The sequence below is a fragment of the Xyrauchen texanus genome, chromosome 44, assembly GCF_025860055.1.
Source record: "Xyrauchen texanus isolate HMW12.3.18 chromosome 44, RBS_HiC_50CHRs, whole genome shotgun sequence".
Taxonomy (NCBI): Eukaryota; Metazoa; Chordata; class Actinopteri; order Cypriniformes; family Catostomidae; genus Xyrauchen; species Xyrauchen texanus.
Window position 1 is genome coordinate 10,443,635 of NC_068319.1, and position 60,118 is coordinate 10,503,752.

A 60,118-nucleotide genomic window follows, 5' to 3' on the forward strand; every position below is an offset into this window, starting at 1 on the left:
GGATGGTGGTATGCCCCTGGGAGTTGGGTAGGTCGGTTCACGAAGTCTACGGCGATATGTGACCAAGGACGATCGCGGGATGGGGAGAGGTTGTAGCAGGCCGGCCGGAGGTTGTTTAGAGGGTTTAGCTTGGTTGCAGGCTGGACACCTCTTGATGAAGTCTGCGGTATCCTCGGGTAGGGTCCCCCACCAGAAGCGGTTACTCAGGAGGCGGGTGGTAGTGGTGATTCCGGGGTGGCCGGAACAAGGGGAGTCGTGCACCCAGCTGAGTACTCTCTCCCAGAGGCTGGGGGGTACGAAGGTCCGACCCGCAGGGCATTCGGGAGGAGGTGGTACTGAGGTTTGAGCCTGGGAAATATCAGACATAAGATCCCACTGGACGGGGGCAAGGAAGAGCTCGGGCGGCACGATGGGTTCGGGGGTTTGGCTTTGGGCTGTGGTCTCGTGCTGACGTGAAAGGGAGTCGGCCTTGATGTTCTTGGAACCCGGGAGATAGGAGATGTTGAAGTCGAAGCGGGTGAAGAAGAGAGCCCATCGGGCCTGTCTGGGGTTGAGCCTTTTGGCGGAGCGGAGGTACTCAAGATTTCGGTGATCCGTCAAGACCTGGAATGGTTGCCTGGCCCCTTCCAGCCAGTGACGCCATTCTTCCAGGGCTGCTTTTATGGCCAGAAGCTCTCGGTTGCCGACATCGTAATTTTGCTCAGCAGAAGTGAGTTTGCGGGAGTAGTAGGCGCAGGGAAACAGCTTCGGTGGGTTTCCTTGGCGTTGGGAGAGGACGGCGCCAATTCCAGTGTTCGAGGCGTCCACCTCTACCACGAAGGGGAGATCAGGATTGGGATGGTGCAGGATGGGGGCAGTGGTGAAGCGTGTCTTGAGTTGGGTGAAGGCCTGGAGGGCTTCAGCTGGCCAGTGAAGTTTGTTTCCTCCTTTCTTCAACATGGCGGTAAGAGGGGGAAGCGACCGTGCTGAAGTTCCGGATGAACCGGCGGTAGAAGTTTGCGAACCCTAGGAAGCGTTGGAGCTCCCTGACTGTGGCGGGCTGAGGCCATTCCAGGATAGCTCGAACTTTGCGGTCATCCATGGCCACTCCTTCTGGGCTGATGATATACCCCAGGAAGGCTACCGACTTCAGGTGGAATTCGCACTTCTCTGCCTTAGCGTACAACTGGTGCTGAATGAGGCGTTTGAGGACGGTTCGGACATGTATTATGTGTTCCTCGAGGGAGTCAGAGTAGATTAGTATGTCGTCGATGTAAACGATGAGGTAACGGTTGAGCAGGTCTCTGAACACGTCATTGACAAAGGACTGGAACACCGAAGGACTGTTAGACAAACCGAATGGCATCACCAGGTATTCATAATGGCCAGAGGTGGTGGAGAAGGCAGTCTTCCACTCGTCTCCCTCCCGGATACGCACTAGGTTGTAGGCGGAGCGTAGGTCCAGCTTGGTGTAGATCTTAGCGTTTCTTAGTTGCTCCAAAGCAGCGGGCACGAGTGGCAGGGGGTATCTGAATTTTATGGTGACGTCATTGAGGCCGCGGTAGTCGATGCACGGGCGAAGGGAGCCGTCCTTCTTGCCTACGAAGAAGAATCCGGCAGCTGCCGGGGACGTGGAGGGCCGGATGAACCCCTTGGCCAGTTCCTCCTCGATGTAAGACCTCATGGCCAAGGATTCGGGTTCAGACAGGGGAAAGATTCGGCCTTGGGGTGGAGTGGCTCCTGGTTTGAGATTGATGGCACAGTCGCTAGGTCGGTGAGGAGGGAGTTGGGAGGCCTTGGCCTTGCTGAAGGCCTCGCTCAGGTCAGCGTACATGGGGGGTATCTGAGCGGAGTCATCAGGAGCCTTTTGGACGTGGGTGGATCCCACGGTTAAGGGGTGGATTTCTTTTAGGCACCTCGCCGAGCAGTCGGTTCCCCACTGCGTGATTTGATTGTTCCGCCAGGAGATCTGAGGGTCATGGAGTCGGAGCCAGGGGAGGCCAAGGATTACCGGGTAGTGAGGGGAGGTGACGAGGTGCAAACGGATGGTCTCGGTGTGCAGCACTCCTACCTGCAGGCGGATGTCAGTGGTGGTGTTGCACACTCTACCGGTACCCAGGGGTCGTCCGTCTAGTGCCGCCACTGCCAAGGGAGGTTCACACACAGTCAAGGGAATACCATGTTTCTTGCAAAAGCCCTCATCAATGAAATTACCAGCCGCACCAGAATCGATCATAGCGTGTATATTTATGCTAAATGATTGGGCGCGGAGTGAAATGGGAACTTTCAGGCTGGAACTGGGTAGAGTGGAGGAAAGTAATAAACTCACCCCTGGTTGTTGACGTTCAGGCGGGCGCGTAGGGCAGGTGGAGAGGACATGACCGGCCTGGCCACAGTAGAGACAAAGGCGGTTGGATAGGCGGCGTTCTCTCTCCTCAGGAGTGAGGTGGGCGCGGTCGACTTGCATGGGCTCTGGTGCCGCTTGGTGCTGGGGTGTTGGAGCGGACTGCGGAAGCCACCTGGCTGGTCGTCGGGAGCGGATAAGGTTGTCGACTCGGATAGCCAGCGAGATGAATTGCTCCAAGGTGGTCCCCTCATCGCGACAGGCCAGCTCGGATTGCAGGTCTATGTTCAATCCCTGACGGAAGAGGAGTTTCAAGGTGCACTCAAGCCAACCGGTTTGTGTTGCGAGGGTGCGGAAGGTGAGTGCGTAATCCGCCGCAGTGCGATTTCCCTGGCGAAGAGCCAGAAGTTGCTCACCCGCGCTCTTGCCACTTTCTGGGTGATCGAAGACATCGATCAGGCTTCGCATGAACGAATCGAAGGAGAATTGAGCGAAGCCCTGATTGTGCCAAACCGCTGATCGCCCAGTCGAGGCGCGGCCCGTGAGAACAGAGCTGACAAAGAGAATTTTGCTCTGATCTGTCGGGTAAACAGCTGGTTGTTGTGTTAAAAAGATGGTGCACTGCATGACGAAGCCCTTGCATTTCGAGGGCGTGCCGTCGAACTTTTCTGGGAAGGCGAGTCGTGGAGCGGTAGTTTGGGGAAGCGAATCGCCGACTGACACCGGGCTTGCTGCTTGAGGAGTCGCGGGTGCGGCCGCGGAAGCCGGCGCGGGTTGGAGTGCTGCCTGCACGGTGCGCATTATCTCCTCGATCGCTGAAGCGAGGCGTCCGAGCTGGAGCTGTTGCGCGGAGAGCTGGTTCGCTCTGCGCAGAGAGTTCCTCCGATAGGCGGGTGATTACCGCTGGATCGTGGGGTGGCGAAGTCTTCTGTAATGAAGGCTCAGGCTGGTTTGGATCCATATGCAGTTTTATTGATAAGGCAAGCTCGGATCGTACAGGCAATGGTCTGGGACAGGCAAACGGAGTTAGGCGGAGAGGCTGAAGCGTAGTCAGGGACAGGCTAGAGATCGGGGCGGGCAGCAGACAAACGTAGTAGGCGGACTAGAGTACAAGGGCAGGCGGCGAACTAACAGGAATGGAGAGAAACTAGGTCGGTACACGGGTAAGCCAGAGAAAGAGATAACTGAACAATGCTCGGAAATGTCGCCGGGGGCTAAACAAGACTTCGCGAGGAGAGAACAAACTGGCGTGGTTAAATAGAGTGAGGTGATGAGCAACAGCTGATGTGAGTAATTAGTATTCAGGTGAATGCGATCTCCAGAGGCTCGAGGAGGAGGCGCCTTCACCCGTGTTCGTGACAGCTGTTTACTTACTAGAGCCAACATTTTATTTTTCTTTCATTGAAGTTTTATCTTTTAGGTGACATGGCTTAATTTCACTTATGATTGTAACACATTATAATAAGAATAATAAAAAGCACTATATAATTTTACAGTATATTTTTTATGTGTATATATTAATGCTGGTCAATAAACAACACATAAGATTATGAATCACAAACTTTATTCACACAGCCAGACCACAGTGTAAACATTAGTCATAAACACTGCCTTGGTTGCTTTCGCTTTTTGTGTGTTCTTCGTGAGTTAAAAGCAGCTCTTACATTCAGACGTGATCATCACAGACATTTTGTAATTAATCAGACCAAAAAACAACACAAAAATATTTGAAACTTCTGAATGAGTGATGTTTACGTTGATGTAGATCGAGATTGGCATTATGGATCGGTGTTATGGATCAACTGGGGGATTGTGTTATCTGGGCTTGTATGCCTGCACGTGAATAATTGTATTGCCTTTTCAGCTGATTCGTTCAATGTGAAATGCCAAGGAGCACAGAAAAGACATGTTGCACATTATTAAATATGTAGGCTATATATTATATATATGTATAATATACTGTATATATTCATTAATGCGTTTAAAATGTTTCCATTGCTTTGCGATTGTCCAAGAGAGAGATGGATTACATCAACACTTGTTTGTTCTTCCTTGCATTCCCATATGCCATCCTGGAATTTTGCCACCTGGATTTCTCAATCCATCAACAACCCGAATATTGAGACCTGAATTTCACGACCTGAAATCCACCACTTGAATAAAAAACTATCAAAATATTTTCAAATATTTTAAATTAACAGCAACATTTTTCAATAACATCAAATTACACCCATTTGTTTTTCAAATTTGAGTTCTGGTGATATAAAAATTATGCCATATTTGTAGAGGACTTTATGTGCAGTTTGCTACGGTGGGAAAAAAAAAATTGTTTTAGAAGTGAAGTCAGGATTTTTTATAACATCTAAAATATTGCCCGATGTTTGTGGAAAATCAGAAAATCTGAAAGGTGGCTGGAAAAGGCAGAATTTTGCAGACTTATTTATCAGTTTACATTCATGTGTTGACAGATGGCTCTTGACCTATTCAATATGGCAGACGCACCAAAGTATTGTGGTCCATAAAAACAGCTGCTAATAAGGTAAGATAATAAGCTTAACAGCTCTTGCTGGAGATGCCAAACTGTGTCTTGTGTTTGAGAGAGAAGATCTTTCTTCAGTTGTAACTTCTCATGAAGGCCCGTCCAGTATTTCTGCCATCTCCAGAAACCAGGACTGATTGGGCCATTTCGGCACAATTAACAGAACTGTTTCCATGTCCACTTGGACTTTGCTGATGACAGAATGAAGGAGGCGCATTGGGGGAAACAAATACTTGCATTTCGCCGGCCATACATGGGCCAGCGCATCATGGCAACATATATACGCCATTACTGTTGTGTTGTCCAAACGAATCAGAATGTGTTGATTCAAATTATCAGCATGAAAAGTTCTCAAAGCTTGAAAGACAGCCAGTAGCTCTAGGCAGTTGACATGTCACGGCCCTTTCGCACCTGTCCAGGTGTCGAAAGTCGGCCATCCATTACACACCGCACCCCAAACTGTGTTGGATGCATTTGTGGTCAGCACTTTCCTTCTGAAGGAAATTTTGACTCAGCATACCACCCTGTTGGTAGAAGGCTGGCGCTGTCCATGGTGCTAGAGCAGCCAGACAGTAGCGAGTCACTGCGATGGGCATGAAAATTTAATTGTAAATAGAGCTCACCACAAATCCACATATAATAGGAGAGAGGGCAATTTGGTATGTTCAGAACATGATATAATATGCCGCTCACCATTGGGAAGCAGTTGCAGATAATGTGTGGGCTCTGAAGAGGAATGCTCTATATTGAAAAAGTGTGAGCGTCTCGTGCATGTGCAAGAGCATTGTAATATTTTTGCAATATTTCTAAGTTAGTCACAAGATATAATATGCCTCTCACCATTGTGAAGCGGTTGTGCAAAATTTGTGTGCTTTGAAGTGGGAAAGCCCTTTATTGAAAGCGTTTGAGCGTCTCGTGCGAGCGCTGTACTCTTTTTGCATATATGTTCATACATGTAGGGCTGTAACCACACTATTCTTTGATGGGGACAAGTCCTCCCCAATATTCAGATATTGCCAGATGTTCCCCCCAGTAATTTAAATCTTTGTTGCTGTTCTGCTGCCAGAGTAAGAGTAGTCTCCAGCCTCGAACCCTTTGCCCCAAACAGCGAGCCATACATGTTTACACTATCCTTATTACAATATTACATTAACAGCAAACTACTGAATCACCATTTGGTGAAATTCACCGTTTTGAATTTAAAATATGTCATGTACGGTATGTGATTTGTATGTCATTAATAATTGTGAATGTGAAAACATTAACGGAGCCGTTTTCAGCGAATCAGACTCAATTAAGTTAATCAAAGCTGAATAATCAGTTAAGAGCTAATTAATAATCATTGCAATAATCGCTGAATAGTCGTTCTAATTATCGTTAGATAATAGATTATCAAAATATTAGTTAGTTGCAGCCCTAATGACAAGTGCACTATATTCCAAACTTTCTGGGGCCATACAACAGCTGTGTATTGTATGGAATACTTTTATGGTATTTTTATAATGATTTATTTTCTCTTTGGACCTTGAGAGCAGTGGTCAATATGAACTTTTTTTTTTTGTGGAAAAGAGTAGCGTTAGGATTCTTGAAGAAAATATTGTGTTAAGATTCTACTGGGAGGATAAAACAATGAGGGACAACATGATTGCAGTAAATAATTTTGTGTATTTTCTTTTTGATAACCAGCTGACACAGTCTTGTTATTTTACAGATATTTCAATGATGAAAAGAAATTCAAATTAATTAATAATTTTTGACAGCACAAAAAAGAAAGAAAAGATGACTGAAACAGGCAAATTGCTAGCAATGCAGACACAATGTTTGTCTTGTACTATGTATCTTTTAAAACCAAAAATTATTAAATTTTGGGCCTTTATCACATTTCAAGATTTTATTCAGAAAATTATTGCATTCACACCTTTACTGTATTAAAGTACCAAAGAGGACCATTCTATTTGTGACCTCAACACCTGTGACCCACCCACCCCCAAAATGGTTTGGTCCCCCCCAATGTTCAAGACATATTTACGGCCTTGCATACATGATATAATGCGGCGCTCACCATTGGGTGGGCTGTGAATTAGGAAAGTGTGAGCGTCTCCTGCGAGAGCTGTACTATTTTTGCAACCATTGGAAAGTGGTTGTGCATAATGTGCAAACTTTATTGCAAACAAAAAAAGTTTATTTTGCAAACTTTATTAATGTGAGACAACAGAAAACAACATATTGAACAACATTTTGAACAACAATATTCCTTTCCCATCAAACAGCAGTGGGGAAGAGGGGAACAGCATTGTGTGTCAGGAGTTGGGCATAACATTTGTCTTCCCTGTGCTCCACTTTATTGAGAAGAGTGGAATCGCTGTGTGAGTGAGCTGAATAGGGCACGTGCCAGGATTTTGTCAGTTCGTTATGAACTTCTGGGAAGAGTGGGGCAGATCTGTGGAACGACTTGACGGCATCCGGACTGCACAAACCATTCATCAAGGTGAGATTATTCAGGTTTCTCTGGAGATTCCTCAAGACCGAGCTCTTCAACCGCCCTTGAAAGGATGCAAAGCATCTCCTTTTCAGTGGCACGTGCATGCTCGTCACCCTCGCTGGGGGAATGGGCGGCAGCGTCATCCACCGACCACTCGCCAGATGCAGCGAGAGACATAACATCATCATACCCAGTGTTATAACCGCCGAATGTGATGAGGCAGCACACTCTTACAGAGGGCCGAAGCTCGTCACGCACATAGTGTATTGGCATAGACACATTACATGGAGATTGAGGGGCTCACGGGGTGTGTGAAGGCACAAGGTCCACCTCAAATTCATCCTGCTCAACCTGGCGCCCCTGCCATGCCTCCTTGTGTGATCCCTCAGGAGAGGCGGGTGGTTCACCCTCAGAACGAGGGTGATTCACAAGCGAAGCATCTTGAGATTCATTTAAAAGTATATATATATATATATATATATATATATATATATACATATACACACACACACACACACACACACACACACACACACACACACACACAATAGCTTATAAGGATACAAAACTCCTGCTGAAACACTGCAGGGAATCAGGAAGCTGAAGTGGCCCGTTCACCAGCAAAGCGTCCAGGTGGAGTAAATATTCGCCAGAACACTGCAGGTGAGTGAAGATTCTTCCCATTACCATGAAGATCCTGGCCGCTGACTCGTGTATGGTGATGGTGAAGTAGTAGAGACAAGAGATGAATCATTGTCGTAAAAAAAAAAAAATCGGAGGAATGGTGTTTGCGCGCCCGCTTTTATAGCAGATAGCTTCGCACCTAAAAGGGTGGGGCTCAAACACCATAGCAATTTAAGAAATGCCGTTATTGTAGTGGTTTCAACTATGTCATGTAGAAGGACACTGCCCATATGCATCAGCTTTGTGACACAATGTCAATTGTACTGAGTCGTAAGGGAACTGTAAATTCCACTGAGGTTTTATTTTCCCCAAATGTTTGGGACTCCAATCACCCTGTTCACTGCTCTAAATCTACATTTGGAGTCATGACATATCACCCTTCGCATGCCATTGAGCTCAAGTCAAACCCATTTACTCTGTTCCCATCCCAGCACTAAACAAGCATGGGATAAAAGCAGCTTGCACTACATTTTACATGACATTTCAAACAATATATATTGATACGATGAGGGGGAAAAACAGCATAAAAGCAGATAAACCTGTCAATATGCCTCATTTATGTACAAATTATACACCTTGAATTGTATCTACACATGTACAGTACACGCACACACACACACACACACACACACACACACACACACACACACACACACACACACACACACACACACAAACAAACACAAATGTACATTTTTGTGAACATGCTTCTTAGAAGCAGTGAAATGAATTAATGTCCTAGACATTGTAGAGAGTGACACAGCAACATATAACAATTACAGCAATAATAATAATAATAATAATGCTTTAAATATTGTATACTTGCAACAAACATTGCAGCGTCTATGTTATTTGCTATTATTTAAAATTTTGCTTGATTTCTTAGTCTTAACTTATTAAGTTTCCATTGTCAAAAGAGCCCAATACTGATGCATTTACCATGAAAAGACAATATGGGACAATGAAATCAAGTAACACGATAAACAAAACATTTCTTAAAACAGAACCTTGAAATAATGTGGGTTACTCAGGTATATTATCATCAGTAATTACTACTTATCAATTCGTCACATGGGTAGAACTGTAAAAATGTAATTAAATACTAATGCAAATCTAGCTTCATTCAAATGACTCAGGATTAAACACCTAAATACACTTTTAAATAAATGTAAAATGTTTAGAGAGTAGAGAATAATGTACCAAATTTCGTAAGGATGCAGTAATTTAGCTTTGTTATGAATGCAACATGTAGCACTTAGTAAAACTAAACAGACCTGCTGTGATTTGATTAGCGTAAGGTTGCTTGTCATTCACATCTGCTCTGTGTTTGCCGTAAGCAACACTCTAAAGGTGCTAGTTAAAAATGTCTGCTGTGGTTAGCTGGTCAGACTCAAAGCAGAGCTGTAGTAAAGTCTGGACGACAGGAAGCTGAGTTATGACTGATTTTTTACAGGCATGGCTTCATGGCTACAGTGGAGTCTGTCTCTGTCACTTTCTCCATCCATCATTTCTCACTACACATTCCCCAACACATACAATACAGGACAATAAATGCCAACATTTCAAAAGTGGCAGTTGTGAATGGCTGCATACATATACGGGTAATAAATGTACATCAAATGCCCTAGGGCATTATAAAACACTCCAAAATGACAGTTTATAGTTGTTTAGGGGCTAAAGAAAACCATTCACTTTCTTCTGCTCTCTTGAATCCATCCTTTCCACTTTATTTCCAGTGGTCCACCTTCAGTCCTGTTGATTAACTATATCATTTATATTTTGGTCTCTGGGCCCTCAGGATCCAAAGCCTGGAAGGAATTGCGAATATTGGCTGCTTCAGTAGCACATAGATGGCCGAAAGCTTTGTTGTACCACTCTGGAGACTTGCCTCTGAAACACAGCAGGGACATTTACAGTTAAAACAGCATTAAAAAAATAATAGATACAGATAGGTACAGTAATTCTTCCTATTGCATGATCCGTTCATTAGCATACACTTTGGAAACACTTGACAACAAAACAGTTTTCTAATGATCCTCAGGAATATTTATGCTCACATACAACATTAAACAATTTAATGATAATTTCAACCATGTCTGTCACAGTATGTTAAAGGGATAGTTCACCAAAAATAAATAGAAACAATTATTCACACTCATGTTGTTCGAAACCCATATGATACTTTTTCTTGAGTGGAATTAAATTGTCAGCAACTAACGATTAGAATAAGTAAATCCCACTCACTGCTCTTGCTTATAAAAACATCAGAGCTGCCAAAGTTAATGTGTTAGCATGTGCGAATAATTCAAAAAGTTTAACGCATTAATTTTTCTTACTTTCGATTAAGGCATTTACCGTTATTACAGAATAAATACTGGTTGGAAGGGTGGAACCTTTGCTATGTGCGCACACCACAAACACACATCAAAAGTGATGGGGAAAGGAGCTCTTAACTTTATTTGTTATACAAAACAAGCCTAGATGTAACTTGTGACAGTAATCAAGTATTTTTCAGCCTAAGTAAGGTACATTTTAATTACCACAAGAAGCACGTCAAGTCTTAACTATCACCAAAATGCAGAATGAGACACTTTAGTCTGCAAGCGCTTTTCATGTGGAGTTCAAAGTGACACTCGATGCTGGCGCTGACGCCCTGACTCGAATCATAAACACAGCTTCACAATTGCTGTAGCAAAGTGGATAGCCACAGTCTACCGGCTGATTAATATTGTGGAGCATAAGAGATTCAGAGATTTAACAAATGAAACAGAAAAGCAAAACATATATGCACCGAATCAACTTTTAACCCCCATTCTTTTTTGCTCAGTCGTCAGTTTAGGAAGTTCTAATGGTTCCACAAAGTTTCTAATATCAGTAGATGAAGATGTGGAACTATAGAAATCAAGATAGAATTTTTTAAAAGCATTAGTAATATCAATGGCCGTGGTAAATATTTCACCACCAGCAGATTTCATTGAAGGAATGGTAGAAAAAGACTTGTCTCTGTTATATATATCTAGCCAGAAGCTTCCCTGTTTTGTACCCCGACTCAATGTATGACTGTCTTGCCCTGAATATCGAAAACTCCACCTTCTGTGACAAAATAGTAATATATAATAGTAATAAATAATAATTATATCTGTATTTCAATGAATGTTTGGTTAATGAGGCATACTGTATGATCAAACCCCTAAGAAACACCTTAAGTGCCTCCAAAGCCACACCCTCAGAGAATAATGAGGACCAGTTGGTCTCCATATAGACATTGATTTCAGCCTTTAGCATTTGTTGGAATTCAGGGTTTTGCAAAAGCGATACATTATCAGCGTCAACAATATGACAAAATTTCAACAATATGCACAAGTCGTATTGACTACTTTAATGGTACTTTGTTGCTCTTTTTGGAGATTGACAGAATAAATCACCAACCACATTTAATGTATGGAAAAGAGCTGTTAGGACACTGCAAAATATCTCTATTTGTGTTCCACAGAGAAACAAATTCATACATGTTTGGAGAAAAATGATGGTTAGTAAATAACGACAGAATTTTCGATCCCTTTAAGAGTTCAATGCACTTACTTCAAATCAACTCTGCATATGTGGGTGAGTCTGGATTTTCCGGAACCACACGGTTCTAGTAGATACTGTGATTCAAGCACCACTCCTCTTACTCTACCCAACTGTGGGCTGTCCTCGTGGTCAATCGATACTGAAACCAGCACGCACCCACCTTTGGGCATATCGGTCCTCCATGTCCTAAACATTATTAAAATAACACGTATAAAATCCTGTATAACACAGACACAAGCAAGGACAGATGGGTATTGGGTCACACATCACATAAAGGAGATGCAGGTGTCGTTCTGCCAAGCACAAATTTGATTCATTATCAAATAACATGTATCATTCAAGCCAAGAAATGCCTTTGATCACATAACTGTTTGCGTCACACCACTTTTTATTTGTGAAAGGTGTGATTATCTTTTAACTGTAATCTTAAAGTGATTTGCTTAGCATGACTTGGGAGGGCTAATTTGTTTAGTTTAATGGATTTAATCTTGAATTAACACATTGAAGTGCACTCAGAATGTCTGAACACACTTTTAGTAATATTCCCTGAATGCCCAACTGTTCACCAATTGTATGATAGACCTTTTTACGACCTCACTGTTCGGAGAATCAAGACCTGAATGATGCAAAAAAGCTTTTGGGTAAAAAAAGCTCATTCAGCTCATTATAGAGTGCCTAAATACCCCATTTACCATGGAAAATATCAAGAAATACAAGGCCTCAAGTGACTTATTGCTTTCATAAAACGCCAGCTACAGCTGATGATGAAAGAACATGTTCAACAATGAAAATTTTTTTCTATTTAGAATTTAGAATTCTGATGCCTAATTCTAACCTGTTTATAGTTGCCACCTAAAGTTGGTACAACTGATGTGCAATCCCCTGTTTGTTTTTCACAATGGCTTTGATCATGGCTCATTCAATTCAAGCACTAATAAACTCACCTGAGCACCACAAAGTCTCTGCTGGGATGAGGGGCCATGGTGTTGAGTACATACTTGTACACCTCTGTCTGTTTGTCAAGCGTTTCTAAAACCTTCCACTGAAGCAGGTTACTGTCCCATAGGTGGCGCTCTCGCAGAATGCGGTTCAGTACCACAGATGGTGGAGCCTCAACCTCTGCAGATACACGCCAGCGTCTCAACGGGGTCCCATCTCCCACCTGTGACCGACAACAAGCTGCATTCAGGCTTTGATGTAGCATTTTTAGTAGATGAATGATTTGTCCATAAAACTGATTGACTCATTTATTCATGAACAATTCACTTTGCCATTAAACAGTTTATGGACTTGGATACTGTACAAAAGTCTTAGGCACGATAGATGTTTCACAAAAACGTTTGTCTTAAGCTGATTATTTTATATCTTCTGTTGTAGTGTGTAAATAGGAAATATACATTTTAGATTTCCAAACATTCCTTTTGCAAATAGAATAAAATAGAAGTAGAACAAGTAGTCCTCAAATAAATAGAATGGCCCCAACAGAAGAGACAGAAGCAACAGTGACAGCCCAAAAACATACAGTAGAACTTTGTTCTGCAAGTTCTCCAAAACGATTAGAACAACCTATCTGCCAACAGCCTTGAAAACTATGTGCAAGTGTACCTAGGAGATTAAGTGCTGTTTAAAAGACAAAGTGTGGTCACACCAAACATTAATTTAGTTTACTGTACTTTATATTAAGTTTGAAAAATTATTTATGGCATTATTTTGTTTAAAACATCCTCACTATACAAACTTTTGCACAGTACTCTATATATCCAGAATACATTAAAACATATATAATACACTGCAAAAAAAGATTGTGGTAAAGTAAATATCACAAAAATATTAAGTACTTTCTACATTGAATAAGTTAGTTTCAGTGTAAACTTGAAAATATTAAGTAAATTCTACATTTGTACTCAACTCAAGCATGTAAAAAGATTTGCTCTAGCTTATAAGTAAATATTATTTATGATTGTTTGTAATCTTTACAGTGCTTCATCATGTATATATCTTAAGTAGAAAACCTTGTCATATTTATTAGCTAATTTGAGTAAATTTCACTGGTAAATAAAATAAGTAAATTTACTTAACTTGTCAAAGCTGGTGTTCCCAGCATTTACCAGGCTTGAATAATGAATAAGCTTGCATGGTTTCACTGTTTGCAAGTTTATTTACACAGTTTTTATTGCTAATTTTGATAAAGATTGCAACTTCTTGTTTTGTGAAGTCTGAAGCTCATTTTCTACTCAAAATGAATCCTTCATGATCAAACATATTATCTGTTGATTGTTACAGTCACCGTGTTTTCAAGTGTTGTGGTCTGCGTGTGCAGCTCTGTATCTTGTTTCTATTGCCAGTAATGCAAGGTGAAGTTGTCAAGTAGACTACATAGCATGCAATACGCTTCCCTGTGGATGGCTTCCATATGTTATGTACTACATAATAAAACGTGTTTATAAGGAAAGTTAAAAACGTGAAATTTTCATTTCAAATGTTCAAATACATTTTACTAAGTTTATTTAGGTAGCATGTACATACGATTTGTAAGTAAAAGTTACTGTAAACTGTAAGTTAAATTTACTCACTCGATCAATATTATGTCATGAAGATAAGTACATTTATATTCAAATTCACTTAGAAAAACCATGAAAAAACGTGCAAAATAAAAATTAAGTAAATCTTACAATGTTATCTCTTGAAGTAAATATTCATAATGTTTTGTCATGTATCTAATATATCTTCTCACCTTTTTGAACGATAGCTCAGAATTGTCAATATTTGATCTGGTCACCCAACCCTTGGCCTTATCCTTGGTCTCTTGAAGCAAACTCTGTATCAGGCTCTCCAGATAAAAGCAATATGAGCTTTCCTCCTCTTCTGATTCTTCATCTTGTTGCAGTTGTTTTTTACACAGCTCATCCATAGAGGGTGCTAGCAGCTCAGCTTCCATGTATGAATTCCTGGACTGAGAGACTATCTCTTGAGGAATCTGCAAAACAACATATTATGTTTTGTTTTTGTTAATTGCTCTGTATATAATCTTATACTCAAAAAAAAAAAAAAAAGTATTAATTTCACATAGCAGTTTAATTGAAGTGTGCACCGTCTCATGACAGATCTCTGCATCGTACCTCAAATAGGTGGTTGCATTCAGCAATCATGTGGGCAAGCCCTTGAGTGGCTGCGAGGTTCTCATTCAGGTCCTTTTGGTCAGGCTGACCTGTGGCATACTTCCTCTGAATAGACCTGAATGCAATAGGCATCATATCCACAATTATCTACATTTATGTGTCTGAATCTCCATGAGATTTACAAAATGTATACATTTAATGTAAATCAACTATAAGTTATGACAGATAATAAGAACCAAGTTCAAATTAGCATATAAATGAAACTCATCTCCCATCAGACCAATAAAAAACATCTTTCATGATACATACATGACAAATGGCAAAACTGTAACACTTTATACACTTTGTATACTTAGGGTTAGTTCACCCAAAAATAAAAATGATCTTCTAATTTACATACTTTTAAGCCATCCCAGATGTGGATGACTTTCCGTCTTAAGCAGAACCGAAGTGAAGATTTTTATAAGCACATTTCAGCTCTTTTTGTCCATACAATGCAAGTAAACAGGTACCATTAGACTCCTGGCTATTTGACGGTCCAAAAGTCATATTTAGGCAGCATAAAAGTAATCCACACGACTCCAGTCGATCAATGAAATATATATAAAATAATATAATATAATATAAATATAAATTGATAATTAAAACTTTATTAACTTTAAAAAATCACTTCCTGCCAGCAGTCAACACATCAGTGCACTAGTTCAATGGCACATTCATGCAAGAAGTTGGAAGCACACACATTGTATACAACAGAGGAGTGAGTTGTCATTGCAAACAGCAATACAACACTTGCAGGAAGTTGAAGTTAAAAACGTTTTAATCACTGATTTGTTTCTTACACCAACCTATCGGTTTGCTTAAGAAGACATTAATTAATCGACTGAATAAATTTGGATTACTTATATGCTCCCTAAATATGACTTTTGGACTGTCAAATAGCCAGCAGTCTAATGGCACCTTTGTACTTGCATTGTGTAAGCTGAAATGTGCCTTCAGTTCTGCTGAAGAAGGAAAGTCATCCACGTCTGGGATGGTTTAAAGGTAAGTAAATAATGAGAGGATTTTCACTTTTGGGTGAACTAACCCTTTAAGTCTACTTTTGTGACACCCCCATTGAACCTCCCCCCTCGTCTGGGCACAGTTTAATTTGAGGTCTCCTTTCAAACGACATCCACACCCCCTCCTGTCTATGGCCCTCAGGGCAGTGTGTCTGCTCTGTGTCGTGTAATACTCCCTAATGAACACAATGATTGGGGATTTGTTTGTATGCCAAGTTAATAAAACAATTCACGCCTTCTTACAGCACCTCAGGGCCCTGAAATTCTAATGACAAAGCACACATATATTCTTACAGCTCCTATAAACCCACATACACTCACACATACAGTATGTACGTATATACATACCAAAGCTTGTGTTAAATCTATTTGAACTCATCACAAACATTTGTTAAGTACTGACTAGGCGAATCTTTTTGCAACTTTTGCTAGATTTAAATAGAGCAGTTGATATGCCTGTTACCTTGGCGACAGGTTATCGTTCTTCATGATGTTGAGGTGGAAGAGAGAAGGCGCGAGACACACCGCCAGATTCATGGGGGTCATCTGGTTCTCCTCAACAGAGGAAGTGACATCATTAAGGAAGTACAACAGTGTCTGCAAGACCTCACGGTTTTCATCAGCCATCAGCATGATAGCTGCCTGCACGGCCTGCAAACGCTGCTCTTTGGGGACATCTGGAGAGACAGAAAGTTGTAAAGGTTTTGAATGCTCCATCATAATATAGTATATGGACTTATAAGAGACAGGAAATGCTCTTACACTGGTATATATGGAGGAAGGTTTCTCCCATTTTACTTGTAAGGAGAGGCTCGGGTAAATCTCTGAAGAACTGTTTGACCATGTCTGCCACATTATACGCAGACTGATCCTCATAATTCACATTTTCTGGAGAGGTTTCACACATTTGTCTCAGAGCCTGAATACGAGACTTCACCCCGGATTTACGGAAAAGCCCGACCTGAAACATAACAAAACAAATCTAAAAATCTTAGATTGTTACATTTTCTGAAGAAACAAATTAAGTCTAATAGTTATTTTAGCTTATATTTCAAAAACGATCTAGTGCAGGGAGGAAAATCTTTTTTAGGGATTGTATGCTTTTTGGCACTTCTGTTTTTAGAAATGGACCAGTGACTGGAATCACTGTTATTTTGAAGCCATCAAGGTTTAATTGACTAGGTTTTCAATAACTTCTGCTGTGACAGAATCTGAACAATAAAATCAGTCTTGCAAATCTGAATGAAATTGTGTACCTGGTCCAAACACTGGCTCCTTAAAAAGCGCAGAGCAAGCTGTAGGCTTAGAGGCAGAGGGTGTCCATACCGCTGGACATGAACAATCAGAGGAACACCAAAAACTGTCTTATCCTTGTAGTCTGGTCCCTTCATCCTCTTCATAAATTTTGGCACTGACCTTCAAAAGTGGACACACAGAGGTTGACAAAGGAAGCATTATTTAGTTCACCCAACAATGAAAATTCTCTCATCATTTACTCACCCTCATGCCATCCTAGATGTTATTAACTTTCTTTCTTCAGCATAACACAAAGATTTAAAAAAAAATATCTCAGCTCTGTTGGTTCATACAATGCAAGTGAATAATGACCAAAACTTTGAAGCTCCAAAAAGCACATAAAGGCAGCGTAAAAGTAATCCATATTACTCCAGTGATTTAATCCATGTCTTCTAAAGCAATTGAATCAGTTTTGGGTGAGAACAGACCAAACTTCTTTTTCACTGTAAATAATGCATTTGCAGTCTCCTTGGTGATCATGATTTCAAGCTCGGTTACACTCCTAGTGCTTGATGCATGTGCAGATTGCTAGATGGTTCTAGGAAGTGTAATTGAGCTTGAACTCATAAAAGCCAAGGAGACTGCTGATCTGTTCACATCCAAAATTGATTGAATAACTTCAGAAGACATGGATTAAACCACTGGAGTCTTGTGCTGCCTTTTTGTGCTTTTTGAAGCTTCAAAGTTTTGGTCACAATCCACTTGCATTGTATGGACCTACCTGAGATGTTCTTCTAAAGAATGCAGAAGAAAGAATTTCACATATCTGGGATGGCTTGAGGGTGAGTAAATGATAAGCAAATGTAAATGTTTGGGTGAGCTTTTCCTTTAAAGTAGTTAAAAAGCCTGGTGGTCACATGAAATTGTGCACACAACACCAGAGCGCAGAGCTTGTATTTAGATGGCAGGATTTGAATGTTGTGCTCCACAAGCTTCACAGATTTAACACAAGACTTGTTTGTTAGAGGAGACACTTTAAACTGCGTGCCATTCGATAAGAGCAAAGGTTTCCCTAGAGCTGATAATTTACAGACCATCACATCCCACACTCTGGGACTTTCCATGAGTGACTAATTTTGTCACTTCAGGAGACCCTCGACTTATGTACGTACACTGTGATGCTGTGATGCTGTTTGTTTAAGCAGATCTTGTTTTTAATAGACCCCTGAAGCTTCACCCATAAATTCTAACTAAAACCACTCTCACCTTCCTTATATATTAAACTTGAGAACATTTGAGGTCTTTGTTCTTATTCATTTTACCATGTTTGTAAGAAAGATTGATGATTTTCCTAATGCCTACTACCTAATTTCTTTGTGGATTTCATCAAGAACTTTTAGAACTCACCAAGTCCATCCGTGCTTGTTGGACATGGAGAATTTCTCCATGATAGCAGTGAGACGGAGTAGAGAGAACTTCTGCAGCAAGCTAAGCTGGCCTACTGATTGGCTAGATATCTGTAACGAGATTCCAGATTGGCCGAGGAGGTTCGACATCCTGAAGCTGGGCCATTTAAGGCTAAAAATAAAACAACAACATGAATATGTATGAAAATCCAATTATGAAGATCATTTAATCCTATCTGAAATCTAAATAATAATAAAAAATAGCCAATAATACTTTTATAAAGATAAAAAAGCTTAGTAATGTTAGATACCAAATTAAATATAACACTAAAATAGATGCAAAAATAAATGTATTACATTTAGTGTTTCATTGACATGTGTAGAATTCTCTTCTGCTACATACAAATTTTCAGGTTTGGTGAATTCTAACCAGCAAATTTAAATAGCGAAAGACATTTGACCAATGGAGGATCTATGGAGCACATATTGACATACTGTTCTATATAATACAAGTTTAAAAGAACACAAACTTGAATTAAGCACTACTTAAAATAAGGCCACATACACACTCATTTACTTTAGTTTGAAAAGGCATTGATTTTGCTACGTTTACACTTCTCACACTAGAATGCCGTGTTCCTCCAATGAGTGTTTAAAAAATGCTCTCCATTACGCATACATTGGAAAAGGATGGAGTTAGGAAACTGAGTTTTCAAATGAAAATGTATAAGTATGGATGGGTCCTAAATCAAGCATATAACTACACTATTAAACTTAAAATTCCTTGCAGTGGGGGCCTGGGTAGCTCAGCGAGTATTGACACACACTATCACCCCTGGAGTCACGAGTTCGAATCCAGGGTGTGCTGAGTGACTCCAGCCAAGTCTCCTAAGGAACCAAATTGGCCCGGTTGCTAAGGAGGGTAGTGTCACATAGGGTAACGATTAGTGATTCTCACTCTCAATGGGGCACTTGGTAAGTTGTGCGTGGAATGCAGGAGTAGCATGAGCCTCAACATGCTGGGCATCTCCGCTGTGTCATGCACAACGAGCTACGTGATAAGGTGCAAGGATTGACTGTCTCAGAAGTGGAGGCACCCGGATTGAGGTGAGTAACCATGAGGACCTACTAAGTAGTGGGAATTGGGCATAAAAGACAAGATAAAAAAGGGGATAAAAAAAAAAGACAAGGAGTTGCAGGCAACTGAAATTATTTTGAATGCTTAAAATCTAGTGTGATTGCCCCTCAAAAAACATGCTAAAACATCACAGTAACTTTAATGTTTCTCAATATTTAAATGAGTGCCTCTCAACAAATCCATACTAAAGCCTCACCGTGGTCGTGTGAGAGAAGCCCCGACCCCTGAGTCCCTCCTCTCTCTAGTGCTGGACGTGTCCATGTCATTTAATGAGACCCCATCTCTGTTGCCTTCGTTTGATGTAGTCAGACCTTCTATTACTGAGGTACCTTCAAAATCAAGTGTTATTTGACTGGAAGACTGTCCATCAATAATCTTCTGGTCCGGGACCCCGCTGCCATCCCTCTCCCCTTCACTCTCCGGCAAGACGTTTTTGGACCAGTGGTCCACAATTTTCTGCAGTCCATTTACGTGCTGTAGAATGTCATCTAAGTGTGGGAAAATATCCTCCTTTTCAAGGTCCAACAAATCCCCTGTGCTTGCGTACAATTGTGAACCAGGTACGTTATCGTACACGCTTATCCGACTTGCTCGTGGGCAGCAACGCATCACGGGCCGAATTTCCCTTCCACCAACTTTCCTGCTTCTTAACGGCCGCTGCTGCAAATCCAAAGCATTCCAATTTCCATGGTCCTTACTGGCTGGTGCCAAACTCTCAATAGACAGTGCTTTGGGAAAGGTACCAGGTTTGTGATCTTTTGGGATGTGCACCAATAGCTCCTCATAGGAGCGAAACTCTTTTTTGCGGCTCTGCTCTACTGGTCTCCTCCTCTGGGGGGCACCAGCAATAACATCGATGTCCTCCAGGTAAACACCTGCACGTTTGCCTGGAGCTTGAAACTTCGAGACGTGCCCCTTCATGTTTGGTGTACTTCCCGCACTACCGCTTGTCTCTGATTGGCTGCTATCCACACTGCTAGCAAACGAATCAGGGCAGTTGTTCGCAGGTGGCAAGTTTTCAGTGTTTAATGGCTCGCCATTGAAGATCTGAACACATCGTAGAGTTTTCAGTGCTTCAGGCTCACGTTGCAGAACTGGACCGCTAATATCCAAAGACCGGCGCTCTGACCGCCCCATCGATGGTCCCCATGTGCGACCCAATGTCTCCATTCTCCGTAGGAAGTCTTTGGCGCGTGTACGACCACGCCGCCTGTTCTTGGCAGGAAGTGAACCGTAATGAGGCAGGTCTCTAGGTAAGTGCAGTGTGGTGAGCGAGGCAGAGTCTGGCATGGCAGCTAAGGAGTCTTCGCTGTGCAGGGAGCTGATCTCCGGCTCGCTCAAGTCGGTCAGAATGCTCTCGCTGCTCACGGTGGTCCGTAGACCCTCCCCCAACTCTGAGGGGCTCCGCTCCTCTGTTCTAACAAGGAGGTAATTGATGTCTTCGAGACGTGACCAGCGGTGACTGTTACGCTCAAATGTCCATCTATTACTAATGGCCAACAGGTCCTCCTCATCAGAGTCCTCAGTCTGTAAATACAACAGAGCACAAAACTAGGCTCATATTGGTGTGCATATTGCCAATATTTTGGGGGGAATTCACTAACAATTATTTCGCTCTTTAAAAGCACTGTCTCTTAGCACACACTCTCTGTGCTTGTTCAGTTACTCGCAAGAGAAATTATGCAGATCAAGCAATGGCGTAAATGCAGCTATAAAATCTGTGCCATGGTGCAATTCCAATCATGCGGGTCAGTTCTGTGCTCTATACGGTGGAGGATGCAGACCACTGGGATATGGTACATTGTGCCAGGACTGTACAGCATCACTCCACTATTGTGATTCAGATACCAGAATCATCTCTTTAACATGCAGAAATAGTGCTTGACAACACTGCACTTTTGAATATATGCCAGGCTATTAAGCTCTTCTTCACCATTTGATCACTGTTTCATCAATTTCTACTGGCATGATCCATAGGATCTTCACAAAACATCACTTTTAAATTAAATTCAGTTTAGCACCTGCTTTCCTCAGGCGGTAACAGTGCAATGTTTTTTTGCGCCAAGCAAATAAGAGTTTTGTGAACAAAGTGCAATCTATAATAAGCCTAATTTAAATAGAAAGGAGGTGTGTTTGCATGGAAACGAATGACAATTACTTAATTGAAATACTTAAGACGTAGCACTATTTTGTGCTGATTGCGTCTGATTGAGATACGGGGTGGTTATTGAATTAGACGCAGGCTTTTTGTACAGAAATACCAAGCGCAAAAGTGGATGATTAGTGAATTCACCCCATTGTATTATTATCAGTGCTGCCAAAGTAAATGCATCAACTTTTGAGATAAATTGCTGGTGTTGTCTAAAGCCCAAAGTATACTTCGGTTTTGATGCGAAAGCTTAGCATCTACCCGAGCCTGTCAAAGTATACTTCATTGCCGCATGTGCATTATGACTACTACGTGACTATTTCTACGAAATAGTCAATAGTACTACTTGACTATTTCTCCTCAGGAGTTTATACACATAAAGATGTCTTTATATTTTTCGGACTCGAGTTATACAAATGCACCTCCTCACAAAAGCTTTCTTGATGTGCATATCTATTGTTGTCATTTCATGTCTTCTATTGTTTACTGGCAATTCTTCTTCTAGCACTTCTTCGTGACAGCAACAGCTCAAAAATGAGTTTTGCCACCTTGTGGGCCCATTTGTTAGTGCAAATAATTCTAAGCACATTCTGCACTTTCAAAAATGCGCAGTTAATAAAATCGGTCTGCACACTTTCAGTGTCTGAAAGATGACAAAATTTGCGTCATGCATCCTGTACGTGGGCGCTCTGTTTTCACGTCTGACCGAAGTATCCTTTGGGCCTAAGGCAAGCATCACTATTGCTATTTTTCGTACTTAGGGTTAGAAATTTGAACAAAACACCAAGTATAAACCACCAAGAACAAACCAAGTATACAATTTTGGTGCGTAACTCATCATGCACCATTTGTGCTACTGACATGAATGATACTTCAAACTGTGCATTTTGTTGAGGTGTGCTTTAACTTTTGAAAACGATCAGATTTGCAAACTTCTATAAACAACTGGATTTAAGATTTTTGTCTGGAGGACAAAACCAATGCAGCTTTTTTTAAACATTTAATTTAGTGTGCAAATTTAAGACTAACTGAAAGCATTTAAAGTTAATGCACATTTTGAATGGATATCAATTAATCAGGTTAAATGCAAAACACAGTTAATTATTTTAATTAATTAATTGCAGTTAATTCTTTTAATTTATTGACCTAGTTACAACATTGGAAAATTATCCTTCTAGTAGAGTGCAATGAATATCTCTGGTTTCTTGACACAATCTCAAAACAAAAATGGGAACACGACATATTGGGGCATCTCTGTGCAGATGTTAACAATACATTTTTTACAAAGTAAAACCAAGATACATGAGCTCAGAACACGGGAAAGCGCTGTAAAGAGCTCTTAACATTGTATGACCTTTCACAACCCATTTCCTATCTACAATATCACAGACCTCGTGCATTTAAGTTCAATAACAATGATGATGTCAAAAAAGAGAAATGGTATTTGAAAAATGTCAGGAAACTATTCAACAACATCCCTTAAGTCATATTAGCTGGTCTAGGGGAATTCTCAAATATCAGCCAAACAAGAGGACTAGAAAATAACAGGGATCAAATAACAGTCTGGCTGTGTTAAAGACAGCAACACTTACAGACCCCTTTCACATGCCTGAGACATCAGTAGAACTAGAAGTGTCAAAAATTACCTGCACAGCTAAGAAACATAATTATGTTGAAATATGACCCAGAGTAAAACAGTCAAAAGACTCTGGACTGAAGATTAACTCTGGACTGACACTTTATGCTTAAAGAGAATATCAGTTCTCTTGACTGCTCACGACTGCTCTTTTTTTATTTAATCTGCTTTATTTTAAGCAGTTTATAGTCAAATCATCCATTTTAAACCCAGACAGACAAATTTATTGTAAAGACTGATTTAGATATCACAGGCATACTTTAAAAATATTAAATGCACCATAAAATCTTATGAGTTATTAACTTAACAGAGACAGGAATGGGTGAATTTCATGAATAAATATCCAGGTCTTAAAAAATATATTTTAAAAAAATCAGAAATGATATTCTGCATTTAGAAAATTAAACAGGCTATAACGATTGTTTGCACTGCAACATTTATAAACATATTTACAGTACATAACAAAGATCCACATTTCCCCCAAAATTCTCATTACTGCAAAGTTATGGAAAACAAATCTGCAATGAGATTGTTTATTTTTATTTTTTATTATTATTATATGCAGTTTGGACAATTATTTAATTTGTATTATTATTACCATTAGCAAATTCTAATTCAGCAGAATAAAAACTACCATAATATATACTAAAAAGTTTACTTGACAAACTAATAATATATCATAATTTAATTTTTCTCATTACGGTAATGAGGATAATTGTTTTAAATATTACAGTAGGCTACTTAGAATCACCATGAACATAATCTCTCAATGCAAAACAAATCTTAATGGTTTTACAAATAGTCTGTATTTTTTTAATGCTCCAATAATAATTTTTTTTCTATCGATTTTGTGGTTAAAATGACCCAGCCATTTCTTGACAGTTTTCTTGAGATTTACCCAAATAAGCACCTTAAATTTCAATTTCAATTAAAAAAAAATGCTTTTTGAGTATATGAAAAATGAATCACTCACTTTCTTCTTGGGGAGGCTTACGTCCAGTTTCATGGAGGCACACTTGTTCAGAGTGCTGAGTCGACTGGAAAACAGTAAATACGGTTACTGATGTATCAATCACTCTCATCTCCACTACAAAGAAACTACACATCCACACACAGGGAGCAGATCCACTGTAGATACTAAGCTGATCTAACCTCAGCTTGCCTCTCTACGTGCAGGTATAGATTTCAAGAAACTCTCACTATCTGTGTCCTGATTGGTTGATGGAAAGAATGACAGGACTGCTTGGCAGCGGTATGTTCTAATCTCTTACAAGAGATGCCTATGAATGAATGAGCTCTGTGACTGCAGGGAAAAAACAAATGGATAGAGGAAGAGAGAAAGAGAAAGAGAAAGAGAGAGAGGGTTGGCAATCCACCTCGTACACCTCCTCTTTGATGTAACCCTTAAGCACCCTTTAATGTTCTCATCTGACTGATCCTCACCCCTGGAGAGGTATTCTCTGCCCCTTTACAACACTCACATGTTGGTTTCACAATATTAGTAAGGCCATCTCATATATGATGATATTCTGTATACCCTAACCAAGGGATAATATCCTGTCATATTCTCATCAAATTACTGACTTTACTGTTTTTTTCAATGATAACCAAGACAAGATTTGATTTAAAACGTACTATCAGCAAAAATATGATAAGAAAACAAAAATACTGCTCGATATTAACAGTCCACGATCAGAAGAAACATCTAGAAAGAATGTATTCATCTGATCCAATAATCCAGTATGTTGGGCATTTGCCCGCTTCAGCTATGTGAACAGAAAGAGCAGAACAGAACACAAAACACAGTAACTTGAAAAAGTAACAAATACTTCAGTATATTCTTTTATGTAACTGTGTTATTTCAGGATCTCAGTTTTTCACAATAAGAACAGCTGTATCTTTTATATGTTTAATACATGTTTAACCCATAAATGCATACATTGCGTCTTTAGTGACCTGGAACCTCATTCCACCCCCTTGCACCTAATCCATTTTGCCGACCTCTTCTGTATTCCTCAATCTCTCTCTCTTATAAATAGTGTAACACAAACAAAATGCCAAAATTGCACACAACAAAATACAAATAAAAAATGACAATAAAGAAATAAAATAAATAATAATGGTTTCAGTACCAAAAGTGTATAGGGTCAGTAGAGACCCTAGGTCTGTAAGAGTGTTTTTTTTTTTTTGCACTTGCATAAATTATATTTTTATGATTATTTTCATATCATAACTCCAGGTTGCTCCGGAGGGATTGTCCCTGTAATAAGTGCACTGTAAGTCGCTTTGGATAAAAGCGTCTGCCAAAATGCGTAAATGTAAATGTACACATAACACATAATCTACACATAAGTAAGTTTCTATCACAAGATATCTATTTCATTGTTTTTTACAAGAGGAATGAGTACCATATTCATATAAATAAATGCTATTTCACGTTCATTTCTGTGCAACAATGAATTAACAACAATGGTCATTTATCAGTAATCCATTTGCACGTTCACATAAATATTTCACATGCTTTATCTTGGTGGCACTGTTGTTTCAGTGATTGACTTGATTTACATTTGACATTGCTATTTGATGAAGAAACAACATGGAAGTAAACTATAGCAAGTGTAACACATGAACAGTGTGATATGACTTCTGTCATTTGGATGTACTATGAAATTATGTAAGTTGTGCATCTATTTAGACTCAACATGTGCCTGAGAAAATACTTATGTGTAGATTATGTGTTATGTGTACATTTACATTTATGCATTTTGGCAGACCCTTTTATCCAAAGCGAATTACAGTGCACTTATTACAGGGACAATCCCCCCGGAGCAACCTGGAGTTAAGTGCCTTGCTCAAGGACACAATGGTGGTGGCTGTGGGAATCGAACCAGCAACCTTCTGATTACCGGTTATGTGCTTTAACATCAACTAAAATGTTATTTTTGCTGACTGAGTAAATCTAACTAAAATTAATGAATATGGCATGATGAAAGATTGACCAGATTTAAAGGACATTTACATCAAAAGACTAAAACAATTTTTTTACAATGTAAAAATGAACGCTTCTTCAAACCTTAATCCTACTCCTAACCCCTGAACCTAATCCTCACAGAAAACAGTTGATATCAGTAGATTTAAAGCAAAACCAGATGATTTATAAGCCTTAAGATAAAAAAGACAACTTCGATAGTTTCCTATTTAAATTTGGCCATAAAACAAACATGTTCTCTGCTCGACAAGAAAGAGCAGACCCCTGAATTTATATCCATTGTAGACACAAACAAGCCATTATTTCACCTATAAAAACCGACTTGTTTGTTTTTGACACCCCAAAATGTTCCATCATTACATCAACACTGTTAATCAACTGTCTGCAGACACGATCAGGGTCCATTCCAAATTTTCCATAATACGATTCTGTTTTCCAACCTAATTAAACATCCAAGGTCCAGATGGCTGGATAAATATGCGTAAATATCTGTGTCTGTGGTACGATAATAAAATGCCATTATCATGCCTGTAGACAGTCCTTAAGAGCAGTGTGATTTGTGTGCAAATGTGTGTGGATTCACTGACAGTAAAGCTGTAAGTTCTCACTAACGCTGTCATTAGTGGCATTAGAGAAGGAAGACAACCTGCTAGAAACCCTCAATGCTCCCGGGCCTTGTTTCACACAAACACATTCCAAACCATCTGTTAGTAGCCTATACTGCCAGTCCCAAACCCCCCCAAACACCCCTAGGCCTTTGAGAGGGACATCAGAGAAGGCTCCACGGGGGCTGCATTAGGGATCAAAGCGACAGGCAAGGGGACAGACTTTATGGAGGACATGGGTCAGACAGCTACAGAGGTGGGGTCGCCACTAGGCCAGCGCCACTGAGGTTTCTCGTACTTGTAGACCCAGAAGAGGGGCAATAAGAGATGAAGAGTTGGTACTGGTCTTAAAAGAACCGTTGAATTTCTTCAAACACATTTGCAGATGAAAAGGCTTTGGGAAAAAGTGTAAAGGGTGCTCAGTCTCCCTGGCCTATTTTACAGACTTTATGAATATAGAAGTACACACATTCATGAGCATTGTCTAAAAACAGACGCCATTGAGATCAGCCAAAAGTGGGTTGGCTTCATTGAGTATGATTCTTGGAAATACATTATTCCTCATCATTGCTCTCTTGGCTTTATCTGTTTCTTTTGTTTTGAGACCACAAGAAGCTCATGAGAAAAAAAAGTATCAGACATACATTCTTCCATTGTAAAGGAAAACACTCCCTTCCTTCTTTACCTAAATAACCTAATTAACATATCTTTCTCTCCGAAATGATAACAAAAGTCTGGAATTGACTGAGACGTGTGCCACTGTGCAATTTTTTAATCAAAAGCTTAAAAACTACCAATGGAAACAATTAATTTCAAATTCAAAACTGCCATTTACATTTAACTTTTTATAATGTTACATCCAGTGAAATAGAAAAATCACCAGAATATAATTTTGGCTAGGTTTGTATTTATCCATCAGGATTTCACTGGATTGTGAAAAGTAAGGATGTAATATGATTGGTTAATTATATTTTCCTCGCCTACACAGCCTTGGTTAATGTCAGCAGAAAAGTTGCTTCAGTGGCATATAAAGCTATAACATTTTGAGAAAAGAATATGCAAACAAACATCTTTTTTTTATATTAACATGAACTAATCAATTATGCACAATGAGACCTGTTTATATCTATTAAGAAAGTAAACAGTGATAACTTTGATTTAATGTTGTCCAAGCTTAATGTATGTGAACAGACAGAACAACATGGGCATCACAGCATGAATGATTGACAGTAAAAGGCCTTTTAATTTCACAGCTGCCAATTTTGTGATGAGACTACATCAAGTTTCATCCAACAGATTGACAGAGTTCTCTCACTTTCTCACACTCTATAGTCCCTATTTCTCTCTCCCTCTCTTTCTGTCTCTCATCCATGGCATCATATTACAGACCAGTAAGAACTCCTTGAGAACTCAATGGCTGTGCTCAGATACAGATGGATGGATGGATGGATGGATGGATGGATGGATGGATGCTGTTATTTTGGATGGATGGATGGATGGATGCTGTTATTTTGGATGGATAGATGGATAGATAGATTGATACCGTTCACTCGGATGGAAGGATGGATGGCTGGATAGATAGAAAATGTTCTCTCGCATGGATGGATGATTGGATGGAAGAATAGATGGATGGACAGATAGAAAATGTTCTCTCACATGGATGGATGGATGGATGATGGATGCTGTTATTTTGGATAGATAGATAGATAGATAGATAGATAGATAGATAGATAGATAGATAGATAGATAGATAGATAGATAGATAGATAGATAGATAGATAGATAGATAGATATGTTCACTCGGATGGAAGGATGGATGGATGATAGACTGAAAATGTTCTCTCGCATGGATGGATGATTGGATGGATAGATATTGTTCTCTCGATGGATGGATGGATGGATGGATGGATGGATGGATAGAATCTACACCTTACAGATAATTTTGATATTGACTTTTGGAATCTTACCGGCAAAGAGGCTCCACAAGGTCTTTGTCAAGAAAGTCATGGTCCCTCTTGACAGCAGATATTTCAATGGGAAACTGGGAATCTGGAGGCAGAGATAGAAAGCAGATCAACTCTCTGTCCCGTTTAAAAATGGTTTTATGCTACATAATGTATGTTACTCTGTTACCCTCATATATGCATCATGAATTAAAGAGGAAAGGAATAAATCAACAAACAGATAGATAAAATGACTCTCTGGTCAGTTCAGCCAGACATATGTAGAGGTTCTGTGAAGGATCACAGATCCACAGCAGCTATGGAGTAATTAATATAAAGCAACCACAGACTCTGTCAGATGCTCCTACACTGATTACATTATAAACAGCAGACTGAATCTGAAACTGAACTAGGGGTTATCATACACTCCTATGCTTTTGCTCTATTAAATGTGGACAATTATCAAAAGGAGGAGGGACAGTATAAAGCAACTCTAAGGTGTGATGAACAGTCACTTTTTCTCTAGTGGAATTTAGGAGTTCTTTATTTCTGTAATAATGACCTCACATGGCCAAACAGAGCCTCTTTTACGATTTTCTCATGAGAATAAAGCAAGGAAATCTGAATTTACTTGGCATTATATATAGAATTGTTGACATTTTATAACTCATTGACGTACAGTATGATGATGAGGAGTCAAGGGGAACAGAGAGAGAGAGAGAGAGAGAGAGAGAGAGAGAGCGAGAATAGTATCCTCTCGACCCATCTGCTGGCCTAAGCGGAAGACTGAGGCAACTGCCTGCATTTTCCCGGCAGTGATAACGAAGACTTTTTCCCATGACCTCTTTCTCCTAGAATCTCTATCCTGTGAATATCTTGCAGCGGCCCCAAAATTACCAAAAATAAATAAATACAGAGTGATGAAAAACATGCAGACAAATTGGGCACACAGCTGCGTTAATGCATTTTTGTTCAATGTGTCTGGAATGTAGGAGAATCAAAAATATTTCAGCTCATGAATACTTTAGCCAGAGTCCAAACACTCGCCAACCAGCAATTGTGAGTACAATTTGGATTTGGTGAGATAATAAATGCATTTTGTTTCCATTTGGTTGGTAACTTTATTAGCAATTGCAAAAATTGATAGTTTGACCTTGGCTGTGTTTTATCTGATGTAAGCGATGTCCGCAAGTGAAATCAAAGAAGTACAAGCTCACTTCCAAAGTGACTGTCTAATAATGATGATGAAAGTGTTTGTGCTGTCTACTTGTAAACTGGAAAGAGACTTGCACATCAATTTTAATCTCAGGTGGAAAACTTTACATAAAAATGGATGCTTAAACATTTCATTCTGGACCCTGACTGAAGCCTAAAGGACACAAATTTGCTTCTGTCCACCCAGCTGAAATGGGATGGGATATATGTGATCCCAAACTCAAAGCAACACTCATCTTCTATCTTGGTCTCCCTCTCTCATTCTCTCGTCCTACTGCATTCCTGATTTTTTTACCGTCACTTAACCTCACAGCTGCAACCACACAAAAGACATTTGTTGAGGCCACCATATCAGCGAGTGATTCTTTGACAGATCTGTATGTGTGTGGTATGTGTGTTTATAAATAATAATTCCATTTCTTACCCTCATAAAGTTGGGCATACTGTGGAAATCCAGCCGCCCTCAGCCAGTCACATGCCTCCTTTGCCTCGATTTCTGAATAGAAACCAATAAACAATTACTTAAAAATCCTGCAACTGTTAAATTCATCAATTGATTTCAACCTGATCAAATCCATGCAAATTTTGAGACAGTTGGCATTGGCTGATAATTGTGTGCAATTGGCTGATTAACAGAAATCATTCCACTTAGTGTCAGTTCCAAAATCTACTGGCAGCTTTGAACAGAAGAGTTAAATTTGGACTTTTATATTGTGTAAAATATTGTGTTAATTTACATTGAGCAGCTTTGTATACATACAGTCCACTCACTGAGCACTTTATTAGGTACGCCTGCACATCTACATATTCATGTGATTATCGAATCTGCTAATCGTGTGGCAGAATTGCAATGCATACAATTATGCAGATACAGGTCAGGAGCTTCAGATAATTTTTACATCAACCATCAGAATGAGGAGTAAATTTGATCTCAGTGATTTCAACCGTGGCATGATTGTTGGTTCCAGACGGGCTGGTTTGAGTATTTCTGTAACTGCTGATCTCCTGCGATTTTCACACACAATAGTCTCTAGATTTTACTCAGAAAGGTGCCAGAAACAAATAACATCCAGTGAGTGGCAGTTCTGTGGAAGGAAACGTTTATGAGAGAGGTCAACAGAGAATGGCCAGACTGGTTTGAGCTGACTGAAAGGCTACGGTAACTCAGGTAACCATTCTGTACAATTGTATTGAGCAGAATAACATCTCAGAATGCGCAACAGTATTATATCGGCCATGGGTCATCATGCTGTCTAGATACTGATATCATATCAGCCATTAAAATGAAAACACATATCGACTAACCACTAATGGATTCATCTAAAATACTGACCAACTATACAAAATAAAATAAACATTTAAATGCAATGGGGGCTTTCAGCAGTGCCAAACAACTTATCTAAAAGTGAGAGTAAAGACTGTAAAATCCCTTTTGTGTCTTTTTCTCTTTGAGTATGTTTACACCACAATTCATTTAAAAAAAATGAAAAGAGATGAAAAAAGGAACAAAGCATCTCTCAGAAAGAGCCATCATAAAAGTGAATGGGTCAGGAAATGACCTCACCACAATCCAACAATTATATCCTTTTCTTGCTAGATTCTCTGCATTCTTCTGTGAAATTACACATTTGCTGAAAAGAAACCATTTAATTGTCTGCAGAAATCTCCCTCTGAACACAACACCGGATATAAGAGTGCATAGAAACCAGCGACGTCCATTTATGTACAGATAAAATCTTACAGTGGTTCTTACAGTACACTTACTGGAAGTTCTCATCGCTTTGTCATACTGAGGAATCAAGCATCTATTTCCTCTAACCATCTGTAAGAGTTCAGAATCCTGTTCAGTCAACATACAGTCCAGTTAAAGTTGAAGTCAGAAGTTTACATTCCCCTAAGCCAAATAGATTTAAACTCAGTTTTTCACAATTCCTGACATTTAATCATAGAAAACATTCCCTGTCTTATGTCAGTTAGGATCACTACTTTATTTTAAGAATGTGAAATGTCAGAATAATAGTAGAGAGAATTATTTATTTCAGCTTTTATTTCTTTCATTACATTCCCAGTGGGTCAGAAGTTTACATATATTTTGTTAGTATTTGGTAGCATTGTCTTTAAGTTGTTTAACTTGGGTCAAACATTTTGGGTAGCCTTCCACAAGCTTCTCACAATAAGTTGCTGGAATTTTGGTTGATTCCTCCAGACAGATTCCTCCTTTCAGGTTATATCGATATAGAGCACATTTTCCTCCAGTATCTTCATAAGGTCCTTTGCTGTTGTTTTGGGTGTGATTTGTACTTTTTGCACCAAACTACATTCATCTCTAGGAGACAGAATGCTTCTTCTTCCTGAGCGGTATGATGGCTACGTGGTCAAATGGTGTTTATACTTGCATACTAGTGTTTGAACAGATGTCTTGTTTGGCATGTTTGTCTTTGTAATCTGGTATCAAAATATAATAACTTTCTTCATCACTAAAACATCTTTCTTTTTGTAATCAAGAAGCTTGCTTTGTGTTTAACCCCTCCTAAAATTCTACAAAGTCCAGAATACACTTTATGAAAGTTTTAGACCTTAGATCCCCTGTATGATGCACAAAAGCAGTGTTTCCAAAGACTTTATTCACAGTATTGCCATCTTTGATTTTTGACAGGAATAAAAATTAGGCTGTGAGGGATAGACTAACCGTCTCTTCAATAACATGCACCAAAAAGCTATCAAAAAGCTCCTAGATCACACCTAATATTTCCACAAATTATGCTGTCATCAGTGTAACGATCCAAAAACACTTTAACCCTCTTATTGCATTTGGGTCATTTTTGACCCGGTAGAGGTAAAAAAATATATTTTTCCCCAATTTGGAATGCCCAATTCCCAATGCACAATAAGTCCTCATGGTGGCGTAGTGACTCGCTTAAATCCAAGTGGCAGAAGACGAATCTCAGTTGCCTCTGCGCCTGAGACTGGCAACCTGCGCAGCTTATCACGTGGCTTGTTGAGCGCCTTACCGCGGCGACATAGCGCATGTGGAGGCTTCACGCCATCCACCGCAGCATCCTTGCTCAACTCACCACGTGCCCCACCAAGAGCAAACCATGTTATAGCAACCACGAGGAGGTAAACCCATGTGACTCTACCCTCCCTAGCAACCAGACCAATTTGGTTGCTTAGGAGACCTGCCTGGAGTCACTCAGCACAGCCTGGGATTTGAACTCGTGAACTCCAGGGGTGGTAGTCAGCATCTTTACTTGTTGAGCTATCCAGGCCCCCTTAAATCATAATTTTTAAATACCAAATACTTTGTACTGGAACCAAACTTTGTGACTTTTTTTCACGACTGCCAAAATGAACATAATACATTTTTTTCAGATTTTTAGAAACAATTATTTAAGAAATATATAACCATCTTTTCCGTTCCCGATTCCTGTCTTGTCTAATGATAAAAAGGCAAATATCAATAAAACTAATATCATACAAATATGTGCATATCTCGTTTAAACATATGTAATAACCCAACCTAACACAACTTCAGCAGCACTGTGGAGTGCCAATTTATTTACCTCTAAGCACGTATTCTAACAGTCACTCCTCTACAGTTCCCTGTCCACTTTAACTTTATTTTCTAATGATAAAAGACAAATATCAATAAAACTTCTATTATATAACATTTACAAATATGCAGATATCTCGTTTAAACAGATTTCATTCACAAACCTCATGAGCGCTCATCTAATATCTTCCTCTGAAGCACGTATTCCATCAGCCAGAATAAAAAACTTCAGGATCAAGCGTTATTCTGATTCTCAAATCATGACGGTCACGCCGTGTTACTCCAAGCAGGCTATCTAAGCCATTTAAACTGTTAGGGAGACTATTCCATAGTTGGCATGTCCACATTAGCAATCGCATTTACTCAAAAAATACAGAATCAAACCAATTGTACTTAAAGTGCATAGTGAATAAGACATTCACTTATAGCACACATCCGAAAACGTAGGCAGCACCTTATTTTCATCCTACCTCCATTTACAGCCTCCCCTGGTTTTGGACACAGCCTTGAAGTTGCACTCACATGCTCCTGCGGATCCAATGCAAGCCTCAATTTCCTGACAGTGTTCGGGATGCAAACACACTCACTAAGTTTAAGTCTAAACTGAACAAAGTTTAAATGAAAGACTCATCTATTTAGCCAGCATACACCTAATTAATCCGTCAACTCACAATTAGGCTGCTTTAGTTAGGTCTGCCGGAACCAGAAACATCCATCATGAGCTATAACTCTGCATAAATTTAATGGCATCTACGCTAATATTATTCTATTTGTTTCCATGTCTCCCGAGGTTACCAGAGCCAGCCAGATCAAGCTCTGTTCCTGTTTGGTGTCGGACACCACTGCTAAGTGTCGCTGAGAGATGATGACAAACTACAGCCGGTACTAGCCAGACATCACTTCAGTTTTTTTACTTCAGAGGATGAACTGATGCCAACTACAACTTTAAGACATTGGATACTTCATATTCCACTGCCTGAACCTTGGATTTAGGATGGACCTCACCAAAACACTGGACCTTAACTCCTACTTAAATTACAAATTTAAAAACATGACTTGCACTGCACACAAATAACTAATATTGGAATTATATTCATGATGTTAGCCGTGATTGCAAAAGGTGTATGCAGATTTTGAATGCAATAGGAGGGTTCAACATCTGTACAAACAATTGCAGAGACTGTACAGACTCGTTGTCATTCTTTTTAAAAATCAAAGATGGCGCTATGAATAAGATCAGTTAGTTGATGTTTTCACTGGGCGTGTTTAATTCCTGTTTAACATGTAAAGTGTTAGAATCACAATCACACATGGAAGCAATTTGAGAAAGACAAAGATGGGGCCCTTTTTCAGAGTGCAAACACTGCTATCAAGTCAAACGCTCAGCGGGTGCAGCCAACGATGCTGTCCCATACAGGAAAAGCCCCCATGTCTCCACTGTGGATGTTTATTCTGTTTTAATGGTTTGTTTGTTTGCTCTCATTAACACAATGAAACATATCACACAAGTAATTATGATGAATTGTGATGTTTTAAACATCTACTACAGCAGGGTTAAAGCTTACATCAATATTACTGAATACAGTACACATTTAATACTTATATTAAATCAACATGCAATCAAAACTGATTGTTTTATTAATCCATGTTTCTAGTCATCTTGTGTAAGATGTATTAGTGTATGTTAGATCAAAGAAAGAAAATGTTTGTCTTTGTAAACTTTTTTAAAAATATAATAACTTGATTCGCCATTGAAACATTGACTTTAAACATTCCAAACATATGCAGAGTGCTATACATACATACAGAGTTTACAGGGGAATAATGATTTGGTATTGGTTAACCTCAACATCTCCTTCGCTTTCATACTTGACAAAAGATTCTGCATCTCTATGAAACCCTTAAGTGAATTCCTACCACTGGGCTTGTTTTGTAAAACATTAAAGAAACTCTGGGACCTTCTAAAGCTCAGAGGGGATTCTGGGTAGGCCTGAATCATTGGCCCTCAAAGGTGTGGGAATAAAGAACTGCTGTTTTTTTAAGCCACAACTTTAATGAACACGTGCCACTAATATCTAATGTCCAACATGCCACCCCGGGTCACCAACGAAAAGACCAAACCAACACAAAAGGTGCCCAAAACAATCAACCTCTACACAAACTTGAAGCAAAGCCACATGCACAACAGGAGTCAGTGAAACAGCAGTAAAAGATGGCAAGAAAAAATGCCACACAAACACACAAATGGGGCCAACACTAGGGGGTGTGATCGACTTCATCCAAATGTACAAAAAGCCTAAAAAGTGTGTTTTACAAAGTTGCAGAGTATAAAGGGGGGTTGAAGGGAAAGGAGGAGGCGAGAACTGGCTTGACAATATAAACAACATTTAACTAAATAAAAAGACACACAAACACACGTGGCAGCTGCCTGTAAACAATCTCTCTCTCTGTCGCACCACCATCCACAGTCGGCCTTTATCCGTCTCGGTGGCTTGATTAGCCTGATAAGGGGCCGTGTGTATAAAATCATGACCGCTGCCCTTCACCCTGTCACATGGAGTAACTAACTAAAAGCAGTGATGTTACTAACTTAAGAGTAGCTCAACAACTTTTGAAACTGTTAGCTTTAACAGTAACAAGCAGATTTCCAACAAGCAACTTTTACCACATAGTATTGCAGCCATGACTTAGTATAGAGCAAGATAAGGCATTGATCAAACACGCTCTTGTAAAATGTCTTTCCCTTTAATGAAGTATTGACAGTACAAAACATTTTGGTGAATAGGTTCATTCGGCAGTGTCATGTTAAATGAACCGGTGCAAATAAATACACTGATTCAAGTCCCTGCATCTTCTGTTTTTGTAGCTAAATATTTAGCTAATTTAATGCTCCTGTCTGTCACTATGCCTTTGAATGTTTTAGACATTTTTACGGTTATATAAATGAGAAAAATAAATTGTTATTATTATCCATTGTGTACATTTTCTGTTCTAGTTTATCTGTTCAATGCGATAAAAAATTACACAACAACATGTGAATTGGTTTATTTGGAAGTGAACCGGTGCAAATAAATTGGGGTATTTTCAACTTTTCTACTAGTGTACATTTATCTGTACAAGGCGCTAATAAATGACCCAAACACACACATGGGGCCAGCACAAGGAGGTGTGATCAACCTCGTTCAAATGCACAAAATGCCACACACAGCAATCACCGCTTCATAGTGGCACGCTGCTATGGCATCTAATCCCAGCCGCCAGGACATGTAACCCCTCGTGACCCACCTCGGCATTCCTGCTCACCTCAACGTGACAACAGGCAGTGCGCCATGAGAGAGCACAGCATGCCTGGATGCCATGCGAAGCCTGTATGCCACGGGGTGTAGGACACAATCAAAGGCAGTCTTGTTTTGATTGAGCAGGCAAGACCTCTGATTATACAAGAACACAGGTTCAGTGTCCTTAAAAGTTACCTTGGCTCACAAATGACTGTCTCAGGTCTTTTCATTCTTTAAAAAAAAATGAAATTCTGTTGCTCCTTCAGGTTTTTTTTCAGCCCTCAGTTCTTGAAGTCAAAGCCAGTGTTGTGTCTGTCACAGAGGGTGACTTGGAGCCAAGAATTAGAGCACTTCCTGTCCATTTTTCCCCCAAAAAAGTCAAAGAGAAACTAAAGGAACAATGTTAATGTTTCTGTGATAAAAGCAAATAAAGTGGGAATTGGTGAGACAATTTTTTTTTACATTTGATCGAAATTGATAGTGTAGATGAGGGGTCTTTAACAGAGGCCACCACTGCAGGATCTGGAAATGTTGCAAGCTGGATTTGAATTAGCTGTTTTGGACCATTGAGCTAACCACAAAGCTACAGCTTCGACAAAAATGCTCAAAGTCACACATTTTAAGACCATGCAGTGTGTCGGTGTGTATAATCTCAATCTTTGTGATACTGTTGAACCGTTCATCTCTGTTATGTTATCTAGAATACAACTGCCAGTGTTATGGCCACACATACAAACAATGCTGGATCTGAATTGTAAAAGTTCAAGATAAATCCCATTAGGTCACGTATTAACACAGAGCAGTCCTGTGTGTGCTTAAGCTCAGAGACACAATACTTAAATGGTGTAGACATTAGTCTAGACTGATGCCTATGGAAAACCACTTTACATTACTCTCAGACTTCATGGATTCATAATACAAATGATCAATCAATCCGCAGTGAACACACCAAATGTATGCACATAACACACACATAAAATTTACTTTGTGAACAGTTATATGTAAAGAAACAACTTTAAAGCAAATGGCTAGTTTGGAAACACAAGTTAAATGTGCACTCAGTCATGTTGTGCTGGTAGATCTGGCATCTTGGACAATACTGACATCTAGCAGCAAGGATGAAGAACCACACAAATGCAACCCTTTTAAGTTACCATAGCATTACAGAAATTCACTAATCACAGTCGGCCATAATTTATTTATTTTGTGAACCAAATTGTCCAAAAAAGGGGTCTACCTAAAGGTCATGTGATCTCAACATGTCAGTCCCCATGAGTTGGCGCTCTCCATGTGCTACAATAATAATAAAATAGCTTTTTAGGCTACCAATATGACGAGTCTTCATGTCATGTTAGTGTACAATGTATTAATCATAATATTTTCTAAAATGATGACTCCTTTATTTACTTTACTTAGTGCACCTTCAAAGCTACATTTTCAGTTTAGAAAATGATTGGTTCTTGTTTTTGTTTTTATGCAAGTGCAAGTGTTTGTCTCACAGTTAAGACCACCTTGTCAGTCAAAGTTTGTAAAACACCAACATTACTGCATTACTTCTATTCTGTCTACTCTCCATCTCAGCAAACACAACCAACAACTACATCACGCACACATCCAAAAGCACATCTCTCCCATGGGATCTCTCCAGACAGAACTGCAGAATTACTCATCAGAGCATACAGAGTTATACAGAGAAACACACACACATACACACTCCAATAAATCTGGACAACTGCCATTTTCCCACACATGCTAAAGTGATTTGAGGACCATCCACTGGGATAATAATGAAGTTTCTTGTTTAACTAAACATGACTCTAAAATGCCTGCAATATGGACCATGTTCAGCATATTCAAACTTAACCAGATGAAATAAAATGGGTAGCTATTGAAATCTCAATATATTATACTAAGAATATGTAGATTATTTTTTCCAAGACAGCGAAAGGAGAATTTAGCTTAAGTCTCCCACTGTCCCAAGAAAAAGACCCCAGTAATTTAAGAAGACACAATGAAGACAAAGGTTCACCCAAAAATGTTTTGATTTTGTTGTGTACACATCCTCATGTTGTTCCACTTTATTCGATGGAACACTGAAGGAGAAATTTTTTTGAATGTTGGCACTGCTCTTATTCAATACAATAAAAGTGAAAGTTGACGGAGGCTGTCAGTCATTAATATTATGCCCAAAATCTCCTTTTGTGTTCCACAGAAGAAATAAAGTCATACAAGTTTGGAACAACATGAGGATGAGTATATGACTACAGAATTTCCATAACTGGGTGAACTATCCCCTTAAATGAAAAAAACTTAAAAAGTATCCTAAACTATGAAAGACTAACATCTGAGAAATATTTTCCCTTAAAAATGTTAAAAGGAAAGGAAATATTTAAATCAAACAGAAAACAGCACATAATTAACTAAAAAACAAATTACATCATAATGTTAGCTCATTGTGACATATTTAAAGATCTTTATAAATTCATACATATTAACAAAAAATTATACATTTGTGCACTACTAAAAAGTAAATTTAAGATGCTGTAGAGTTCTGTTACCTCTAGGCATCGGCAGGCAACTCAGGTTATGTGTAAGATCCTAAAACCTTAGCATAGTTTACAGATTTATTCTGTCAGTATATTAGAAGAGTCTGTTTCTGAGGCACTCCTTTCTGCTGGAAACTTCAGCTGTATGTTTCTGTTTCTCCACACTTCACCTCTTGACTGTAATGCTTTTGTGCCCATCCCACTTCCGCCCTCCCCTACACTCCTCTGAACAGCTGGAGTATGTACAGTCTGCAGCCCCCCCGCCTCCCTCCTCGCCCATGAACATGTGAGAAAATGAACATGTGCTGCAATCTTCATAGCAACATTAATCATTAACTCGCACACACACATGCACACACACACATGCACACACACACACACACACACACACACACACACACACACACACACACACACACACACACACACATACACACACACACACACACAGCTGGAGATGCAACCTGTCGGCCTGCCTGCTCCCAGACAGTGACACAATTCAGACATTTAACATGTGCCTGATGGAGGGGGAAAAAAGAAGGAACAAAAGAATGAAAAAATAATAATAATAATAAAAAAACCTGAAAATAAAAATGTATCATCACTAAATACAGCATTAAAGACTACATTTGTACTTTGTCTGAAGATTTTTTTTTCACTCATTTTATCATCGTCCAAGTCTTTCATTAAAAAATGTAACTTTCTCTGCCTCTGAAACGGCTTTCCTGCTGATGCAATCAAGATCGTGGGGGTGGGGCAAAATCATATTAACCAATAATATCACAGCCTAACATGTTTTAATCCATCCAATCATATGCAGATTAATTAAATCTAGTATTGTCCAAACGTTTTACAAAGAAATACCTCACATTATGGAAGCTAAAAGGGTTGCTAATGCTGTTTCATGTTGACTTTAAAGAACAATTTAAAAGTCTGTTCCTCTATTTCATTTTCTCTCCTTAATGCACTTAGTTATTGGAATTATGGGGCAAAGTTACGAAAGAAGTTCAAGGAAAAAACACTGGAGAAAAATGTATAACAAGACAGGAGAAATGAGAGATTACTATATGTGTGTGCATGTGTTTGCGTGTGTGTGCGCGTGTTTGTGCGTGTGCGTGTGTGTGTGTGTGTGTGTGAGAGAGAGAGAGAGAGTGACACCAGAGGGTCAAGTGTGGGCTAAGTGGCTCTGGGCACACTCCCCAGAGTCCTCACACATTCCCTTCTGGGAACAAGACGAGCCCACGTGTGTGTGTGTGTGTGTGTGTGTGTGTGTGTGTGTGTGTGTGTGTGTGTGTGTGTGTGTGTGTGTGTGTGTGTGTGTGTGTGTGTGAGAGAGAGAGATGGGAAGGAAGACAGATGTGGCAGACACAAGCACAGGCGCCGATCCGGGAATGCCTGAGCACCCATGGAAAAGCATGAGATATTCCCCATTAATTTTCTCCAAAGGCATTTTAAAATATATATATTTAATCAATATTTCTCAGCCTTGACCCAAACCAGAAAGCTATATTATTGATTAATAACATTAAAATATTTGATTTGATGCAAATCATTTTCAAAAATAAAAAAAAGCGATTGGTAATTAGGAACTTCTCTGATTGGTGGATCTCCCTTAGAAATCGCAATTCCGGCAGGAGATCTGGACCCAGAGGAATTATTTGTTGGATTTTACGAGACACAACTGCAGATTGAACTCTTGAATAATGAATGTACCGCATGGAGAAAAAACAATTTAATTCAGCAGGCTGGACATGCATAATCTTATATTCCTTTGTATTACTTAGGATAAAAATGTTTATAGTTAATGGGCATTTGTTGCATGCATGGAAGTCTTTGTGCATGCACAGTGCTTAGCCCAAATTACACTACTTTGTTCACACAGCAGGACCAAATTCGATTTTTTTTTAGATTTACTGTTTAAACTGCAGGTTATATGTGGACAGATTTGATTTGTTTTCTGTTCAGACTGCAGTCGCTTTTGCTAGCACGACCACATTAGTTGTCATAGTAAAGATGCAAAGTTGCATATGTTCACCATATGTGAGTGTTTATGGATGTTTTTCATGAGGCCATCCAAATATTTATTGATGCTAAGTTTTACAGCTGTCCCATTTTTGCCCAAATGCCCTTATTTTATCCAGGATGCCTACCTGCTCTTAGAAAAAGCGAGAATCTTGAAGAGGACTCCCATCCTTAATTGAAGCGCTCAATTGTAATCAGACTGTAATTGGTGCATATTATGACAAATCTCCTGTGAATTCTACTCATAGAATGAGGCTGATAACTAATTTCCTCATATTTAAATGCTTTAAACCACTCCCACAATGGCGTGACTGGTGTCTGAATGTTCACAAAGCATTTCAAATTATTTTTGGCTCTGAGCGAAGAACGAAGAAGCACTTCGTCATGAGTATGCCGGGTCTTTGAATGTATGCTCATGCATGCCAAATTCCCCCCACTGGTTCTTATCAGGCACGGCCTCCTAATAAACCCCTTTCATGAATTGGCTGTATCACTCCACTTTCTCCTCTCCACCAATAGCTGGTGTGTGATGAGCACACTGGCACACTATGGCTGCCGTCGCATCATCCAGGTGGATGAAATGCAACTCTCCTCAATAAAGGTCAGAATGATAACACAGATGTCTATTTGTGAGTCTGCTCTTTTCAAAGTCCAGGCATAATATTTTGTGTCAGCTCTGATCAAAAAGATTTTGTCCCAGAAATTGATATCATATGGTGCGACACTATATTGTGATATTTAAACAAGCAATTGTTTGAAGACTCTTGGGGAGGAGGGGACCTTGTTCAACCAGGAAGTACAGAAAACATCTCAGAAGCACATGGAAGGTGAGTTGTCTTAAAACTTTTGGAACTCCCACTTCAGTGCTCTTTCCCAGTGTCTTTTAGTGTGATGCTTTTTATATAAAAAGGCCAAAGATAAATAACTGTATTGTCATTACTACTTTTAAATCTATGATACCATGTTGCAGTGGGTGTGTTGTTAGGATGCTGGCATAAGGGCCCGATTTTGGTGTGACACTACATCATACTGTGAGACAGGTTTTGCTTGTCACTTCATATGATCCAATTGCCACATCATATGATATGAACTGTGTTTTCATACACACATAATAAGTAGTCATTTGAGCTATCAATTAATTCTTGTATTTTATAACTAATAGCTAAGTTTAATGTGTTTTGTCCTTTTTAACAATTTTTATGTCTATCATCACATGAAAAAAGATGTATTCCTACTCAACACAGGAGAATCCATACTTACCTACTCCATGTGTCACACTTTATCCATACTTACCTACTCCATTTGTCATACTTACTCACACATGTGCTTCCCTTTTGTTTTCTCAGCTTGAGTCAGGCAGATAGATACAGTAGAAAGATGAGAAGTGCAGAAAGAACACAGAGATACAGAGAGAGATTAAACACAGATCCTGCAAGGAGAGAGGAAGTCCTGAGAAAAAGACAAACAAAGTAAACAGAAACATTAAACTTATTGGTTTAGTATGCACTCAGCTCTCAGCTCTGAAAGACACACACACACACACACACACACACACACACACACACACACACACACACACACACACACACACACACACACACACACACACACACATGTTGTGTTTCCATGTTTTATGGGGACTTTCCATAGACATAATGGTTTTATACTGTACAAACTTTATATTCTATCCCCTAAACCTAACCCTACCCCTAAACCTAACCCTCACAGAAAACTTTCTGCATTTTTACATTTTCAAAAAACATAATTTAGTATGATTTATAACCTGTTTTCCTCATGAGGACCAACAAAATGTCCCCACAAGGTCAAAAATTTCGGGTTTTACTATCCTTATGGGGACATTTGGTCCCCACAAAGTGATAAATACACGCTCTCACACACACACACACACACACACACACACAAGCCTGTATAATCCTTGTTTTAAAGACAACAATATTATGAATGTTGTCTATATTATTAGAATTAATAATTATACTTAATTACAATTAATTTCATCTAATTATTGGATGTGTATTTAAAATATTTGAATACACTGTTTTGTTTCTCTGTTAACAGATACAAAGAGAAATCAAAACATTCAGATTGAAGTCTCTTTCACCATCATGAAGAGAAAAGCTTAGACAATAATGGAGAAATGCACAGTTAAAATACAGGACAAAGAAAAGAAATCTACAAGTGGTAATGAACTTAACCCCTTCATCCCCAGAAAACTTGTTTAACCATGAAGTGGAAATCAAGCCTGACCAGTGTCAGTGCAATGTATCACACCAGAACATCATGTTTCAGCACAAAACCAGGAAAGTCCACCAACATCACCACCACCAAGCCCTTGTAGAGCAGAGGAGCTTAAGTCCGAGATAAGAAGACAGAAAAACAGAAAAAATAATCTAATGATAAAAGTCTATGAAGACTTTTCTATGAGTCAATGGCAAAACGGCAAAAAAGAATCAACTTAACAGTCAGTGAGAAACACCACTTGCCACCATGCAAAAAATCTGGGAAGGCAAAGAAATATAAAGTTTATTCCTTTCTGCTGTTGGACGAAAACAACATTCTTCTCCCAGGGAAGAAGGACACAGTAGAAAGGAAAGAGAAAAACAAAGAAGAATACTTACCAGTTCTTTAAAAGATCTCCATATAGCCTACATGCAGAAATGAGAGCGAGAACACTGCATGTCCTACAGGCAGTTTACAAGGTACAGACCTTTTTATATAGCAACGCAAAGCCAAGTGACCGCAAAACATGTGTGTGTTACCAACATGTAAATATGTGTCTCCTGATTGACAGTCTTGCAAAAAGAGGCCTGGCCCCCACAAAAAGCCTTTCTGCACTCCTGCACTCCTTTCAAGTATAACGTGCAATACAGAAGATGAAGTATGCATGCATCGCCAGTGCACAGAGTGCTGCTTTGACAAGGTGCAGCTTAGTGACCACAGTCCAACTGACACTGCAACAGTGTGATTTTTCTTAAACTGATTTTGTTTGAATGTTAAATGCATATAATACAAGTTTAAAATATAGGCTGTTTTTATTGGTACAGCCTGCCAGGAGACTGCTTTTTAACATAAATATGTCATGGATAAAACACTTGAATAATCCTGTTACAAGGTGTGCAAAAGGGTTCATGATAAAAGAGAACACACTGTCTCAGTAAAGTGTGTTTTATATTGCAAATGAATACAATTTAGCATATCATTGCTCCAACCTCACTCCTGTCCTGAAACTGCTGCGAGGCTGCAGCTGCATATCCAGTATCTAGACTGAAATGACAACACTATACGTGTACAGTCATATCTCTGCTCAGCCAACAGAGGGCAATGAAGAGCAAGGAAAGGAAAACATTTCAAGACCTGAGACCACAGAACCTTTCCTCAAAGTGAAACCACATTGTTTAGTATCATAGCATACTTCTGTACAACTCTTATTATTTCTGAATTATTTAGAATGTATACTGTGCATAGTATGCAAATTGCATAAACTAGCATACTGCAACAGGTACTGTATCTCACAATGTAATGCGCTGCACTTGACCTTCCATTTCCAGTGACACAATTTTGAAACAAGAAATATCAGCCATGATTTTTAATATCTCCTTTTTGACTCCCAATTGATTTTTTTTTTTTTTTTTTAAAAACCTGAATTTAAAATAGTAAATAATAATTTGATGATATCACGGTGAGCATTGTATTGAAATCCTTAAAACTACCTTTTATTTTGTCATTTTTATTCTTAAAAGGAATGTTCCGGAACAATACATGTTAAGCTCAATGGACAGCAATTGTGGCATAATGTTGATTACCACAAAAAAAATTATTGACTGGTCGCTTATTAACAATAAGCATAAATCTCGGTTACAGTAAGGCACTTAAAGTGCAAGTGAATGGGGCCAGTCCATAAATATTAAAATACACAATGTTTCAAAAGTACAGTCATAGGATGTAAATATTATATGTGTCAAAATTATTTTAGTATGACAAAATCCTAAATTTACCAGCTTTAGTTGTTTAGTAGTTTTTGTTTAAAGAGTTTACCAGATTACAGGGTTTACTAGTGTTACATTGTCATGACAAAGTTGAAATACTGAGCAAAAATGTACACAGTTAAGGTTAGTAAGCAAGTTTATCACACAAAAATAATGCTAACATGGTTTTTCTATCATGAAGACTTGCAGACTTGAGTGAGATTTAAGATGACATTTATTTGAGGAATATAAAACAGAAAAGTAATGTCTCTCTTTGGCAGTCCGAAGAAGTTGTACTCGGAACCGTAATATCCTGCCTGAGATAGGAGGCAGTGGCGAGGAGCCTACCCCCTTGCAAGACGGGACTCAACTAGTGGTGGTGGGGTGGTGGAGGTTGCCGGGTTAGCACACTGAAACAGCAATGGGATAGATTGTGAGCAGAATTATAAAGCAACTGCTTACATGTGATTGGCTGGGAATTACCCAGCTAATGGTGCGACGATGTACAGCTGCTAGTCTTCCTGCTAGAACTATGCTGCGCTTACATGTCTTGTGGCTAAAATATTTAATACAGTGTGCAAATTGAAATAATTGTATTTGTGGTAATCCACATTTTATGCTGTCGATTTAGCTAAACATGTTCAAGTTCACTGAAATGTTCGCTCCCTAAAAAATCCCAAAATTCACTGTAAAACCAGGGAGCTGAAGTCTTTCAAGTCGTTAGATGACGACCACAAGTGTAAAACCCAGTCCAAGCCTTATCTTATCTCTTTAAAGAGATGCTGTTGGTAATGTCTTTCATTCATAATTCCCATTAAAGTGAAACAATCTTTTAAATATTTGAGTTGTTAAAAGGTTTAAAATACACTATTTTTATGACTTTATTTATGCCATTTACCTGTTCTAATAACACTGTACCTTTGAATACCTTAGTCGAAAATGAACAATAGTGTAATTTATACAGCGATGGTGCTGATTAATAACAGTTGAGCTTGAATGCACAAGCCCGTTTACCTGTCGCAGGTGATTGAGTCTTAAGTGTCCCAATGTTCAGTGCATCAGTACCCTAACCAGTGCCCGAATTCGTGTTCATGGCATACTGATTCACAACATAGGGAGCATTTAAGCTACTGCCTCATGACTACTTCGTGCCATTCCAAAAAAACATGAGATAGGTTCCACCTTTAGTGCGTCATTGTTTTGATAAATGCTTAGCTGCACGGACAGCAGAGCAGAGAGCTGTAGTGTGAGGGATGAGAGGAGATTATTGTTTTCGGATTAAAGGACTGAACTGAATCACTGCCCCACTGAAGTCCAACCCAATAACCCTTACCACTGTTAAGCAACCACACGCACGCCACAGCAGCTCTTGATATGACAGATGCACACGCTCATCACCCAGGAATCCACCCTGCATAAGGGCACTGATCACGACCATTTCAGCAAAACATATAGCTGGATAAGAAATTGATTCAGACTGATGCAGTACTGTAGAGGTTTGCAAATCATACAGGAACCTCCAAGGTATAACTGGCCTATGTGTGCTATAAAATGCTTTTCCATTTTTTTATTTAAAGGTATCAAGGTGAAGTGTCTTTAATATGCAGAGACAACTTTACGTGAGCAATTCATAGGTTGATTTCCCTGAAAAGTGTAAATGTTGTGAAAACATTGCTCTTTTTATTTAAGCATCCTGACCAGCCCAACATTAATTATTTTTCAATATTTTTCATTCAAACAAAAAAGGAATATTGAGGCAGTTGGCAGTAATGTTGAAAACTATCACAGCTGCACACTACACATGAACACCGCCCACTTGTGTGTGTGGAGATGGTAGCACATAGTCATTTAGCAGACACTTATATCTAAAGCAACATACAGTACACTAATTACAGGGAAAGAGCCCCTGGAGCAACCTGAGAATAAGCGTTCTGCTTTAAGCAAAAACAGTGGCAGCTGACAGAGATCAACCATGGCAAGATTTAAACCTACAACCTTTCAGTTATCAGCCTAGATCTAACAACTACACCACACCTCTCCCAATTCACAGTACATACATCAATTATTATGTTTAAGGGATGTAGCCCATACAAACAAATAATGACTGATTGACTGAATACATAGGGTGACATCACACAAAATACTCTGGGAGAAAGCAGATCAGAGCTATAAAGCATGCATAATAAAACTCTGATCTTACCTTGACAACAAAGCCCTTGGAAATCAAATTTCAGATGCATTACACTGAAGTACTGTAAGTACGAGAGACATACTACAGTCAACTCATAAAGAGATGCTCATATTTCAGTCTCATTATGGCATTGCCTTCAGTCCACATTTAGCTCAAACTGCTCCCAGTGGCAGAGCTGCTTTATCAAAGTGCTCTGCATGACAGGCACCAGGCCCAGTTTTTGATGGAATGGGGTATTCTTGGATCCGACTTACAGTACAGCTGCTAACACTTAGTCTGCAGTCAGGCAAAAAAGGTCAGGTAAAGATTTGAAAAAGATTGAGAAAAAGAGAGACGCTCTATTCCAAATCCAAGTAAGCTGCCTACGAAGGCAGCATTTGCAGGCATTAAAGGAGCAATCCAGAGGTGTAGGTTGTTCCAAAAGGTGGACATTTTTTTGCCATGTCCAAACTAATATGTTTTCGCTAAAAACACATTAATTCCACGAGTTTAATACTAAAAAAGTAGCGATAAAAATGGCTCAGTTAAATAAAAAAAATACTATTTTATGCTATGCATTTTAAAAAGGAATATTTCAGGTAAAGTACATGTTAAGCTCAATCGATTAATAGTTTTTTAATGAGTCAATAGTTTTGACTCATCCCTCCTTTTCTTTAAAAAATTAAATCAAATAAAAAATCGAGGTTGCAGTGAGGCACTTACAATGGAAGTGAATGGGGCCAATCTATAAACATTAAAATACTCACTATTTCAAAAGTATAGTAGCAAGATGTAAACAATACAGTGTGTATTTACAGTATGTGATAAAATCTCTTACTAACCTTTTCTTATATAGAAATATATAGACGTTATATAGAATTTTTCAACTTAGTTTCAACTTAACGCTGTGAACCCTAGTACGACTGTAAAAACAATAATTTGAACATCTTTAAAGTTAAATTTATATACAAGTTTGAATAGAATAATTAATGTAAGTGCCTTATCAAATTCTACGCTTCACATTTCTGTGTTTAAACCCTCCAAATAATTTGCCTTGTTCACTTGGATTTTAAGAGTCTCACTATAACCTTGATTTTTTAAATATATTAGAGTCTAAATACAGTTTTGTGGTTATCAACATTTTCCACAAATGCTGTCGACTGAGCTTAATTTATTGAACCTGGAATATTCCTCTAAGCTTATTAGAATATCACACTGTTAGCTTAGCAACAAGCTAACATCAAACTCCTTTGAATTCAATTGAAGATATGTCTCAAATGAGTGCTTTTTGTGTTCAATCACTTATGAGGTTTCATGATAGTTATGATGCTGCCTTAGAATGTAGCTGTCTACAGTATGTAGGCAGTAGGCAGCAAAGTAGCGCACTAAATTTTAAAACTGAGCTAGAGAGAATTTACATCTTAGCATCTAAATTGTCTGCATTTTCATGTCTAAACAGTGCTTTAGCATCTCAAGAGGAATGCTGATCTATTCCCTCAACATTTAGATAACTGATCTAATTTAAAACAAACCACTGCTATGTCGAATATAAGTCAAACATGCAAGACTGATTCGAGCAGCTTTGGTAAAATGGAAGGCCAACTCACTTAGAAAGTCTGGGATGTAAATAATGTAAAATCAATAATCTTGTCTAAACCGTTCCCCTGTTGAGGTGTTGAATATGTATGTGTCCACATGCCAAAGTCATGACTGGACAAGCCCATGATTTCACAAGAACTCTCCAGCCATCCAGACCTCCACAAGCCGAATGACAGTGTAACCAGCATATAGTCCAAGCATTTACTAATACAGCGTGTCTGAGAATTTGTGTACGTGCATGTGCAGATTTCAAGCAAAATTAAAAGCTGCCACACACTGCAGGTATAAATATTTCTATTGACATCTAAAACATTTTATTGTCAAACCAAAGCTTGCTGTAAACATCATTAGTGTTATTAGACATATTTAAATGTTTATATGTTTCTTAGTCATAAGTTTAATTAATAAATGGTCAATACAAACCAAATAGTTAGAGCTTCAAGCATGTAGAACAGAGGAATAAACCAATTTAGAACAAGTGCTGCATGCACAAACATATGCAGGTCATGTGTTTTTCTATCATAAGCTTAAAATATAAAAGGGTTATTCATTATTCATACTTTGGATTTGGGACTGGTTTTGCACAGGCTGTTCTCAAGTGCTAAAATCTCAAAGACTCTTTACATCTACAACACAAGGAAACTTTGTCCTCTTGCCTGTATTACCACTGAAAACAGAGGATCAGCTTAGCACGTCAGAGTTGAGTGCAAAGTGCTTCAAATTCACACAAACAGATGTAAGACAAATGAGACAAATCAAATCAGAACAAAATATTTTGTAACAAATGCCCACAAAGCTCCAACTGTCTTAAGGGTCACTAACAATTCAAAAACAAGAATGACCCGTAAGTAAGAAATATCACAAATGAGATTTTATGTCTCAGTTGTTTCTCCAAGACCATGAGATTAAAAAGAGAGTGAATGGAGACTTATGCTTGAGTTTCCTGATTCCCTGATGATACTCCTGAGAACAAGACACCAGTAACTTAAAGAGAAACAAGTGAAATAAGTTTAAACAATTAGACATATGTGAGAATTCCATTAATGTATGTAAAAGCAACATCTAACTAATCAATGAGATTTTCCTCTGGATAACTCTAAAGGAAACTTCATAACTAAAGTAATCTCACATGTCTTATTTAATGTTTCACAAGAGATATCAAGTCTGTGTCCAAATGTGCTCAGATTTACCAAGATACCAAATTCTGCAATCACAAGTCAGAGATTTCAATATGAACTCAAATATTTCTCATCAAATTCTCTCTAATCCAAATGATCTGGGCTATGCTATCCACATAGTTCTATAGTCTTAATATATGTCAAAAATTGTCTCATTTCTATTTTTATTTCACCTCAAGAATTTTAAAAGAAAAACATCTGAGACAAAGTTGATACTTTAAACATGACCCAAATCCATAGAAAGAGGAAAAGAAAGACATGCAATCTGTCTAAACCTGAAGACAGGTAAACAAGGGTAGTTTCAACAAAAAAGTTAACCAGAGCACCTCTCATACCTTGGGATATCTTCCTCAGCAGCTGTTGCCTAGCAATGATACGAGCCAGGCGTAGTCCAGATCGCCTGTGGTGACTATTCAGTCTGAGGTATATATCTTGAGTTTCTGGTGTCATGCTTCCCAAACACTCACTGTCCATACATTCGTCTGAGACATCAGTCAGCATTGTGTCCATATCTCAACTGTCCAAAATGCTTCCCTCTGACTTATCAATCAGTCACTCCCTAAACTCACGCACAAACACAGTATGCAGTGAGCATTCCAGTGTTAACTTCTACAGTATTGAAAGTTGTCTAATAATGTGCACTACCAAGCGGTGATCCTTTCCTATGTATTACAGTAGGTGTCATACACTCACTGATCTCTGTCAAATATGCAGACACAAACATAACTAGGCAAGTCAGTTCTGACTTGAGTTCACATTTTCATCTGAACCACCCACTTAATGGTCATGTGACCAGAAAAGGAGCCAATTGGGATGCATTGTGTGGGATGCATTGTGCAACCAACTGAACTGTAGCCAAAAACCTGCCTCAGTGATTTTTGAGTATGTTTCAAGTATTGAAGTATAGACTGTGTATGTGTGGCTTTTCTCAGCCAAAAAAGAGAAAATAACCACCTGAAAGTAACTGCTGTTCATAATGGTATGCATGTATATATAAAAAAGAAACCACGAAAACTACTCTCAAAACATAAGGTTAAAATTAAAAACACATAAGATGTGAGTTGGTGACATCATGAACCCCCTGAACAGACAATACGACACTGAGAGCATTAGATATTCTTATGATGTCTTATAAACACTAGAGAAATTTGATGAAAGAATCTTTTGAAAACATGTCCGACACATTTCACCCTAAAATTCCCATTACCTTCAAAGGTGATATCCCATTCATTTTTTAATTTTTTTATCAGCATAAAGGCAATATAGTTTGCAATTTTAAAATTATCTTTATTTTGTCACATTGAAAATGTATTTTTTTCCTTTATGAAAATTGGGAGGGAGAAATGTCCTTATTAGTCATGAAAATAAAGTCACGATGCGAGAAATCTTAAAGATTCGAAATATAGAAAAACTTTATGTAATCACTTTATGTAAACCGGTATATCGGTTTTACTGTTTAATTGGTGCCGATAGTTGCTTTTTGGAACAATCGGTTACCTGCAAAAATCTATCCAGATCGTTTTTTTATTCGTCCTATGTGAAGGATTCTACAGTTTGAATGACCTGATTCTACACTATAACAGCTGCCTCTGGAAGTGAAATAAAAACAATCACTAACACCTCATGGGGATTTGATGTATCTAAATCTTTCATCATTGTCAATATTTATCCATATTTATATCCTCACTTTAATGCATATTTTGTTATTTTGATTAGATAATCAAGTGTTCTAAATTAAAGAGAGGGCGTTCAAAGATAAATGCGACTACACATAAATGTGCCCCGTCAGCAAATATATCGTGTTTCCAACTTCATATCTTGTGATTGATAATAAACTTTATTCCCCATTAAACTGCCTCTGGTGCAATATTTTTACAAAACCCTTTATCTGGTAAATATACAGGCTATAAATAGCTTGGTTAATACTTAATATAGAGCATTGTAACAGAGCTAAGTCTCTGTCATTTCAAAATAAGAGTCCCTTTATTCACCAAATGTTTTCTGGTTATTATTGGGATTTTGGTTGCACAAATAAATTACATCTGAGATTGTATTAATAGCCTCTATGTCTGGCCCTGAAAGAATAACATCCTATCAATAGTGTTTTAAAAACTATCAGGTAATTAATTGGTTATTGGCCTTTTCCACCACTTTAGTTATCGGTATTGGCAAAATCCACTACCGGTCGACCTCTCATCAAAATATAACTTGTGACACATTCTTGACAGGTTTAATGAGATTCATCCAATTAGCTTGTCACAAATTGCTATTATTTTTTTTTTTGACCAGAAGCTAACAGAGCACTGACCTGTTTTCTTCCCAACTCTTTCTGCCCCCACTCAGTGCTGCTCAGATCTAATTGGTCTTGGGAGATTCCTGTAGGGTGCTCAGGGCTTTACTTTAATTCCTCAGAATAGACCTGGCTCTTCTGAGCTCTCCACCAGAAGAAGCACGAGAGCAAGCATCATATGCACCCAGCAGAGCCCCAGGGGATCAACAGTTCCAAACAGTCCGTATTCAACTGAACCATAAAGATAATATTTGAAATGCAAAAAAAAAAAAAAACATGTATTGTATTTCCCCAGCTTAAATGTTTGATGTATTTTTGGCATGCATGGACAAGCCAGAAAAGATGCTGCTAAAACATATCACCATTACAGCATGCATTTATATTATTGATTTATTTATTTGTATAGTGCTTTTCACAATACATATTTTCCCAAAGCAGCTTTACAAAGAATAATGCCTTACAACCCTCAGTAAGCAAGCCAAAGGCGACAATGGAAAGGAAAACTTACTAAGATGTTTAGTTTGGATGAGGAAGAATCCTTGGAAGGAACCAGACTCAGCAAGGGGAGCCATCAACCTCCAGCTAGCACATATTTAAACAAATGTATACAATCCAAGGAGGTCTACAATACCTGGAGAGAGCTATCCATTTCCATTTCCATTCATCTCAAAGGCAGTTGCTCGGTGGGGGCACTTACCCCAGAGGTATGTGTTTTAAATTCTGCCATCTTTGCTTCTGGGCACTCAATTTTGGCCATAGAATTTGTTGAGCCAATCACCTGAGCTGTAAATGCCATGTGACTAATCACTGTGAAGCTGCAGAACAATTACATCATGACAAAACTGATTGGCTGATGGCATCACAACATGCACAGTCCCAAGCCAATCACTAATGAAAAGTAGGTCTATAATCCAGCCACAGAATATAATATTATTGAATCATCAATTTAATTTTTAAAGAAATATTATGAGAAATTATATTAAGAATTGACTCTACCCTAGGGATGATAGGAGGAATACAGATGTACATGTCAGAGACAGGTACTGCTTTGAAATAACTTTTTGGATGGAGTACTTGAGGATTACTGCCCTCTGGTTTTCATGGAATGAATTTCGTTTTCAAGAAGTCATTCATTATTCGTTCAGTTCAGCTGAGGACTTCCTTCAGTCTGCTTAACCACTACAACATGAAGTCCAGCCAAGACACCTACAAAAGGGCTGTGCCAAAATTACCTAAACATGAGCATGATCCATGAAAACAAGCCCTGTGTTATCAAGAGCATTCACTCAAGTGAGCTAAATTCACTGCAGATCAACCAGAGGTGAGTTGTTCTTGGTCTAAATCAGCGAGGACACTGCTCAAGATAATCCCACACACTTTATCAGTAACTGCAATCCATATGCTCAATATCGATGAGAATCCACTCAAAAGTGGCACTAGTATGCTCACAGCACTATTAAAAATGACACTTTTAGTAAATACATCTTTACATATGGTGTTTACACAAAAGATACAAATGCTGGAATAGAAATCGAGTTATAAAGAAAGAATGAGGTTACTGGGTTGATGGGGAGAGAAGCGAGTTTCTACTCTCTCAGTGAGTCAAAATTGCTTATGAACGAACATTTTCTGTCATTTCCTCACTTAAAGCCATGGATGAGTAAACAAAGCACTGCCATTTATGTGATAATGGACCCTGTTTTACAAGATCACATTACTTTATTCCTGATGGTAGAAAACTGTGCTGTGTACTAAAGTACAGCAATTTTATACATTTAATCAAAAAATACTTTGTGTGTAGAAGAATATACAGTAGGTAAAAAATGTGAGACTGGGAATTATTCAGTAAAATACTATTATGTTGAGCTGAGATCTAATTCAAATCTAACAAAAATGTAAATTTCATACATTTGTGAAATATGATACATCTGACTGAATACATACTTTTCAGAGTGTGCAGAAAATTACAATAGGTGAAGAATGTGACATTTTGAGCTACTACAACAATACAATAGTTTTATGTTGAGCTGAGAACTGAAGTAGCCTATTTAAATTGAATTACACTCTGTGTAATATGATGGCCTACATTTGCACAAAAACATTTTAAAGTATGGAAAAATATTTTATAAAGGTAAAAATCGTGACACCATCATTTAAAGTTTTCCGCAGGAATGCAGATCATTTAATTCACTTAAGAGGCAGACATCATGTAATTGCATTACCACAAATGCGGCTGCAGGAGAAAACGATGCGAACAGAATTATATCGACCGGTGTAGCGCAGTGTCAGTGTTATTTTTTCAATTATTTATAGATATCATTAACATTCAAAACATGCCAAGTTATTAAACAGCATCCAAGAGGACAACATGGCCATGAACGTCAAAACTTGACCTTCCCAAAACATCAATGGAACCCCCATGTGCCAGGTATATGATTAAATGACGAAAAGTTGATTCTGGAGTTGGCTTGATACCGTCACTGACCTGCCAGTCGTTTGTCCCGTATATTTCTCCAGAGTAAATCCCAGGCTTTCGATGTGGAGTCGCGCAGCTGTTCGCTGATGGACCTCCGCAGCTGCAGTTTGCTCGACTTTCGCTTCGTTGTCATTGTGAATGGTGACACATATTCGCGTCGTGCCCGGGTTTCCTATACGCGTACCGTTATCCGTTATCCGCCCCGGTCGGTCGGGACTCTGGTGCCGCAGTTGTCGTCACTTCACCTGATACGCGGCGCTACGTCACCTTGCAGCAAATGAAAAGGCGAAGCTTGTTTATATTGCGCTCCGGCACGAGACTACATCGGACAGAGAATCCACTCCAGTAGGTTTCATGCTCTCATAAGCGCAATATGACAGCGGTAACAGCCGTGTGAAGTTTCCAAGCACTATGCAATGCAGAGTCCCATGGTGCTCGCTCTCTCTCTCTCTCTCTCTCTCTCTCTCTCTCTCTCTCTCCCCGCAAATGCAGTATCAACTGACAGGAAAATCTTGACAAGGAATTATTTTTTTTTTTTACATTTCTTTTAAGAAAATGCAGTACAAAACTCTGCCTTGATTGCTAGGGTGTTCTGGATGGTTGGTAGGTGATTACTTAGCTACAAGTTACTCAAGTCAAAAGACCATACCTCAAGTCTCTGTGCATCCCAAACCACAGGCTTCTGCACTATTCAACGTCATTTTGTAGTGTAATTAGTGCGAGTAGAATGTTAACACTGAAAATGCAAATAAATAAATAATTTTACATTTATGCATTTGGCAGACGCTTTTATCCGAAGAGCCCTTATTACAAGGACAATCCCCCCGGAGCAACCTGGAGTTAAGTGCCTTGCTCAAGGACACAATGGTGGTGGCTGTGGGGATCAAACCAGCGACCTTCTGATTATCAGTTTTACCAGTTATGTGGTTTAGAGTTTAGACCACTACACCACCACCAATCGGAATGCCCAATGGTCAACGGATGTAGAAAGCAAGTCCCGCCTTACAGGTAAAAGAGCCAATCACCTTTTAGATACAGACATTGAAACTTGCAAGACAGGAAATTGGCATTTTTGTCGCATAATCTGAAGTAAAGAAGCACAATTTATGATACCAGTGTCAAGTAGATAGGAGCTGTCACTGTCATGACTGAAAAAAGCTAGAGCATTCCAAAGATGGCCGACAGTGGACTGACTTACTAGAAATGCTTTTGAAGATTTCTATCAGAAAGACTCGGAACAGCATAGCATATAGTGGATGACAATTTATTGATGAACATTAAAATAATGAAGTAAAGTATTTTGCCATTATTCCCCATCTGACGGTCCAGTGAAAATCTTTTTGAACCATCAAATCCTGCCAGGGAAGACGACAGGGACGAGGAGCTTACCCCTCGCCAGATGAAGACTTGCTGGTGGTGGTGGGGAGGAGGCGATTGCCACATTCATCAAGGAAATTATGAATGTAACAATGATGTGTACCGCCGAGTGTGGAATGTTGGACACTAAATGTATTCAGAACTTGCGGCTTGCCGTACGTAGCGGAAAGTGCGGAGTTACCTGGCTACGATGCTGGTCTAACTAAACAATTGTAAATAGTGGAGAATGTAGCAATGAGCGAAGCTTCAGCAAAGAGAGCAACTTACAAATGTAAGTTCAATGCTTTACCATCACTGCACGCTGTTTAAATATGTACATTGTTTGAAATACAAGTGTTGAATTGAGGTTGGTTTATGCGCTAAAGCTAGTGGCAACACATCGCATGCTTACTTTGAAATGTTACTTCTGTCAGCTGTTAATCAAATGCTTCATTGTAGTAAAAAAACATTTAGGGTTCCATTTGGAACGATACTTCACTTTGAAAAGTCATAAAGATATACATGACTGAGTGCATAGTGTATATTGCAAGTGCATAGTGTATAGTGCGTCATTTGGGACACAGCTTAGTAATGGCTTGGAGTCTCTCATTCAAGTCAATGGGATTCTTTTGCCCATTTATCATTTGCCAGGCAAAACAAATTTGAATCTCTTAGATAGATAATAAGGAGAAAAATAAACATGATTTTTAAAATGTAGGATTATGTTTTTTAAAGTATGAACAATTGTAATAGTAATGGTGGTGGTGGCATGGTCGAGCAAAAGCACATAACTGGTAATTAGAAGGTTGCTGGTTCGATCCCCACTGCCACCACCATTGTGTCCTTGAGGAACGCACTTAACTCAAGGTTGCGCCGTGGGGATTGTCTCTGTAATAAGTGTACTGTAAGTTGCTTTGGTTAAAACATCTGCCAAATGCATAAATGTAAATGTAGTAATAGAATAATAATAACACAAATTAATTTTTTGCCATGTCAACTACTCAATTACACTTAATACACGAGGAACACATTTAAGTCTACGCTGCCATTGTGTTTTGATATTTAAGTCAATACATTTCCTTAGTCATCTCTTTAGAGTGCACATGCATATATACATTCTCTCACTCAAACATACATTCCAGTGTCTGTGGGTGTCACGCATTACATTGGCTCAGCTCCCTCTCAGAGGGGGGTGTTTCAGAGGGGAAGTTTAGAGTTGGAGATTTATGTCGGTAAGTTACAATGGTGGCATGACTGGCTTGAGGTGTGGAAAGAGAGGGAAAGTCATGAATGCAGAGCTAAAGCATTCAGTCTAATCCACACTTCCATCCTGGGTGGAACACAGTTAACCCGGATACACCGCTGTAACAGAGAGCCCGAACACATAACACACGATGCAATACAAACTGAAGGAAAAAGATTATTAATGCAAATGAACCCTCGAAATAAAACGCTGGGGTAACTCTACCCAGTGAACAGCCGACCAGGAGCCAGTTTGGCGGTGACAGGGTCTCACCTCAAGAAGAACTGTTAACATTTCTATAAACATACCAGTGAGGTGATTTATGTTATACAGATATTATGAGGACAAGTTTGTGAAATAAATACATATTTATTGTGTATAATAAAATATAATATTTATTTATTTGATAATTAAAAAACAAACAAATAAATAAATAAAGGCAATACGTAATTTGGATCAGCATGTTTGCTTGAATTTTACATTTATGTTAGGATATCAATTATTCACATTTATTTTTTATTATGAGAATGAGTAAGTAATGAATTGCACAATGAGTAATTTTCTAATTGATTATTGGGTACTGTTTTTTCTTCTTTTTATGTATGCATTTTCAAGGTTGAGCTATTTTATGTATTTTTCTGCAACTAAATGGGCTTCAAAATACCAACCGGTTCAGTTGTGTGAATATGTAACCTGTGCCTGGCCCCGTGTCACTCCATGTTAGCGTGGTTATCACACAGCTAACTGGTCATCTGTGTGTAAGACTGAATTCATACTGAGTCAACGGGGGCCCTCCGGAGACTCTAATAAATATTTATATCAGGGGCCAGAGGGCTTTAGAAGGAGTCATCGGCCTCTGCATCCTCTACTACTTTCTTACAATTATACAGAATTCAAGAATGCATCGCAAAAATTTGCCCTTCACCAGCTCCACACAACCAGGACAACCAGCCCCCAAATGTCTTTTAGAGAGTGGCCAATAACAACAGCAGACCTGTTTCGTTTTTTTATGAGCAAACATGCCATTGAGCACAGGCGTGTAATAGGATAGAATCAGGACAGACCGATGTTCACAGAATCAATGGGAAACAGGGACTTAAGAACAGCACAACTCACAGTTTTTCCACCCTTATCTTGATAATGCTCTATTTTTCCCTCCTTTTTCCATAAACTTTCAGAATATTTTACTTCACATGTTAAGGCTGCAAAACAATGTGTGGGCCTGTAACGAAACAGCTGAGCAACTAATACACAAAAATAAAATTAAAGGATAAAAGATCATGATCACAATTGAAAATACGTTTGTAATTTACTCACTGTCCTGTTGTTCCAAACCTGTATGATTTTCTTTTCTCAGTGGAACCATTTTTTTTGCCATACAATGGATGTGAATGGTGACTGAGGCTAACATAATGCTTAACATCTCCTTTTTTTGTTTCAAGGAAAAAAGAAAGTAATGTAGGCTTTATTCACATCCAATAATCCCTTTTATCTACTTCATCTTCATCTTCATCAACATTATCAATATAATATATATCCTTTTACCCAGTGGTTCTCAACCCTGTTCCTGGAGCCCCAACACTGCACATTTTGTACATCTCCCTTTTCTGACAGACCCGATTAGGTCTTGGAGTTTCCACTAATGGGCAGATGAGTAAAATCAGGCTTGCTTGAATAGGGAGATATCCAAAATGTGTAGTGTGTAACCCAAGAAAACTTAAAGTGCATTCAAGTTATACATTTTATCAGTTTATGTATTCCCTGGGAATCAAACCATTGACTTTGGCGTTGCTAGCACTACAAGTTGAGCTACAGATACAATCAACATGATAATGTTATTCTATTGCCAAGTATTTTCCCCTATTACACTTCTATTGATGTATCTGAAGAGAAAAGAGAGAGTGTGGAGTTGAGTGTGGGTAAATAATTACAGGGTTGTGGTCATTCAGTGACGACTAAAGAATGCAAGGCCACTAGGTCAGATGGACATAGTCACTGATCTAAAATTTTTTAGAGGGGCTTTTGTGCACATCGAGGGTCATCTCTGTCAAAACATGATCGAGAAAGAAATTCCCTTTGAGTTTCCTTCTGAATATCAAAGCACCTGAAACCCTGGAACTGTATATCACATGTTTTGGAAATCCCTTGGAGAAAACATCCCTTAATTCCAGACATGGCCAAAATGCTACAACAGACTTTTTCCAGCTGTCTCCTAACTTCTGTAGACCCCCTATTGCTCTGGAACCATTCCCCTCACCACGGTTTTAAAACGAGGGACATCAAGATTAAGAAAAAGCTGTGTGCCAGATGTTGCTGTTTTTATTTA

The 60,118-nt window shown here is 39.0% G+C and overlaps 1 protein-coding gene across 5 annotated transcripts; it reads right to left on the reverse strand.

The window, feature by feature from the left end:
• Positions 1-6,513: 6,513 nt before the first annotated feature.
• Positions 6,514-55,569, reverse strand: LOC127636796 (stAR-related lipid transfer protein 13-like). 5 transcript variants are annotated; one of them, XM_052117533.1, is made up of 14 exons: positions 55,203-55,569; positions 30,523-30,594; positions 28,908-28,989; positions 24,320-24,383; positions 19,758-21,088; positions 18,425-18,595; positions 17,038-17,197; positions 16,544-16,742; positions 16,245-16,458; positions 14,721-14,835; positions 14,336-14,578; positions 12,546-12,763; positions 11,611-11,787; positions 6,514-9,918 (listed from the first exon to the last, which is right to left on the reverse strand). In XM_052117533.1, the coding sequence occupies exons 1-14, from the start codon at positions 55,324-55,326 to the stop codon at positions 9,801-9,803; spliced, it is 3,288 nt and encodes a 1,095-aa protein (XP_051973493.1). In that variant the 5' UTR covers positions 55,327-55,569; the 3' UTR covers positions 6,514-9,800. The 5 variants fall into 5 exon arrangements, with proteins under 5 accessions (XP_051973493.1, XP_051973492.1, XP_051973496.1 ...); XM_052117532.1 differs by lacking the exon at positions 55,203-55,569 and adding an exon at positions 50,763-51,116; XM_052117536.1 differs by lacking the exon at positions 55,203-55,569 and adding an exon at positions 39,488-39,608.
• Positions 55,570-60,118: the final 4,549 nt, after the last annotated feature.

What these genes read in the sequence shown, in the direction of transcription:
- LOC127636796 (XM_052117532.1), bottom strand. Translation starts at nt 50,937, where the DNA reads ATGGACACAATGCTGACTGATGTCTCAGACGAATGTATGGACAGTGAG. An exon ending in GCTGAGGAAGATATCCCAAG is followed by an intron (nt 30,595 to 50,762) that starts GTATGAGAGGTG and finishes GTTTCTATTCAG; the next exon opens with AAATCGAGGCAAAGGAGGCA. An exon ending in GGAGCCAGTGTTTGGACCAG is followed by an intron (nt 16,743 to 17,037) that starts GTACACAATTTC and finishes GTTATGTTTCAG; the next exon opens with GTCGGGCTTTTCCGTAAATC.